The following is a 72,089-nucleotide window of genomic DNA, read 5'->3' on the forward strand; positions in this document are numbered from 1 at the left end:
TAGTCAGTCAGTTCAGTTCACGTCAAACCAGATCGACGACATCACACAGTTCCAGCATGTAGTTCAAGGCCGCTACGCTCGCACTACACAACCAAGTGCTGTATCTTACTCGCCATTTAATAAATACGCATTAAACAGCAACCTCGTGTCTTCTCTGTCAATCTCTAACTGGGGTAGGAACTGCCAACTAACATCCAACAACTTAATCCTACACATCAAATGTTCGAAAACTAGCCTAAAGAATCTACTGCCTGTGTCTCTATAGCCCATTCGTTTCTAATGATTTCTTCATAGTATAATTTGTATTATTCAGTATGTTCATACATTGGTTCTTTCATTATAAGACTTACATTTTTTAAATCAATGAACATGATCATAAACTGGATACGAAAATCGAAATGCTCGACTAGGAATGGACCAAATTTGGATTTGCATCCGTCTGCCTCTGAGGTACAGAAATACACTTATAAAAAACCGAAGACATCTTCATCATCATACCCTTGTTCACACCCGATGGTGCACAGGGCCTGCATAGGTACACCAAACGCAACATATATTGATCATATGTTACAAGAAGATAAGGTGATCGACCATACACTCCAGGTGCCAGTCGAGGAATAAGAAATATTGTTGTAAAGAATCGCCCTTCTAACCAATAGTTCATGTCAACCTTCCCAGGAATCGAATCCGGTGTCTCTAAATCATGGTAGTCGAACACGCCAACGGACTTATCTCCACCGATTTCCTTGTTCAGGATTTTCATCTAATATTGACAATAGCAACAAAGATATACTTACGTATAAAACTAAATTTAGACTTTTGTTTTGAAATGGATGTCAGTAAGCTTTGTGGCTGAGGACATCCTGGCTGTAAGCTTTCTCCGCCATTCACCCAAAACACAGCTCTTCCTTCAGCAAACGGTTGTCCTAATCCCCTTGAATCAGTGTGGATCGTATCCACAAACAGAGCATCGTCAGGATCCAACTTCCCGCTAGAGACGCTGAAGTAAACCAGAGGAAGTGCGCAATCTAATCCTGTTATTCTGGAAGCAAAAACATAACAATTTTATAATTCTTTATTGAATCGCAAATATTAACATGTAGCCAAACAATACTTTATAAAACAATGGTAATATTTTACATAAATTGAGCTCATTGCGGGGGAAGTGCAGAAAGTGTTTTGTATTCTTGTAACTCTTAAGGTTTTTGCCTAATTATTTTATAATGAACTGTTTTGACGTTTTGAATGAACATGGATGTTTTGTAGATAAAGGTATTTGAATTTTACTGATTACATAAATACAATGTAACTTCTATGCAAAAAATAAAATAACCCAGTGGCTTATTAAGTTAGAAAGAAAAGAAACCGAAACCTTATTAAACTACATTGCAAGGTAAATTATATTAATATTAATATTATCCACGACAATTTAAACACCATACAATACAATGACAAGAAGGATAAAAATTATAAATATATATACATATGTATGTATGTGTATGTAAGGGTGTTTATGTATATGTGTGTGTATATATGTATAAATACTTATGTGAGTATGTGTATATGTATGTGTACATATATGTATGTATATATGCATGTATATGTCCGTATGTCCATGTATGTATGTGTGTATGAATGTTTGTAAGGGTGCACACGTGTGTGTGTGTGTGTAGGCAATATATAAATAAACATATATGTTAGTCTGCCTTAGCACGGGTCTTCTCCTACTAGGCATTACTTTATTATGTATGTATATATTTATTTAATAAAAAATAATAATAATAAAAAAATATATACATAAGCAATGAGTTTACTTCACCTTTAAAATAAGGGGTCGTTTACTTTATCTGCAATGGGATAAATTTTAACACAGAATTTGGAATAAATTAATGAAAATTAACATTAACATTGTCTTAAAGGTCAAATCGCACTACAGCGTCGCTGTACTTTAATGGCGCTGAGTGTCAAAATTTTGTATGGAGAGAAGCGCAGTATAGCGCAGCTGTAGAGCGGTTTAACCCAAAACAGTAAAATTAATATTTCGTGGCGTCGCGACGAGCTGCGCAGAGCCGCTCTGGTGCAGTTTCATCTCAATGCCATAGACAAGTAATAGATCAGACTCCCATTTAGTAAGATGACAATGTCACAAAATACTATTTTTTACAAGGCAATAAAAAAAATATCGGAAGAAGTAAATAAGTATAGTAGAGGTGGGCGAAAAAGCATCATCTGATTTTCTATCACAATAACTTTTGTTTTAAGTGAAAACTCATTTGGTTTTTAACTGATTATGTTTATTCGCAGTTATAGATTTTGTTTTAATTAATTGTGGAAAATTATGTTCAACAAATGGCCGCCGCCGGCGTTGATGCAAATTTGAGCTCTTTTGATTACATTTTGCATAACTGTGCGCAGCATTTGTGGTGTCACGTTGTCAATTTCGGCTCGAATGTTGTTCTTTAACTCCTCTAAGATGCCATACGGACGCCACTGTCGTTTGGTAACAACTGTTGGATCACCTGAATTTCGTATGGGAACATTTTCAAGTCCAATGTCAAAATGCGGCGCAGGAAACGCCGCGAAATGTGCAAATAGGGAAATATCACATGCTACGAATACCGATAAATATATATGAAATGGATTTAGAATAATTAATTGTATTTCCAAAATCAATATGCATATTATGAAGAAATGTTTTTTTACATAAATGTAAAAAGAAATTCAATATGTTTTATTTACGAATGTATTTACATTCGTAGAAAAATGCGACGTGTTTGGCCTTGGTTGTTGTGACGTCAAGATATTGTTCTACACAAATTCCAATGGCAAGGAACAAAAAAACATGAATCTTGACGTATTAAGGGCGCGGTCAATGGAATCACCGTTTTTGCGGGAATTTAAAATTACAAATTTGAAAGTAATAATTAGCAAAAAAAAATTTTTTTTTGTAGGACAGTATTTCATAGGCCTTATTACTTTAAAAATGTATAAAAAAAACAGATATTTCCCTATTGTTGAGCACGTTTCCTTGTGGATGTTTCGGGCTCCTCTACCACATTTTCGCGCACTGCTTCTATGTTTTCAGTCGAACGGCCGGTTCGGGGCCTTCCGGGCTTCGGCTGTCCCGATTTGTGCCGCTGTCTTCAAATCGGGTCGCCAGACGTCGAATTGTTTGCGCTGCGGGGGCTGCGCGATTGGGATATTATCACCAAAATTCACGTTGCTTGTTAACGCATTTAGTTGTGTTAACAACTGACGAATTATTGCGCGCAAACATTTTCACAATTATCGCGCGTTCTTGGGGCGTGTAGCGATACATTGTTACCAACTTTGCACTTTTCTACTTTACTAATGTCGAAAGCACACTGACACACGACGCCATTTGCAAAAAGGGCAGCACTTTCCAATACGGTAATACTTATTGCCCCAACCTCTATAATATGAAGCAAGCAGATGGTTTAAGTATACCTTATGTGTTGAATTATGTCAAATTAATATGCTATGTTTTTTATTAGTACGCAACATGAAATAGTTTTTATTGATGTGTACTATTATTTTTTTTAAATAAAGACTTTTATAATTGTTGTCTAGACATTTACAGGGCCATCACTACAATAGTTAATTTACATATATTGAATATTTACATTATTTTAAAAACATTATAATATTATAAAATGTATAAATATATATAAATATTAAAATAATGCGCCAAGCTACAGAGGAGCCCAAACGTAGGAAAACCATTATATGACTATTGGGTATTAAGTTAGCTACAGTTTGCAGCAAAACAATGGGCTGTACTCAGGTCGAGAATTGCCAAATTGATATTAATTTGCATATTATTGCAGGGTTATTCCATTTTTTTCTATAATCCGCTTATATTTATTTTAAAAAACTGAAAATACATGTGTGTGTTTATTTTTTTATTTATTTATTCATTTTATTCACAATAGACTTATGTTACATTTATTGAGACATAATTCCCAACTCCATGGAACCAAAGTCCTGTGTTGAGTTTATTTGTTTGTCTGTCACATCTCCGAAACGGTGAGTCGTAGCGGCCTGAAATTTGGACTCGTCGTAGGTTAACGTTGTTATTTTCGAGTAAAATTTAAATCGACATCCACTCGATAAAGACTCAAACTTTATATGGATACCTATTCCGTCCCCAATATATTGCCCGTAATCAACTGTAATAATCAACAGTAAACACACTTTAATTCACAAATGTATCCCCTTTATTGAGAAAAAATAGTATCTGAAGTAAATATGTATGTTAATATAAGGAAAGTTTTTAAGCAACATATTTATTTTTTTTGCACCACAACAGGCCAGGAGGCCCAATTACAGTTGTGAATTACATCACAGAACAACCAGGCTTGAGAAAAATCGCATTTTTAATTTTTGTGTTCTCACCGGGAATCGAACCCGGAACCTTCCGTGCGTGAGTCAAGCGTCTTGACCACTACACCACGGAGGCCGCCATAAGACACGTGTCGGGACTGATACTAAAAATCAATGTAAATCATGGGAAAAAATTCAAAACCTGAGAAAAATCCTTTAACACCTTTAACGCTCACACTGATATAACCAAACATACTGCAATTCACAATTGTCGATTTCTATTTATTATAACGCTAATATCCAAGTTATTTACAAACGACGCCAAGAACAGCAACAAAAGAATCCGATAGAACCGTTACACGTATGTTGTCAAACAAAACAAAATAGCCGCCAATTTGTCGCTTGCTTTCTATGAAACATAGTGATAGGGCTTCTCTATAGGTTGACGCATTATTACTCTGAAATATTATCACATTGATAATACCAAGATTTTAACACAGTATTTGTGTTAGTAAAAATTGATGTAAGTATAAATAAAACAAATGTTAGTACACATTTAAGTTGAACGGGATCGTGATTTCGTGGCTAGCGTTGCGGTCTCACTGATCATAGGTCTGAGGTTCAAACCCACCTTACTATAACTTGGTTCCTATTTTCTAATAGTGAGTTATTTACAACTCGTTGGAAACAGCCTTCAAAATTTGAATATTTAAGTTTTTGAAATAATCATGAGAACACTTTTTTTAAAGTAGGTAAGTATTCTACAATATCAATAAGTTTCTTATATAAATTACTGTGAATTTATGATGTCATAATTATTCAAAGTGTCCACACGTAATAATATCTATTAAAAATTCAATAAAAAGCGTTGTTTACCTCTGTGCGGTCACGCCTGATGATTTTAGGCTTCGCCCAATAGCAGCAGCAACGTGGCACCCTAATGCATGTCCAATAATATGCAACCGGCTCTCTTGCAACCCCTGGGCTATAACTTGTAGTAAATAAAACCCAACTGCCCGTCCAACCTTCAAATATGTAGGTATTTAATAAAACAATTACCAGAATGCATACTTCCTTGAATCAATAGACCTGCAAACTTGTTAAATGAAGTTATTTCTTAAACAGTAAAAAATACATATTTATACATGTATTTGTACATTACAAAATAAAGTATCATAATTCATACATACAGAAATAATAAAAATAAAAAGTCAGTAAAATTAGGTACTTATATAAAAATAACACGTGGGAAAACATCATATTGAGAATAATATGTTTGAAAAGTAAGAGAATGTTGCAACAAAAAAATCCCTTAAAGACGTGAAAAATATCAACGTCCAAAGTAATTTTGTTCAACACAGAGATGGCCCTTTCAACAGACAAAATCATTGGCAGGTTGATCCTGTGTGTTGGAAGTGGAACAGTCTATGTTGACGCTGTCTAAGGTAAAATTTATCCGAAACACAAAAGCTAATGCTCCGCATAATTTCAGGGTTGTCAATAATACCGCACAACAATTTAAATAAATGCATAGTTAACATACTTTTTGGTCATTAAACTGTTGTAACCAAGCATACCCTGTAAAGACTCTGTGGGATACAGCATGGATAATATCCGCACTCCCTCATGTAGAAAAACCAAAAAATATCTCCTGAACCCTCTCCATCATAAGAGAATACTTCGACTCACATGGTCTCCAAATCATTGAGCCACGCTCAAGTCTACTTCGCACCAACGAGTTATAAATGATTCTTAGTACTCTTGTATTACCAAAAACCCTGCCAGTATGCAGGATAATTCTAGCATCTTTAATGAACTGCTACAAACTATTTCGATCTGATCACGAAATTTTAGGGAACTCAAAAAGTAATGCCCAAGTCTTTATCGAAATCCGCATAAGATTCTGGTCATTCATTCTGTAGCGGAAAAAAGGCGCCTTGTGGGCCCTAGTGAAAGACATAACTGAGCATTTTGAAATATTGATCAATAATTTATTTCGTCTTCCCCATTCAGATATGTTTATTAGGTATATCCGCCTGGAGAGTACGAAAACCATCCAAAGTTTTAACCTTTAAAAATAGCTTTAAGTCATCCGCGAATAATTAAAAACGCGAATTGACTACAACACGTTTAATATCATTAATAAAAATAGAGAACAGCAATGGGCCCAGGTTGGATTCTTAGTGGACACCTGAGTAAGTAGTAAAAAAAAATTATGCAAACAACGTTATGTGAGACGTATCGATTTAGGTTTTGGAGGTAGCTAGCCATTAATATTAGCATTCCTTCCCAGAAACCGATCTCACTCAGCTTGTTTAACATAATATCATAATTGACTGTGTCAAAGGCTTAGCCAAAGTCATTATATGAACAGTCAACCTGATGTCCTGCATCCAATGCCGTGCCGTAATATGGTCCGTAAACACCATTAAAAAATTTTCAATCGAGCGACCCTTCCTGAACCCATGTCGTTCATTGATTATAAATGACTTGACTCAAGAAGCGATGAGTTGGTGCTAAAAGTACAGCTACAGGTCTATAGTTTTCTGCGGATGACTTAGAACCACTCTTGTGTATAAGAGTAACTTTAGAAATCTTCCAAATTTCTGTAAAAACTGCTGATTAGCAAGAATAGATTTATAATTGACATAAAACAGCAGTAAATTGTGTAATACTCATTTTTAAAGAAGAGCAAATGGCTGCCAATAAAGATATACATAGAAAAGAAATCAGTAAAGTTATTTTGTAAAGTCATTTGAACATATTCATTTACTTATAACTATTAAACTTGTAGAAATAGCTAGAAATATAAGCATCGAGTAGTACTTGAATAGGTATCAAATATCGAAGTGTTTATTCAAAATCCGCAACATGAGACATACATATTTTTAATAGTTTATTAATCCTTACTATGAGACTATTAATTAATTTTATGAAACGTCATAATTTTTATATTTACCGTCAGTGTATTGGTAGCTGCATTGGTTAAGTAGGAATTGGTTGCCATATTTAACCAATCAAGGGCAATCACATTTGTTGTAGGCTTTGCCTGAAGGTATGCCGTTACAACCACCATATCTTTAGGAGAATTAACGCTCTGCTCATACCCATGTATATATAAAACTGTATTTTCATTCTTCTTGAAACTTGTAGAAGACAATATTTTAGTGAAATTCAAAAGTACGTATGTTTGATATTTTTTTATGGAAGGTCTGTAATAGAAATAAGCATCTAAAATAATTGCCGTGTGATTGTCACAAATGTGTTATTAAAAAGGTTTTATAAAATAAGCATACTCGAGGTCTACCTATATGAAATTTTATTTTAAATTAATCTTTTTGTTATTAAATAAATATATAAATTAAATATATAACATGAAACGAGGACGACTAAGGAAGACATGGCATGATCAGATAAACCAAAATCTTAAGTCTGGTCATGTCAAAAGCAGACAAAACGGAAGGACATGTATAACAAGATGTATGAATGCGGAAGAAGCTAGGAATATATGCCAGGATAGACGTGTGTGGCGGTCCATTCTCTCTGCCTACCCCTACGGAGAAATGGCGTGATGGCAGTAGTAGTAGTAGTAGTAGTAGTAGTAATGCGTACTTCTAAATACAACAAACCATCACGCCATTTTGCCATTAGCAAAAGCAGAGGATAAAATGCCACACAACTCTGTATTTGCATACCTACCGGCCATAGGAAGCCACACAATAAATCTCATCCATGCAAGTAGATTTTTTCATCCATGGATATTATGCAGTATAATTTTGTTTTGTGTTCTTTTGCTATCCATTTCATTATTACTAATTAACTGTACATGTCCGAACCAACACAGAACCTCTGTCATTATTTTGTCGATAATGCTTGCTTCAGCTTTGCATACTCCACAGATCTCTATATTTGTGCATTTGTTTTACCAACTATTGGCCTGAGAGATCACAATTTTAAAAGCATTCATCTTTGTTTTTCCAACTACACGCTTCACACAGCTTCAAACAGCTTGAAAACCAAATACCACACACCCATATGAGGATTTACGTCTCCTTGACGGTGCCCACATACAAGGAAAAATTACTTGTGACCAAACGAGAAAAGCAGCCTAAAAAAGATCTCAGTAATCTGATAGCCTTGGTATTATTGTGCAGAAAAAGAAGTACTAATTTCACTTCAACAAATTTTTATTTTTCATGGTTAATTTCAGTGCTCCGTTCACCATGTTTCCAGCACTCACATTCCTTTCAATATCTATCTTTCTCTGTATTTCTATCCCAAATGATCCAAAAACTTAGCATTAAATAATTAAATAGTCAAAAGACATCGGTAGTGAAAAGACGGTTATAGCCTACGTTAAACTGAAAGTAGAAGGAGATATTATGTCCCTATAAAAAAGTCAGCAACAAAAGTGTACCAGTATGTAAGTCAAATAAAATTTACTTCAAACCATCAACTACGGTCCAACTGTAAGTGATATATTTATTGTAATAATAAGAAAATTACGATGTGTTCATAATATATGTATGAGTGAAAAAAAATGTAAAAATATCCTATTATAAAAATGTGTCAATGAATGTGTTGAATATATAAGTTTTATTATGTGCGCATGATTATTCAAATTCCAAACAATAGTCACTAAAAAACATACTATAACAGAGAATTTTAAAGAAAATCATAGTGCAATATACAAAACATTAATAAATTCTTAATTAAAAGTACATACCCAGTATAAAACTTTAACCGTAGATCATCAACATAATTTTCTCTTCGGCAAAAGACTAAAAATGAAAGAAATTATTTACGTAAAAGAATACATGTTTTTTTATGAAGAAAACATGTATAATAATTGAAAACCACCATTTGAATGAGGTATGTGTAAATAGTCTATATTTGTTATTGATGAATGCAGTTATTTTACATTCGTGATTTTATTTTCCACATTCGTTCAAGAGCCCCAGATTTTTAAGAAAAATCACACATTTCATTAGTATTTGTCTGGGTGAAAAAATAATGAAACTTAAAGCAAGTATGTGAAGCCTGTATCTTATTTATTAACATGACTTTTCTGCCTGTATTTTGACATCCGTGTTTTTATTTCATCTGTTGATTTTCATTGAGTAAAATAGGTTCTTTATCTCTGCTGAAATATCTGTTAAATCAGGTACATATCTGCAATGATTTGGACATACTTAATGTATAAAGTTATTTCTGTTTCCTCTAAAACATTAGATTGCAAAAACTATATCATGAAATCTGATCAAAACTAAACACCACTTTTCATATCTTATTATAATTTTCATATACTATTTTAAACTTTGCCTGTTTATCTGTGAGAGCTCTTCCAACCTCTATCACAAAATAGGCTATCTCTTCGTTAAGTAATGAGAGAACCCATTCAATATCCATTCATCACTTTAATTTTTTTGCACTCTCTTTAACAGTAGAAGATGCTCGACTGTGGAATAATCTGCGCACTCAGAGACGCCCCTTGAGTTTTTCCATTCCTTTCCTTCTTCCTTCCCACTTTTACCCCCTCCTCTCCTCATAGTATAGTGTAGATTTTACTTAAATGAATACCTTTTATTTTATTTTAAAAAATCATTTATGTTTTTTTTTTAATAAAATTAAAATGATTCTATAATACCTACAATATGTTTTATATTTAACATTTATTTTCACAAATAAAATGGTTTGGGTTAGAAATTAGAATTAGGGTAGAAAACTTGCTTTAAGGCAATATACCCACCATTGTATGTAAATAAAGTGTAAAGATAAATAAATAAATCTGAGTTAATACAAACCTGTGCAGCAAAAAACACTTATCACTAAAACATATATTATTTTGTACATTTCTATAGTCCTCTAACAAAACCTCAGTTAAAAATGATTTACTGAATCGTCATGCATAGCAATAAACTTGGCGTAGAAAATTAATGACCCAGAAAAGTAATGTTTTATACATTATCATTATAAGCCAAATAAAAATACCGACATAAAAAAAACATGTTTGATTGTGATCTTCTAAAATAATTACATACTCGTATTATGTAAATTGCTTTATAATCGATATGTATATATTCATTTTTCGTTGGAAATGATTTATAAAATTGAAAAGCTAAAGCATAATATGTATGGATACCTAAAATTAAATCAGTACATAAATTGGGACAGTCACATATTTCCTATTTTTGCAGCTCTCGATACTTATCTTCTTTTATAAAGAAAATATCAATTTGTGTATTTTTCATATTTTTAAGTAAAAAAACAGATTAAAATAAAATTACTTTGTCTTTAATGCACCACATTGTTTTTTTTTAATTTGCAAATCATTATTCAGTTTGCAGATTATATACTTTCCCTCCTTCAAATTGTTCCGAGAAGCTAAAGTTTTAGACATAAGACAAATATATTGTTTTCAATGTTTAAAATATATATATTTAAGAACCAAAATTTATTTATAAGTAATTCAAATAGATCAAGTCAAAGAAGGGAGCTTGTGTTAAAAATACCACATTGTAAAACGAGGCTCGCACAGAGGACATGCGTATTTTATAGGGCCAAAAATTTTTAATTCTTTTTTAAAAAATGTAAATCAAATCAAATCAATGAAATATTATTAGTTTACTATATTATTAGATTCCAAACTTTCAAAATTTTTCTTCTTTTAAAAAACACACACTATCCTGGATTCAAACTAAAGATATGAACTCTTTTTTTCTATGATATATTTTGTTGCCCTTTTATAATAAGGAATATTTTCATGTTTTTTTAAATATTTTTTATTTCCTTTTTTAATTACAAAAAAAATATATACCATATAATCTTTTACCGAATATTTTATTTTCTCTTAAGAAAGACATAAGAATGTTTAGCATAAATATTATAACTGTCTATTTATTATAGGAGCAAAAATTCATTAACATTTTGTATACCCATGAACAGGCCATGCCTTTGTGGGATTTATTGTTTACTATTTTTACTATTGATATGTATTTCATTGCTATATAATTATCCTTTATTTTTTTCATTACTCTGTTTTACATAGGGTAAAATTTTGTATTTTGTAAAATCTTGTACGGTGTAAAAGTTTGTATAGTGTAAAAAAACAAAAATAAATAAATAAAAATAAAAAGAAAGTGCACTTAATAATTTTGAAATATTATAAATTAGATACGAATTAAGTAACGATGGAAATATTATCAATAATCAACCCACACATACTCCCCTCTCTCCTCCCTTAGCCACACCCACTCACCCCTCACTGTGTACATTAAATTACAAACAAACATAATACATATATTTATTTATTTATTTTTATACATTTTATCATAAGTACAATTTTATGTTCACTTTGCTCAGCTAACAAGGGTACATACCCCGTTCCAAGCTAGGCAATTACATTTTAATACATGATAATAGTTTACAAGTTAATAGAAAGCACAGACTAATAAAATATAAACTTACTCGTATACACATTATGATACATATATACATACACACATAAACACATATACATATATATATACATACATACATACACACACATGTAGATACACCCATGCGCATACACATACATAAATTCATAAAACATATACAAATTATTTAATATAATGCGAAACTTCATGATTGCTATTTGCATACATATTTTTTAAAATTATTCTTTTTTTCATATTTTATTTTTAGCATCCAGTAAGCATCTCCAATCCGCGGCATGCATCAACCTTTCTATTATTTATATAAATTATGTTTGTTTGTAATTTACCCTAAGGAAGGCAACGTACTGCCAAAACTAGTTATTTAAACAGTCTGAAAAATAAAGTGGCGCACTAAAGACAAAGTAATTTTATTTAAAAACATTGATTTATAATGTCCCCAAAAAGTTGATAGATACATCAAACATTGAAAAATTAACAAGCAAGAAATATAACTATTATTAAAATTAAGGCTTTATTTAGAAACCACGTAAAGGAGATTGTAATTACAATGAAGATGAAAAATACTAACACTATTACTGCTATCTATTGACAAAATATCTTTTCTGTCACCTAGAATTATGTAAGCTTTCTCTTTTCACCACAAGATGGCAGCACACATGTGATGACATATGGAAAAACTGGGAGAAAATTTTAATGTTGGGGGTTATTTTCTTTTAGCCTTTTATGGATTAGAATTAAAATATAATATTTACGATTGAAAGCCAATTAACCATTTAACAGTGTGTATTATATTAGTAAAAATACACGTACATGTAGTTTTATTCCACTTTTATTTATTTATTTTTATCATTTTTACTGGCGACCAGGTTTCATCGTGACCCACATCATCAGACTGGTCCAGTCCGACAATGTCAGATACAGTTTGCCGATGACGGTCATGACAAAACCCGGTCACTGGTAGAAATTACAAGTAAAAGTGGAATAAAACTATCTACTTATTTTAGTATTACAATTAAAATCTATGGTTTTATATTAACAAAACATTTCTGGAAATGTAAGTAGAAAAACTCAATATATTTTAATTTTTGTCCAAAATATGTTTTTTTAAACTGTTTTTATGTTATTATTATTAATAATAATAATAATAATAATACACTAGCAGCTAATAAGCTGATGCGTGTATGTCAAGTGTACACGTACATGTTTATTAAACTTTATAAATTGATGTGTGCATCTAGGCGGTTTTTGAACACATTAACTGAACTAGCACCAATCACTTTCGCGAAGACCATTCCATTTCTCCACAACTCGGTTTGTCAGGATGTTCTTCTGGGGTTGGATGAGAAGGAGGTAGTGTTTAGTTTCAATGAATGACCACTGAGATGGCGGTTTTCATTCATAGTGAACATTGATTTCAACTTGGGTACATTATATTGCACAGTTAAGATTTTGAACATTTCAATCAAGTCACCACGCTGCCTTCGCTCTTCCAGTGAACTTAACCCAAGCTCCCTTAAGCGGTCCATGAGGATTTATTTCTTAGAGAAACTATTATTTTAGTTGCTCTTCTCTGGACTTCAGATTTGGTAGGCATACTCCAGGAGTAGACGAACATGTGTTATAAATTTTGAGGAACAAATCTTGGGTGTTATCTACATAATATGTTTCCTAGTTCAACACAACTCTTGTTCATTGAAATAATTTTTAAAAAGAACTTTCTACTTTTACGTTGAATTAATTTAATCAACAATATTTTTAATCCAAATGTTTGTAGAAAGGTTGGATTTCCTCCCTTATCAGATCTAAATTTTTGCAACAGACAGGGAAAACATTTTCGTAAGGGGGGTATGGAAGTCTAGGCATTTACAGAGCTTATGATCTATCGTTGGCTGGTTTAAGTGGCCACTTTACACACTGCGAAACATTCACGAAAACTTTGTTGATTGAACTAACTGGTATAAAAAGTATCAATTTTTTAAATTTGTTTTCAGGTATTGATCCCTAGTAGGTGAATTGGTTCAGCCGGATGAATCTCACCCACATGATAAAGGTTTCAGCTCTTTTACTTCACAAAAGTCAATAGATGGAAGAGTTGAGGAAATGTGGATGATTAAACAAGGGCAGAATGGTAAATGTTACACAGTGTGTAAAGTGGCAACTTAAACCAGCCAACGACAGGTCATAAGCTCGGCAATTGCCTGGAGTTCCATATCCCCTTCTCAAAAATGTTATAATATAATTAAAATTAAATTTTATCATAATGTAGGTACATAATCAATAGTGAATAATTTAATGCAGTATACAGTACCCGGCAGTAAATAAAATACATCGGGCTTTCTTTTAAAGGTAAAAACTTAAAGTGAAGGCTAATAACACACAACTAATCATGTGAGAGCGTAAACTTGATAAAACAATGTCAAAAATCAATACTTTTAGTATAGGGAAAAAAGAAATAAAACAATTGATTCAAACTGTCATAACGGCCTTATTGTATGCATGGTTACAACTTGCGCAAATTAGAGAAATAATTCTTATGAGACTGCTGACTTTGTAGAGCGTCGTCTCTGTCGCAGGAGTTGGGTATCTGTATGCATGTATGTGTGACAAAGACAGCACTCTACAAAGCTGCAGTTTGCTGATTGTCTTTCTTAAGCCCGATGTACGTTATTTAATGTCAGCTACTGTACATATTTATGTACTACTGTAAAAATCAAATAACCAAAAGAAACAGAATGAATGTTTACGATATTTTTATTTATTTTGGTTTCATTTGTGTTTATTTTATCTCATAAACATTAACAAACCATCACGCCGTTTCTCCAAGATAGGCAGAGAGGATAGAACACCACTTTAATATTTAATTTGGTCATGCCACGTATTTCTCAACCTTCCTCGTTGTCAACAACATCCGCATCGTAAATCCTTTTAGCTGTTCTTTTACTGTTCATTTGCTCTACATGTCCAAACCAATACGATACTCCTTTCATGAGATTGTTGATAAGACAATTGTCTTAGCCTTACATAATGCACTCACCGTATATAGTTTTACCACTCATTTTGAAAGCATTTAGTCTAAAATATATTTGGTCTGAAAAGATAATTGACTAAAACGCAAATAATATATTCATCAGTTTATTTGCCATATTTACGTACATTTAAATACAGTATATAGTAATTACATTGACAACAGATTTTTTTTTCATATTCACTATAATTTTATTCTGTAACAAGCAGTGAAGCTAGTTAGCAAAATAGTTATTCAGATCTTGTTTCAAGGGATTGAAAAAATGGAATGGTAAAGTAATAGAATACGGATAATTAAATTTTTTTAAATTTCAACCAACAACAATCATCAGAGTACAGCAAAAACAATGTTGTATAAAAGAAATTAAATAAATTACCTCGTTCAATTTGAAGCACTTTTGAAATCATGATTAAAAATAGTCAATTAAATATATATTAAGCGAATATCAAATAACATTCGCAATTCATGCATTCTGTTGTCATGCACATTAAACTCTAGTGGAAAATAAAATTTGAAATATCATAACAAATACATATTTATCAATATACATATTATGTGAATTCCATTATAACTATATATGCATTTATGATACACAAAGTACAGCAAGTTATGGAAACCCATAAAAGAGAAAGACATTATATTATAAACAACACCTAGAAGTTCTTCCCAAAGTTTTGATTATAGTTAGGAAATTTGTTTCGTACTTAAGAATGAAAAACTGTTTACTTCAATTTATATTCCCTTTATGAGACCTAAAATACATTGATTTCAAATATAAAGGACAACTCTTCACACATCTGGATAACTTTCTGAAATGGTTTTAAAGTTAAAAATGATGAATCAAACAATCAAATGATCCAATGAGTATTTTTTTTACTTGATATTGAGAAGAATGAAGACATAAGTTTGCATTCATACGGTACAGAACATTCCATTGACAGTTAATTTACATCTAAATGGTGTGTTATTTCTTTTTTTCTGAGGCCATCTTCTTCTGCCTTGCTTCATTCGAAACAGACTTTACTCCAATCTTGCAAACCAGAAATCACAAAAAGAAATGATAGAATTACAAATTCAACTTAACTATATTTATATTTAAATAATCAACACACAAAGGAATAATATTTTAATCTAAAGCTACTTATACATAAGATATAATAAATGTATTGCCCAATAATACATTTTTGAATAAAATTATAAGTCTTTACGCAAAATGTACACCCATACATGTGTAAACTAATAAATGGCTCATCGTATAAAGACATTTACATAAAATAATGATATGTTATAATCTGAAAATAACAATTTAATTTAAAAATCCAAAATGGAAGAAAGACATTTTGTTGTAATTTGTATTACAGAAAATATAAAATTGCAGAATATTTATAATTCTTATTCACAATAAAAGAGCACATATAAACTAAACTAAAATACATACACAGATTAATTCTTAGGAACTAATAGGGTCAGCGGAAGGGGGAAGGCAATGTGAGGTGGAAGGGGTGGGGTTTTCCTAATTATGGGGAATATTGATATTGATATTGGGGTAATGCATTTTGAAATATAAAATTATTAATTAAAGTTTTCTCTGAATTTATTTTTTTTCGTATTTCAATATTTTCTAAATTGTTCATTATGATTCCTTTATTTATGACCGTATGCAAAAGTTTAATTTTGTGTGAATTAAACTAATGGTTTGTATCCATAATATGGTTTGCTAATTCAGAAAAACTATTACTAGACCCTATCAGTTCCTAAGTATTAATCTGTGTATGTATTTTAGTTTAGTTTATATTTACACCTGAGGATGGGTAATACTGATTACCCGAAACTAATCGTGTTTTAATGTATTAAACTCTTGTGTGGTAAATTTACAAAGTGTTTTATTTTAAATAAATTCAAAATGTTTTTCCACAAAGTAAATGCTGAAACAATAAATAGTATAAAAGAGCACATATTTGTTGCATTTGGGTAAAAAGGTAAGTCACTATTAGCCGATTGTGCAGCAGAGTTATTTAAAGTTTATTTTTAACAATTTTGGGTGCTATCTTAGTATAAATTTATAAAGCGGTAGAAGTCATATTGTGATTCTTCTCATATTTACTTTTTCCATGTTGTTAAAGGCAATATTTATACAAGTTTTATGTACTTTTTAACCTATTAGGTTTTACTATTATACCTTCAAATTATACACTGTCCCATTTTATTATTAAAATATTGAAATGAATATTTTTTTCCTAACTTGCGTCTCTTCACTTGACCTTCCATAGACCGTATGGAGTGGAACTGCATACTTATCTATTTTCTCAATTTAGTGACATGTACCTATTTACCTTTATGCCACAGATATATTCATAGAATAAGTCAAAATAAAAAAAAGTAAGTATTTGACATGCGGCATATTACGTTACGATGGCTAAATTATAAGTATTCAACATAATATAGGTTTATTTTAAATCTTCGTCATCATCTCCGAGCAAATCTTGACACTCCTTCTCCCAATGCTTGTCCTCAGTTTGTAGGGCCTTGTCACCTGCCAATACCTCATAATCTCTTAGTTCCGCTTCCAATTCTGTCTCCCATTCTTCTTCTAAACAATTATTAATATGAGGAAAAACATCTACAAACTTCAAATATGCCAACATTCTAAATCTTTCTGGAGTATTTTGACTGAACATTCAGATTTTTTTAAAACATTAGTCATTTCTGGGTACCATTTGATTCTCAAATTTGACATATTTGCATAAAACCAGACTGGTCAAAATACTTCACAAAACTTGGAAAAAGCATCAAACTCATATTATATTAGTAAAAAGCATCTGATACGTAGTCATTTTGGACCCAAATAATTTATAAATTATGTAAAACATTTGTTGCGGTACTTGTTATATTTCTGCTACACTATACATACAATGTATGGAAAGTACTTACATTTATACTACTTTAAATTATTTATTTTTAAATGTATACCTACACACAGGCCATGGCCTTTGAGGGATTTTTTTGTTTATGCGATAATATATTTTGTAAACGTAACATTTATTGTTAAAAGTAGAAAATAAATAATAAATAAATAAATTCAATCCAAAGAAATTAATTACGACAAAAATGTGATAGATTATAGGAATTGTTATCTTAATAAACTATTATAATTAAAAGGATGAAACTATATAAATTATTAAGTAATTACACTAGAGCCCTTTCCGAAATGAAAAACAATAGACATTACGTTGAAATAAGTGAAAATTAAAAATTAAATGAAGTAAAAAAAGAAGAAATTCACCCCTCACATTCTCATACCTCAACTATAAGTGATTTTTCAAATGTATTGTCAAATTACAATGATACTCTAATTTTGGTGATTTGCAATTATTGAAAATGCAATACCTACATAATATCAACTAGTACATAATTTATATTTTTAATCAAATAGTATAACTATTAATTACAATACATACACATGTTTATAACAACTTAGGTCGTCATAGAAGTTCCCCCCGTATTATAGACCCAACCAAACACTTAATCTTCAAAGGAAGCTTTAATACAGAATTGGTACCGATGCTTCACAAACTTTAAGAATTCAAGTTAATTGATATTAAACATTCCAAATGTTTGTCTTGTGGATTTTTCCCGTACCAAACTTGTAAATTTGAAAACACTTATCTCTAGGATACAAACCTATCTACCTCCTCCTTAAACCCTTTAAATTTTAAGTGTTGGAACCAGCAATTCTTGAAACAAATAATGGGACCTGTTGCATACAACACCGTAAGCATTCCAGTGAAGATTTTACTTTTCAATAGACTTATTATTAAATTAATACACCAATGATAAACACTAACAAATTGAATGAACACAGATATGAAACATTTTGTTAACTATTCGCTATGAAATGAACTCTCAGTTGTTAAAAAAAGCATTTTTGATTTGGAACACATTCACGATGATGCCCTGTATGCATATTTACATTTTCCGAAACAATATTTTGTCAAAATACAGATATTACTTGAAATATTTGATAAAATTGAAAAAAAATACAGGTATAGAAGACGAAAATTCAATAATTACGGGAATTATCAATCATTAATCTGAACTTCTATTCTAATAATAATAACCATCGAAAGAAATATCTACATATTGACATTATAAACTAAATAACTTGGGACAAAAAATATAGCATTTTCTAATCATTTTACTTTGAATTTGGTGTTCGGGCGAACAACAAAGGGATATTATTTATATAAATAAAGCCTTTTCGTATAATTTTTCGTTCAATAAACATTGAGGATATTTCATTCCTTAAATTTGTATGCATTGTTATGAAATTATGGCAAATTTGCAAAAAACAGTTAGAAAAAGACAACAATCCCCATGCTGTTAATACAGTTGTTATTTGAAAAAGCGATACATTTTCCATTTACAGTAATAATTGTATATGTATATTATTATTGCGTGCCTTCATACTTTGATACAGTGCAATTTTAAGCGTCAGAAAAATCTGTTTCTTAATTTTTAATCAACTCTAAAGACTTAAAATTACAAACAATAAGATTTGGAAATAAATAGAGTGGAAGAATAATATTGTAGTTTGACATTACTCAAAATTGTATACGAAAATGTTGTCACACAAAGGCAAAAACTTAAAATATATAAACAAAATTCAAGATTAAGTACATAGTTCAATTTTTCTCAGTACATTTAACGGTGGAGTACATAATTTAAAATGTATATATTGACATGGTAACACGTAAAGTAATGTTAGGGCAGAGTAAAGTATAGGAATGCTTTAATGTCATCAGTTGACAACTGGTAAACTTGCTTTATTGTGATAACTTCATCCTTAGGCTGGGACCAGCGAAGAGACACCACCAAGAAAAAATACAATTCAAACCAAATCACCCTCTTTCAAATGTAGTCACAATCAAAATGCAAATAACTCAAAGAGATAAACATGAAAGAGTTTGTAAAGATAATAGTTATAGTGTTTTATTTTCCATTCTAATAATTTCACATAAACATGTGTAGACTGTGCCAATATCATACACATAGAACAACCACAATTTGGGATGTTCAGTTTAAATCCAGCCACCTACCATATTTTCAGTCAATAATATGGATATTCAAGTGACAAACCTTTTTTTTTTAAAAGTACTCAGTATTTAAAAAAAACATAATGTTTTAATTGAAAATTAATAATTAATTGAAATTTTTTTTAGAAAAAATAAATACACTATCACTTCCGTTAAATTCCCACACAAAAAGTTAATACTAACTGTTTAGCTAACACAAAAATAAATGTAAAATCTTTTCTCGTGTCTTTATGTTGCATATCTCTTTGAGTTTATTATTAATTATTTTAACACACCTGTTTTGGTCATGGCTTTAAATGAAATATTGCTCGGGTGGATTTACTTTATGTAGAAGCTTTCAAAGACGAAAAAAAATATGTGCATATAAGATTAGTATCAAAACAGATTTGTTAAAATACAGACAACTCCATGAATTATTATTAGTTTATGTATTATAATTATGAATGATTAAAGCACTCTTGAAGAAAAGGAAACCTTACAAGCAAACACTCATTTCTTTCAACAAAATTTAAAAGATTGTTTGGCCACAAATAGATTTTCATACTGTTGAGATTTCAGTGGGAAATAATATTTTTGACATTGGTGCGATTGGCATGCAATAGCTAATAATACTAGTCGAAATTACTCTAGATTTTTCTAGAGGAAATTAACATGAAGAAAACAATGCATAGAAATACATGTGATGATTTATGATTTATGAAAGTGTACAATATAAGCCGAAGTATAATTTTAAAAAAAATTAAGATGCTTCTTTGTTCTGTTTAGAATTTGTTCATTTACAATAAACTTAACTATAATAAAAAGTAACAAAAAGGCGTAGTTTTCTTATCTGTGGCCTTATTCTGTAACTAATTCGTTTCGTAAATTCATTGGTATTGTATGAGAGGGAACAAGAGCGAAGTACTCGTTACACAACCTCCCTACTACCCAGACAGATTGAACATAATAGTTTTCCAAGGAGTTCCCTTTTCCTTATCCCTTTTACTTCCATACCCCCTTTTCATGAATTAATGTCACAATAAGTGTAAAGTTAAAAACATTGTCAATATTTTAACTATTTGTAATATGACTTGAAAACTCTTAAAGTTATCAGATTGGCATTTTTAAAACTAAATCTGTACGCATTTCTATTCAGGAAAGGACCTTTTCCATTATGTGAAGATTACCTGTATGCTAACAGTAAATTAATAAGTATTATGTAGATATAGTGATAGCATCTATATGAAAGCTTTTAGACATTTATACTTTTTATAATAAAATTCAAGGTATATTTATGTGAAACGCTGGCAGCCAGAGACATTAAAGACTCGAGTTATTAGTAAAATGGCTTTAGATATTTTAACTTTTGTCTTTTATTTTTTTATGAGAAAACTATGCGAAAATTATTAAAATTTTCCAAAAGTGTTAAATAGTATTTGTCAAGAATGTCTTTTAAGTTTTATCTGGCTCTCGGCATCTTGTACCCATGACAAGTGTAGACAAAAAATATATAGCTGGTAATATTATGTATATGAATATTTTTGCTATCAAGTATGTATATTTCTTAATAGAAACTTATGAAACAATAGACAGTGTGCGGATTATTTTACAAATAAGCAAATAGCAACAAATTTCACCAAAATTATGTATCATTGATTGACATTATTTTAAAAAATCCTAAAGAGATTAAGATTGATTAATTTCTAAGATTGTTGATAAGAATAAAGATAAGTAAGATTTACAAAGCCTAAATATCATGGTAATTAGAATTTTAAGTATCCGCATTCCAACCGGATTAAAATTATACGCTTTTTGTAAAATTATGTTTTTTTAAAAAGTCTCACCGTCTTGATTATTTTTGTCAATTGTCAATCCTCGTACCCTTTCTGCAACCTCTTTAGAAGGATCATTTTTCTGTCCCTGTTTCTTTTCAGAATCTATGAGTTCTTCGCTCGAATGCTTTACTTTGCTTATTTTATCCGAAGAGTCTGTATTTTCTACTTCTGGCGCAAGTGTTGTCGTTGTCACAGGATATAGTGAAATGGGAAAATGATAAACAAAATAAATAAAAACATGCCAAATTAAAAATAATAACCTAACTAGCAACTAAAAATCTAATGTGCGAAGAATAATTTATTCCTAAGGAAGTCTTAATTTGGATTTTGTTTTTTAAGTGCACATATATTCAAAATTATAGCTAGGAAAGTTTTCAAGAAAATGAAATAGGGTAATAGTTACAAAATTAGATAAACTAAAGTAGCAGATAATGTACTAATTTGGACACTAATTGCCAAAGATATTTCAATCTTTTAGATGTATTGTAAAAATATGCTAATGATATTCGATTTTTTTTAATGGTTTAAAAGCTCCACCCATCAGTCAATCATAATTCCGTTACAACTAGGTTATGACTTCAAAATATTTTTAAACAATTATTGTCAAAATACAGATTGTTATAATGGGAAAAAAACTCAAATATATCTAAAATCTCTTCGTACATATTTTCTCAAGTAGGTACCTTAGTAGAAATGCATGTATTCATATATAATTATAATCATTATGGATAACTTATATCTTATGCCATTTCGAGGGCGCTTTAAAAAAGTTATTCAACCAATATTGGACTTTAATTTGACTTCAAATCTAAGTAAAACTTTTCAGTAAAATAATTAATTTAGTCATCACATGCTATGGATTTATTCAAATGATTTACTAGCTAATTATAATAACCATTTCAAATTTATTTTATATATTTTTCAGTAGCTCATTCTTATTTAGTTGATTTAAACATCCTTTGTAAATTCTATAAAGAAAAAGGCACATTTACGAGAAACTGAAAAACACAAAAAAGTAAAGACTGTTGATTTTGTTTTAAGATTTTTTCTTTCAAATAAAAATGAATACCTTATTTATTAAAGTATTCACAATATAAATGGACATTATGTTATGTGCAGATTTATATATTATTGAAATCTAAATAATATATTTATGTATAAATATTTTTCTTCTTTCTCCTATCCACACCAATGGTGCATAGAAAACTGTGATTAGAACACTAATTATAGCATTTTCCTGATGACTAACTACACGAGAGTAAGACTATTCTATACTTTAATTACCAACCAAGGTAACATGTCAGATATTGCTGTGAAAATAAAACAAATCATATACACATTGAGCTGTTACAAGGAATCGAACCCGAAATCTCATGAACGGTAGTCTACCATACTCAAATTGAGCCAAAATATATAAAAAATTGTACATAACTACACCTTAACATATTATACTCTTATATCAGAAAGCCCAGTATACTAATGTAAGATTCTGTGGCTTGAATCTAAAAGGGCTAATGTCAGATTTTATTTTTATCTTACCAAAATTTTGTAGAGGGTCGATATCAATTAAAAAGTATTTATGTACTACTATTTTATATTTACATACCATATGATAATATTTGTATTCAAACATATATATTTTTTTTAAACCAACACATTCATACTAATAAACAATACATACAGAATAACAACAAATAACAAGACCAATTATGCGTTTCACATAGGAACAAAAATATAAAAAACAAAATTTACAGTTCGCTAGTAGAGAAAGAAAGTGGGATGGTAAAATAGGGAAGGAAGAGAAGAAGGAAAAATAGTCATTTCAAACACATCAACCATAATGCCACAAAATGTCTGAAAATTACTCTCCTGTAATATCACAATTTACAACATCGGCCCTTTTAGATCCAAGCCACAGAATTATTTAAAGAAATTCAGTAAATACCCTTATCAACCAATAGAATTAGGCATTTCTAAAAGCAAACTTTCCAATATGGTATTTGGAGACACTTAATAAAATAAGTGAACAAAATGATAACTTGGGACTGACAAATTAAAATGCGGATTTTAATTACAAGTAGGACTCTGATATTGTCAAATTTGACCCTCCTTATTACCTTGTGGTTCATCAACACTAGCCAGTCGAGACCCTGGCTGGCTGTCATTAGCTCCTTCGGTGGCCTCGCTAGCTTGGCAGATTAGCGACACGCGATAGAAATAGTTCCTCCAGAAGTTTTCTTCCGTGATCCTGAAATTAGTTTATAATATGAGGCGAACATTTTGAAAAATATTATTTTATCCATACAATGATTAATGGATTATAATAAAGTAAAAAAATACAAAGGTTTGCAAATAATAAACAAGTATTGATAACTCTCCTGAAACCGAAATCAGAACCTTATAAGAAAACCAATTTATTGTATAGGACAAAGCGAGCTATAAACTATAAATATATTGTTGTTTTCATAAATATTTTTCATTTGACGTTATTAAACCAAATCATAATACAAAAACCCGTCATTTGTTTATCATTAAATACATAACATGTATAATAATAATAATGTTTGGATAATTTATGCAGCGCCATTTTTGTGAAAATCACCTCAAGGGCGCTGTGCAATAAATAAATATCCCAACACGTCTTGCTGCTACAGATCGCATGGACGGTTGGGATTCTAGTTCCTCATCTCCAATTATGATATATATGAGCTAGATAACAGAACGTCTTGCAACTACAGAGCGCAAGGACAATAAGAAATCTAGCCCCTATTTACATTTTTATTTTCAAATTTTTTATTTGACAATGAAGTTTAGAGTTTAAGTGATATTTTAAAAACGAAATAAAAAGCAAATTTATAAAATTAGAATTTAGATAACAACAAGTCTCGCAGCTACTGAGCGCATGGACGGTTGAAATTCTAGACCCCATTTGCTAAATTTAGATATTTGATAGTTGATAACATTTACATAATATGATAAAAATAATATGATAGCTAACATCACAAAAAGTCTTGCAGCTTCAAAACGCATCGACAAATGGAATTTCAACAACATAAGAATGATTTTAAAAAGTTAATAATAAAAAATAATTTTAAGAAACGCAATAATAATACATTGAGCAAAGAACTATAATGGAACGCAATAATAATACATGGAGCAAAGAACTATGTATGGCAATTAAGTGAACATGTAACAGCGCAAAAAGTAAAATATAAAAATCTAAACAAAGATACCATTCCTTAACTTAACGCATGCATTATTTTTTTTATTTTTTTTTAGAAAAAGAAATATTCGCGTTCTTATGATTTACCCAAATATTTAATTTTGAGGGCCATTTTCAACGAGTTGTAACTAACTCGCTATTAGAAAATGGAATCAAGTTGGGGTAGAGTGGGATTCGAACCACGGACCTTTGGTCCGTGAGTCCGAGACACTAGCTATATATATATAATATATTATATATTTATTTATTATATCTACGGCCTAAGCCAATTAGAACAGTTATAAAAGTATGTAACAAAGACAAACAAGGGCAATGAATAATGGTATACAATATAAATTTATATAAAAAATAAGTGGTTAAAAAGAAAATTGTTTTTATTTATTTTATGAAAAGAACACGAAAAGGAATAGATTGCAACAGAGATGGGACATCACTTAAAGCATTAAGTATTTTGAAAATGCATATAAGGTCCATCTTCGTTCTACGTTTCTCCAATGAGGTCAGATTGAGAGATTGCTATATTTCAAAATAGGAATAATTACTCCTTTGCAATCTGAGCAACTATGCCACTTTCCTTAGAAAACGGTGTTGGACAGACTGGATATGGTCATAAATTTAAAAATTTCAAACAATCTTATTTTTCAGATGCAAAAATGGAATAGGTTCTACAAGACAACATTTTTAAAAGAACCAAGAATACTCACACTTTGGGCACCAGGTCGAACCTCATCTTCTCCAGATTAGGATCTTCGGCCATGATAGCGAGGGCCACTGCATAAGACACATCGTAGTCAAAGTTGAATTCCACCCCAGCTGGAGGAGCGCGGACAAAATTCCGTCTATCCTGTAAATTTAGTTTGCACATATATATTTATAAAACTTGCAATTAAATTAAAATGCAGTTATAATAACGAATATAATATGTTATCCTGAAACAAGTATTTTTTATGTCCAAAATAAATTAATCCAATGGATCTGTTCACAAAATCTCGTCTTGGCAAAGTTTCATATAAATTGGTATTTGTAGATTAGTAAAACAATGATCCGCGCACAGATCACTACAGATTTGCAAACTAACAGTTCGCATAATCGGTATAAATAATTTAGAACATTATGTATGGCTTTCAACCGGATCTATTAAATCATAGACTACAGAACTACAAAAACAAATCACAGTTTCACCCAAAAAAGAAACATATTACTTAGGATAGTTCTTCAGTAGAGTAATGAACTCTTCTAATATATACGGTCATTCCAGCTTGTATCTTTTTGTGCAACAAAATCAGTCGAATAAAGAACACAATGAATGAATAAAATCAAAATCGGCTTGTGTGCGACTGAGGATAGTTCTGCATTCAGGTGATGATTTGATGACGTAATACTACTATGTGGATAGTGAGGGATTACAGAAATAAAGTTATTTGTTTCTTGTTTTCTTGTTTTTGTTTTAATAATACAATATTTAGGTAGTTTAACTAATTATTTACGTCAAACACAAATCTGAACCATAGAAAAATAGATTACACCAAATTATCCAGCTTGTGATTAAAATATTAAATCCCTTTTTTGAAGAAATGAATGGTCCTGGTGATTAAATGCAAAAAGGTATACTTGAAACCTTGGTAGAACAATAATAGCTATCCCTGTAAATCCATGTCAATTTGATCGCAACAGGTAAAAATCCTTAAAAGGGAAATCGAGGGGGAATAGGTTCGCCTCATAGTGTAACAGTTAACGCATTCGTCTACCAAGGATAGGTCCCAAGTTTGATTCCTGGCAAGGTGGGTATAAAACTTATTTTTCACTGCAATATTTTATTTTCCTTGGACTGGCATCTGAAGCGAAAGACTGGGAATATTGATGATAAAATCCATGTCTACACTAAGAAATTGATGATTTGTTTAAAATGAAGTACGTTACTACTTATACTGAATTGGAACAATTTGTAAATTAGGAAAATATAGGAATATGAACTAACCGTTGATAGGGAAAGACATTCTTCCTTTAGAGCAGCTTCATCAGCCCTCCCAAGCCACGGAAGCTCCGCCTGTCCTTTTCCCCCAGCCTGGTTACGGATGAAGGCATCCTGCTCCTTGTTAAACTCTCCCAACAAGCTCTGGAATAAGGAGAACAAATATGTTCAGTCCAGGGATAGTACATTACATACTATATACATTTGTTAGATTATGTTAGATTCTTATTCTGAAAAATGGAGGTCAACGCTTTGTAAGTAAATCAAATATTAAAATCAAACAGTCTACTTAAAATTGTTTATTTTATTTTTAAACACAAAAAAAGACAACTGGCCTTACCTTTACCTATTGGTTTTTCTTATAATTATAATCATTGTGCATGCTGAACTTAATACGTTCAATGTATTATTACTTAAGTATCTAGAAAAGACTTTTTAATCTTACATTAGTTTGCAAATGACCTAATAAGGTGAAACAACCGTCAGAATTTTCAGTTTATAAAAATAAAATAAACGATTCTAAGTAGACTCAAATCAGTGTTTGATTTTAATATTAAAATTATAATATGGAGTTCTACAAAATAAACACTAAGTCAATAAATAAATTATAAGTAAATGCCTAGACTTCCATATCCCTCTCAAAAATGTTATCCCTCTCCGTTACAATAAATTTAAATCTCAACACTAAATATTTTATGATTTTGCCAAATATATTTATTTATTTAAACACTTTATTTACATATCGATTAAACATATAAGGGCAGGCATATTACCTTAAGACAATTTCTTCCTACCTACCTGAACCATTATTATATTTGAGAAAATTAGTAGGTAAATATAAACATATCGTAAATATATTGGAATATTTTCATTTTAATATAAAACAAAACACAGACATTTATATTTTTTTAGAAAAAGAAATTAAGTAATAATCTACAATGTACTATAAAGAGATGACACACTTGCCATGTCCGCCTAGATTATGCGTATTTATACCTTTTGTAATTTATATATACTCATTAATGCCAATCTGTCAATTTTCTGCCATTTTGGAATCGTAATTGATTTTTGACAAACTAGTAGGACGCGTTTCGGTGTGATCGGCGAATTTTAAGACTGTTCCAGGGAGCGAAAATGACGCACGCTTCGCGGCTTTTTCGTGACATTTTGACCAAAAACCAGACCGCATTGATGCCCCAGCCACAGTATTCACCAAAGTGCGTTCCAGAAATGTTTCGAGGATTGGAAAATACGCGGGCATAAGTTAATTATTTCCGATGGCCTTTAAGGGAAAAATATTAGATATTATTGAAAGATAAATAAAGATATACACAAATTGCGTTTATTTAAAAATTGTAAGCTATGTTTAGTAAAATATCTAGCAGGCGTGAAAAATAACATATAATTGTTTTAATACACACTTTAGATTGAGTAGGTAAATAAAAAAATAATGGTTATAAAATACATTCAAAGAAATCTTAGTCAAAATGCACCACGTGTTAAAAATATAAACGAAAATATATTTCAACAATGTTTTGAGTATGTCCAAATGCTTGCAGATGATTTTTATTTTTTATAAAAAAAAAAATTATTAGCGTTTATATAATAAACTCAAATATTTCCATTTTGCTGGCCATTTTTAACGAGTTGTAAATAACTCATTATTAGAAAATGGAAATCAAGTTGGGGTTCGAACCTCGGACCTCTGATCCGTGAGTCCGCAACACTAGCCACGGGACCACAACCCGATTTTAAATAATAAATAAAATAATGATAAAGGTTTCAGCTTTTTACTTCACAAAAGTCAACAGGTGGAAGAGTTGAGGAAATGTGAATGTTCAAATATAGGCAGAATGGTGAATGTTACACAGTGTGTAAAGTGGCCACTTAAACCATCCAATGACAGGTCATAAGCCCAGTAAATGCCTAGACTTCCATATTCCTTTCTCAATTATGTTTTCCCTCTCTGTTGCGACAAAGGAGATCATTCAAAACGTACCCAAAAATTGAAGTGCCGGCCAGTAAAAAAAAAATATTTTATTTTGTGGCAAACAATGTCTTGAACATTTTTTACTAAGACAGCAAAAGTCTACAACTAACTAATCAAAACTTATTTTACGTTTAAAAGCCGTATAAATCATGAAATCATCTACATAATATACTAGTTGAATAATCAACAAAAACAACGCTAAAATATCTCCCAAATAAATATATTACTACGTGTGTGTTCACGTTCATACAAAAGGGTTGTTGCATTAGTAGTAATATTAGTAGGATTAATGGAATATAATACTAAATATCTATCTTTATATATATGTATTTCCTCTGTACGTGTGATGTCACCGAACTCCTCCTAAACGGCTTAACCGATTTACGTGCGGTTTTCAGAGAAATATAGATCTTTGCGCTGTGCGTGTTCGTAGATATTAAAATCTTCAATCTAATATGTAAAAGAGAAGTAAGGAGCATAAACATGTTATTTGTATATCTACCAGGGTTGCATTCGAGGGGAATGCATTTCCAAAAAAATTGGAAAGATGTTGTTTTTTTGTGTATAAAAAAGTTTGTTTTTTAATGTTTACAAACAGCATTTGTTTTTTGTGGATCTCAATCAGATTCTTTCTTTAAATTCGTTAAAATATCTACCCATTTATTTATTTTTACTGGATTTTTGGTAACACTAAAATAATGTTAAATTTAATAAATTTTTAAAAATCGTATTCCTAGATAAATACACCCTTCTGTTGGTGAGAAGACCGGAGTTTGACGTTTGCAAAAAAAATGCCAGCCATATTTGAAAAAAATATTTATTTTATGTTTTGGAATTCAAGCATAAACAAGTACCTACTTAAATTCAATATTTATTAAAAAAAATTAGTTTTGGAATTTAATCACAAACAAGTACCTAGGTACCTACTTATCAATTAAAAATCTTTTTCAAAGCTAATAGCAGGCAAGCCAACGCGCAACGTTTGGGCAGGACAACGTCTGACGGGTCTGCTAATATATATACTTAAATGTCAAGAAGCACATCCCTGTACTTATTTTTATAATTTTTCTGTAATAATTAAGAAAAAGTTGTCCAGTCGTTACCAATTTTTATTATTTCATTATCAAATAACACTTAGATGATTAGTCGTAGCTTTTTTTTCTTGGGTATTTTTTGTACGATGTGTGAATGATCTCCTTTAAATATGAAAATCATTTTTTACGTAATGTTCTGAAGCCTTACTAGCGTAATATGCAATCCCAAAGGAACAATTATTTTTACTTAAACCGTCCGAATAATTACTCGTTTAATTAAGTAGATGAAAATAATGAACAGGAGGCGTGTATTTACTTACGAATATGAACCGTTTACCCGAATTCATCAACGCGGGAAACAAAATGCTAATTTATAGTTCATATTCCATAATGACACAGACACGAGGGGACTGGATCCGATTAACTTTGTGAAAATGGAATCACGAATAACACCCCAACTAGATAAAGTGAAGTAATTTAATTAAAACCAGTTCATAGCGCCAGAAATCTGAGCAAAACAGGAGGCGTACCAAACATTTACGATTACTTCAGAGGAGCACAGTAATTAAGTTAAATGAACGTAGCGATATAAAAATATAATCGAGCTTTTACCTTTTAGGTATAATTATTATAACGTGGGGTTTTATATTTTACGACCGTGAAATATTTTACGCAGTTTTTGCACAAATGAAAAGTTTTACGTATTCATTTCATTGTTGTAACAAGAAGCGGTGATCAATTTTCCCGTTCTGACGTCACGATTGCGTCAGCAATACTGGGTCATCATAAATTGTGAGAGCCATTTTCTATTATTATGAAAACAAAAAGCGTAATACAAACGTTCGACCTGAATAATTTAACCCTTATGAGTTCGTTATAACATGTTCCAACATTAATCTGATAAAAACAAAGGCAAGTAAGTACTTTAAATTTTGTTGCAACAGAGGGAAAACATTTTTGAGAAGGGATATGGAAGTCTAGACATTTACAAGGCTTATGACCTGTCATTGGCTAGTTTAAGTGGCCATTATATTATGAAATGCCAATGTTCCATTCTTTTTTTTTAATGTTCTTAATCGGTTGCGTTTATGCATAATTATGTTTTTATCCATTCAAACCATTATTTAAAATAAATCACATGTATTTAAGGCTGACATTTTCCTAGTCGGGGAACAACTAGTATTTAAATCACCAAGAGCTAAAGTTAAAAATATTTTTAGAAATGAACGACTGTTGAATGTTAAGGAAAATTATATTTTATAAATACTGACTATATTATATTAAATGTGCTTATTTTTTATGTTTGGACCGACATTTGTACAATATGGACTCCTAAGTAAATACAGTTTGCATACAAACAGAAGCCATCAATAATGGTAAAGAAACGGAAATTAAAATCCTTTATTCGCATCGTAAAAGCTATGGTAAAGTTTGGACAAAACAAAGGCTAAAACTCCCGCATTGCGAGATTCGGATATGACCAAAGGGAGTAAAATTGATTGTTATTCTTTTATGTTTGGACTGAATTCAAAGAAACATCTCAATAATAAATTGTTATGGTGAATAAAAAACGCGATGATAAATCTACAATTTCAATGTGTAAATAACACAGTATACATACATACAAGACACAAGCGCACCATTACATTATTATTCTTCTGAAATCTGCGAATTAGGAACTCTACCTAATCTTGGCCGGTATTAATTTTATTTTCATTTTCCATTTTATGGTCGGTTTAAGATACCGTTGAGTCCGCCAGTGTAATGTACAAAATGTAAAAATATATATATACATTTTAATCATGCATTGTCGTTGGTTAAATCCTAGAGAAAAGAACATAAAACGGTAAATTGTTGTTTTATTAAAGAAATATTTGCGTTTTTTATAATTTACACAAATATTTCAATTTTGGGGAGCATTTTTAACGAGTTGTAAATAACTCACAATTAGAAAAATGGGAATCAAGTTGTGGTAGAGAGGGGTTCGAGAGTCCTCAACAAAGGCCATTTTTTCACCAATTTATGTTTAAAATCATAAAACTGTTATTTTCGCGGAACCTATTTTTGAAATCAATAATTAATGAACATTCCTAAATGAAAAGTTATTTAAACAAGAAATAATCGTAAATCGTGAATAAATAAACTTTATACCAAATCGAATTTTCACATTAAAACAATTTAATTAAAATTTATTCGTATGAGGAATATACGTCATTCCTAAAAAAAATATCAAAGTTCACAGTTATATGCTCGAGAATGGTAAAATAACTAGTCCATTCGCGAAAAACATACAAGTTCATATTTTTGTGAAAATAAACGTTGTGTTCGGGTGTAGAAGTAATGTTAAAATTCGTGTTATTTTTTCGTCATATCGTGATGGTGAAAATTTCGGATCTAGTCATAACATAATATTTTTATGGATGATTGATTGAGTCGTCGTTAGTAAGGCATGTTATACTCGTATGATTTCGATGATTTATTAAACGCTTTGACTTTTCATGCCTTGTGTTATTTCAAAATATTCAATCTTCGCCATTTTGTGTAGACCAAATAAATTATAAGCTTAAATATTTTTTACCGTTTGTTAGGCATACAGTTGTGAAAACTAAGATAATGTGCACGGAAATTTAGATAAGCCTCGTATATTTTTATTGCTTGGTATATTCCTAAGCGATTTCCATTTATTTAGAAGACTCGCCGATCGTTAAGAGATAATTTCCTGACTGTTCGAAACCAAAATTTGAACCGGAAATTACGAGCGAAATTTCAGACTCTATACACAAGCTCGATTCACAAACGAGTTTTAAAAGGGTGTTGTGAATATGAAAAAAAGATTTTTATTAATTTTCCAATTGACAAATACAACAGACGATAAGGTTATAAGCGCTATCTCAATCATGCAACATAATGATAATTTCAAAGTCTGACATTAAAAACATAACTGCGGAGTGATTTTATTTTTACTTTATTCAAAATGTAAATTATTCTAATAACCAAATTGACAAATAACATGATATGTTTAGGTTTTGAATATAATATTATACAACAATATAACAAAAATGTATGGCGGACTCTCGTGTTCCAGAAGAAACAAAAATCAATATAAACGCAAAAAGCTGTTTGTGATAAATAATCTAATTAATTTACACTTTCAAATGTCGAAAATTGATTAGGAAACCAACAATAAATTGAAATTAAATAGAAATATAATAAAAACGTAAGTTTTTGATATTTTCTCGAAGTTTTCGGAGTCAGATTTCTCAATCCGATTTTATTCCTACAGCAATATCCTGAGTGGAAATGGAACTACTTTATATGTTAATAAAATGATATTAAGAGAATGAATATGGTTTAATAAGGGTGTCTTTTCTCACTCCGGGTATGAAGGGAATGATACGCTAAGCCGAATGGGAATATTCAAAATAGTATATGTTTTGAATTTTAAGATGCCTCATTTCTATCGCGTGTAAAGAAGATACCGAAGATCCATTTCGGGGTATTGTATGATATGATATGATATTTGGTACCAGACGCGAACATTTTAATTTAAAAAATGACTTAGTATTAAAAAAATGGATGGATAAGACGGATCTATGATTTTTGCGTGAACCCGTGTTGAATCCTCTACTTTCTTTAAACGTTTCAACCTTCATTGCAGGGGCCATCTTCAAGCGGGGAAGAATCGTCCAAATAAACGATTATGCACGGCTTATTTTTATATTTGGCTTTCGACAATAATTTTTTTTAGTAACTATGTTTACGGAACAATAAAATATTTTTTTTTTATATAAATAACCACCACCATTTATATCTTTCTGCAAAAACAATATATAAAGTGGGTCCAGCGCCCAGCCCGTTCTCAGTGAACGATGAAACTAGCCGATTACCTCAGCTTATTCCCCCATACAAAAAAATACACTATATTTTACACCATTAACCCAGTCGCGGTATTTTAGTACTAAAACAAGCTTGGAGATTACAAATATTATTTGAAGATTCTCTATTTGAAAACTAGTAGACGAACATTATTTCGAATGAATTTGAATGACTTTTTTTATTTGATAGGATACCGATGACATAGGACATGTGGCGTTCGAAGAACCGTTTATGGCATTATTCATTTTAAAAGGAATCGGCTAGTACTACGGCTGGCGTTGACATTCCAATCATAATAGAAATATCTGCTGAATATCATTGCGGTATTTTTTAATAAACTTTTGTGAAAATGTTCGATTAAAATAGTGTAGAATAAAGCTACACGTGTCGCGAAGTTAATTATGATTGTTGTTTGAGTTGATTTTCACAGAACCATAGACAAAAATAACCGTTTATAATTAGTTTACTTATATATTAGGTACATACTGATGAAAATTTTTTGTAGATTACCTATAAAAAAATCACTGCTCGCCACTGTCTTCAGGGTGACATTACCCTATAAAAATCTCTACAACTTTATTAAGTATTTTATTTTATAAGGTTATTTAAGAAATATACGTACTAGAAATATACAATCTGTATGAATTGGTCGATACAATTTTACCATCATCAATTATATAATTACTCAAAATAGATGGAATTACATTTGTTAAATTTTTAAAAATTAATATATATATATATAGTCGGCCTTGTGGTGTAGTCGTCAGCGCGTTTGCCTACCATGCAGGTCTCGGGTTCGATTCCCGACATGGTCGAGATGAAATATTTATTTAAAAGGGTATTTTTACACTAGAATATTTCATAGTCCTTGGACTGGCACCTGAAGCCTGAGACTGATCATCTTACCGCCATGTAACAGAAATGATAAAAAAACGCTGCGGTTGGTGTGCCAATGCAGTGCCCTATGCTCCATTAGTTCGGAAAGGGAATGATGATTATATATTTTATTCCTTATACTATATACAATACAATACAAAATAAGTTGTGCATGTGACTAAGATTTATTCCTAAGAAATTATTCAAAAAAGTTGGGATCGTTATTTCGGCAGTATACGTTATATTCCCCAAACATGCAGGCCAAAGGTGTGTGGTATGTTGCAATGCTTGAAAACAAAGGCAGTTTATGTGTCATGTCTGAGTGTTCTCAGTCCGGCATTTATTTATTTATATTTTCTTAAAGAAGTTAGTATATACTTTTTATAGTTTAATATTTTATGGATAAACGTTATATCGAAAACAACGCGGCGTTTTATCGGGGAATCAAAATGAAAATTTAAAAGTTGCTAGTAGTCTGAATTTGAACGTGTGTTAGAAATTTGGGACTTATACAAAATATACTTTTTTTTAATAATACATGAATTATTTTTGTGTCAGCATTTTTGACAGTGCGTGTGTCGTGCGTCGTGACGTTGAACTTAGAACCATGGAAACGATTAATTAAATGGTGAATTATAAAAATTACGTTGAAAATAATCTTGCCGCTTTAATTATTTTCCTTGCCGTGGTATTTTAATTAGTACGTATAGTTATTGGTACACCAAATTCAGCGAATATTGATCATCGGTTACATGAAGGCAGGGTGATCAGATTTACTCTTTAGGCGCCATTCCAGGTACAGTAAAATATTGCGTTGTAAAGCGACCTTTCGAATCAATATTTCATGGATTCACTCGTCCAAGATTCTGGTTCTATTTCACAAACATAACTGTATTCTTCATCCACCCGAAGAACAAAAATAAAACAACGGTACCAAAAATGATTATGAATTTATTCTGCAAGACACCGAAAGTTCCTTGTCCTGCGTCCTGCTACTCCTGTCTAGTGTAAAGATTGCGTAACGTGCCTTATAACCTTCCCTAAGGCTGACTAATTGAGACTGTTATTTTGAGGGTGGATCAAATAATACAACCGCCTATTTGCGGAAAACAACCCTCGACATATTTCACAGCAAGAACTACCCTATATTGGAAAGGAAAATGCGAGGTATCTGTACGTTTATAATGGTCGTAGAACCTTCTCGGGATTTCATTTTTATTGTGAAACCATTCAAGTTTATCGATAATCGGTTTATATCTCATAGTAATAATGCATTACTCTGAGCTTTATATACATTTATAAGATACATTAGAGTCCCGGTTATCCGACCTTCCGAATTATCCGACCTTCCGAGTTATCCGACCTTCCGAGTTATCCGACCTACCGGGGCAATGCCCCTTTCCTTTACCCGACTGCGCGCATTATATTCGCGCGCTTATTGCCTCAACTCTTCCATCTGTTGACTTTTGTGAAGTAAAAGAGCTGAAACCTTTATCACGTGGGTGAGATTCATCCGGCTGAACCAAATCACCTACTAGGCAACGCCTGAAAACAATTTTTCAATTTTTATACTTCTTTTACTTTTATTTTATATATAAATATATACAACTCGTTGAAAATGGTCACCAAAATTTAAATTATAAGATCGATACTATTTTTATTTTTTTTAAATAATACATAAACCGAAGCGTTTTTATTAATACTTTTATTGAAGTCATTAAATATGGAGTTTATAAAAAAAAAAACGAAAAATATAAATATTATCAAAATGTCCATCCACTATAATTTTACCGTGCCGTTTAGATTAAGATGATATGTATGAAATAGGCTATTCTCCATCGGGTATCACGCGGCTGGTTTGTTCATTTGGAAATTCTTGTAATAATTAACAGACCTAAGTATAAAATCAAAAGGTTCTTCCTTAACTCCAAAATGTTTTTTTTGTTGGTATTTTTAAAAACCTGTTTTAGAGAATAATTGTTATTATAATATGCGACATGAAACAAACAGTAATGTGAGCAGGAAGTCACTTAATGTTCTAAAAATAATATTTAGATGAGAATTACAGCTATGATTAGTTATTAAACAATGTATTTAAGCACTTTTTAAATCTCGGGCACATGGATTTACCTATAGATACATTTTGAAAACAAACAATTTTGTATTTAAGTGCGTATTAAAACGAATGTTGTTTTTTTGACAAGGAATAGCTACAGATTTTAATACAACTTTAGAAAAAAAAAATATTATGGCAATAATATCGGAGAACACATTTGTGTCAAAATCTATAAAAACTGGTATTGAAGTGCTCATTTTTTTTAATGAAAGGAAAGGAGGCCTGAAGCATTAATTTCTTCGAGACAGCCAGTCTAAGTTTACCCTTATACTTTGAGGTATTTACGAAGCTTGCCCTATATCTGGCCGTCCCTCGTTCTGAACTCAGGAGCTATGTATATTTAACACCCTCTGGCACTTTGGTAAACATTCGATCAAATCAAACGAGAAGAGCTAAGAAAAAAGCGATTCCTATTTTGTTTTCTTGATTCAAGTCAGGCAATGTACTCGTAGATATATTTATTTATTTACAGACACTGTCCATTTATACAATTCATAGGGATAAATATTATAATATAAGAACAGTTAAAATCTTAAAAAAAGAATAAAAGAAGCATTGACAAACGTAAGGGACATAACGACAAGATATGGACTATTTATTAAGTGCTCGTTAAAATCGTTGTAAACATAAACCAAAAAAGTCCAGAACTTGTATTGAGCTAATAATACGACAAAGACGGTTCATTGGAAAATTAAGGCCATAGTTTGTTCTATGATGATCGATGAACAGTACATTGTTTCTTAACCTACGAGTCGGAATATAGAATTTTACTTGTCCCAGTAATGATGGCACATCGATCATACTATTTAGTATGCCGAACATAGATTAGAATCAATATTAGTTCTACATTTTTGTAGACTGGAGATATTTAACATTGACTCTATATAAGTTTATGAATAGATACCTCTCTCTAGTCTAAGCATTCACGCTACTTTTCGAAGTAAGCGATGTTGGACTGATTCAATGTGATTTATATGATTCACATAGAATGGCGACCAGACCACGGAGGCATATTCTCGAAGAGGGCGAACAGTTGAGCAATAAAGAGTTTTGATAGTGCGGACATTAGTAAAATCGGACAATATTCTGTTAATGAAGCCATGCAATTTCAGTGATATTATCTATATGCTCGTTGTATGTCAGTTTACAGTCCAAAACAACTCCTTAATCTTTGATGGACTTGACTACATCAATTTCGGAGGTTTCTATTAGGAACGAAATCGGTTGTTTTGTTCTATGAAATGACATTATTTTGCATTTTTTAATATTTAGTTCTAATCTGTTGACTTTACACCATTGGTTAAAAGAGCTAATGTCCGATTGAAGAAGAAAATATTCTTGTGAAATTTGAATTGTTTCAAGAATTTTGTTATCGTCCACGAAGAGCCAAAAGCGAGAGATAGAGAATGATTTAGCAACATCATTAATAAACAAATTCAAAAGCAGGGATGCCAAATGGGCACCCTGAGGTACACTCGATGTAACATCAACACTGGTTGACAAATAGTTATCTATCCAAACATGTTGAATCCTACTAGTAAGATAAGAATTAATAAATGAGAGTAATGGATCTTTTGATCGTAAGGCTTTACATGCAAGAATTTATGGTCAACTTTGTCAAATGCCTTGGAAAAATCAGTATAGAGAACGTCAATCTGCTGACCATCCTCAAGTGCTTTGACAATAACCTGAGTATAATCTACCAGGTTAGAGGTGGTTGATCTGGGAGATCTAAACCCACAATGTTCATCAATCAGTATATTCTTACACATGGGTGTGATTTTGCTAGCAATAATAGCTTCAAACATTTTAGCTACAGAAGATAATGTTGAAATAGGTCTCTAATTGCTTACATCAGATTTATCGCCTGATTTAAAAACAGACCGTATGTAACTCATTTTTCATGAGGATGGAAACTCACCAGATGACAGAGAAAGATTAAATAAGTAAGAAATTGGTTTAGCGAGAGTGTAGCAAAAATTTTAATAATATATCTGGAATACCATCGGGTCCAGTAGTCTTTTTACTGGTTAATTTGTTCATAGAAAAAGAAACATAATTAATAGATATTGAGCAACTGTTTAGATCTACAGTATTAGAATAGTGTAATGGGAAAGTGCAGCATGGGGAATTATTATCTACAGAACGGGTGAAAAATGAGTTGCAATGGTATTTGTAATTTCAGCGTTATTAGTTGCTCGTCCATCATTGAAGAACATATTTAAAAAATGTTTAACAATGGGAAGTGAAGAACGAGAGAAGGAAACTGAGGTACTGATTAACAGGTTCACTGCAGTTGGAAGTTGGAGTAGGGAAGCAGTTTTTAATCCATATGCCAGCTCCACCTATTGCCGGAGCTATCATTTTTATGTTTTTCTACAAAAATAAATGCTTATTTCTTTGCCGTATTTTGCACTTTTTATTATTTGATCTCCGAGCAAAAATGATATTAAAACATGTTCGATATGTTTCGAAATTTCAATATTTTAGGCTGACAGTGAACGTGTTAAAATACAATTATAAAAATGAATAATACTAACTTGAAAACCTTTTTCGTTAATTTATTTATCATTTTCTGTTGTTGTGTATTACTGCAATCACAGATTTTATTAACATACATATGTTTTATTTAAATTATTTATTGAAAATTCTTGATGGAATTCCATTGTAATGATGCAATAACTTTTATTTACAATTAAATTATTAATTTTAAAAATACTCGGTACACTTCCACTTATTTATTTGACCAATTAGCGCTTTCACCCTCTAATGGGCATCTTCAGACCGGTCTGATCAAATAATAATAAATAATTGTTCAAATAAATAAGTGGAAGTGTACCAAGTATTTTCAAATTAATAACTATGTAAATATAAGTTATTACATCATTACATACATATGTTTTTTTTATATGGGTATATGTTTTTCTTATTTGAGATAATATTACCGAGCTGACCATTACACCACGAGGCCGATGCTCATCTCATTCGTCTACCATGAAAGAGGTCTCGGGTTCGATTTCCGACATGGTTGATATGAAATATTAATTTAAAACGGTGTTTTCACACTAGAATTTTTCACAGTCCTTAGACTGGTACCTGAAGCGTAAGACTGATTATCTTACCTTCATGTAGCCAAAAAAATGATCAAGATACGCAGCGATGGTTGTACCAATTCAGTGCCCTATGCGCCATTTAGGTGCGGAAAGGGAATGATGATGATGATAATAATATTACCTTTACCTATGTAGATACCTACGCACAAAAGACCTGTGGGCGTAAATACATATATGTACATATACATATCGATGATTCGTACATAAATATATGGTATACTAAAGATGTGCATAGGTGAAATCTGTAATTTTAATTTTATTTTATTTGAGAAATCAACAGTTCTACATACATATTTATAGTAAACAAACAGATATAGTGTATAAACTCAGAACTAATAACAGATTTCCACAAAGTTAGTAAAGAAAATATATTACATATTAAATAAATACATATAAGTTTGTACATATAAAAATGTTATTTTCATGTACTTGTAAATATTTTTCAATAATCAAAGAATTTTTTTATATTTTTTTAAGAACAGTAAGTTATTGTAAATTGGGCGGGATTAGGACAAGGATGCTTGAAGAGAGGATAAGGAGGGGAAGGGAGATATACATATTTATTATTATAATGCCTACTAAGATACATAATGCATTTTGTATTGTAAAAATGAATTTTCGTTTTGTTAGCTTCAACTATTCAATTCACTCCATATTTTCCAGTGATGTAACGTCTGAATATTTCCTGGATTCGCTTTTTTGGAACGACAATGCTTGAAACTGCACAATACACTAGAAATTGCAATTCTCTCGCGACAGGAAACTGGCCTGTTAACCTCAAAATGCATATCCGACAGTATACATGGGAAAACTAATATCACATGTACGGTATACGAGTATATTAATTGAGAAAAAAACTAAAATATTTTTAAAAATCAAGATAAACTACTTAGGCGCTTTTCAACGACAATGAATTTTTAGTCAATAATGACGACTTAGAAGTAAGGAAATCGATTTACTTCGTGCATTTTTATCATACGGTGACTAGTATGGGAAATTCAACAACATCAAGCCATGCCTTTGTGGGATTTCTTGTTTACTATTCTTACTATTATTATGTATTTCATTGCTGTTATTATCTTATGTATATTGTAAAAAAACAAAAAATATAATTAAATAAATAAATAATTATTCACATTATTTGAGCATCCCAACCTCGTTCTTCGAAAATCTTCAATGAAATAGAACTTCTAGGTTTTGTTATTTTCACTGTGCGTTTTGTAATATAAATAATATAGATGTACATATATACCAGGGCGTGCGGTAAAGTTTTCGATTGGGGAAGCAGTCATTCGGTACTAGGTGCATACACACATAGGTAAAATTTGTGCCTACTACTAACACAGAAATTCTAATCGAGTGCTTTGAAATAAACTATAAAGCAATTTTATGTCATAATTTTAGCTTTAAAAAGTTGTATACTTATCATAGTTTAATATTATTATGCCATCGTGTCAACCGGTTTAAGTGCTAAATTTGTTATAAAACCGACACAATACATAGAATACGAACCTGGATGTGTTTGTTAGAATTGGTTCCAGATATATTAAAGATTTCTATTTGCGCATGCGCGAACTTAAAAATTCTGTACTGACGTCCCACCCTAAAGGAACTAAAGCACTTGCGTAGTTCCATGATTTCAGAATCAGACAAAGCGCGGTGTATTTTATGCCAGTTCACGCATAACTGCGCGGTCGAAAGGTTGTGTATGTGTATCGCAATATTTTGGACGCTATTGATGAATGAACATCTAACCCTTCTCAGATGGCTTCGATTAAAACAACAAACCAATAATAATATATTTTTTTGTAATTATTTAAAGGAATAGTTAACTTATAGCTGATTTTATTAAATAAAAATAAAATACATAGATACTGATTGTTTGAGGTAATTTTTTAGGGAAGCATTGGTTCCATCTAATATATAGACGGACCGCGCATGATATGTACCTAGTCTTTAAAACTGTGAATATTTTGTTAATTATCGCTGTTTATTAAGTTGGTCTTCTTTTTTTATTCTCAAATGTAAAACATTTCAAAAAAGTATAATGGTTAGTGTCCTCGGCACGGGTAACCCCAGTGAGGTCACATTATTTTTTATTATTAATTATAATTTGTAAGAGAAAAATATGAATAAATAAATAAATAGTAAAGACAATCTTCGGTAACTTTATTTTATTGTTAACTAAAGCAAATACCCTTCAGGAGTCATTTGTCGATTCGCTATTTCCAGGACTTTAAGGACAGAATTCAGTCAGAAAGATACACTGACAAAGAGATTGCGGAGAATAAAGATGTATGCACGATATACTATAGTAACCTTATTGCTTTCTCCCCAGGTAATCTCAATTTCAAAAGAATTGCTACCAGTGCACAGAGCATGAAAACCATCTCATCGTTTAGGGAACTCGTAATTCTTCTGGGAAATGCTTATATTAAATAACGATTTTGGTGAATTCAATGGTCAAGAATATTAAATTCTACGTAACGTAGAACGGGGGCTTTATAAACATTTATCAACATTTACTGGCATGAAAACCAACTGTTGTATGGTCAATCCTCGCGTATAAAATAATCCAAAGTAACTTTGTTTTAGTAAATAAAATATTTTATAACGAGATTAATAAACCTCGATTAAATATAATGGAAACCGTAAATTAGTGGCTTAAAAATGATTTATTCTTTTCCTGATGATTTAGTGTTTATAGCAAAATTTTAAAGTGGAATTTCCATCATCCCAAGTCTAGACATTGAAAATGAAATTACTTTTTGAAAAAGGTTTATATTAATTAAGCCTTTTAAATGAATCATAAATTTAAATCATTTTATGAAATAGGATGAAAATGAAAATACATAAAATATTCTGACATTTACAGCGGCAATACTTGAAAAGGGCATAACAAAGGATAACTAAATGTTTTTTTTATTATTTCTTCGCCCACAAGCAATAGTTTTTTTTAATATCTTGACTTTTATATACGAATTAAAAAATGGATTTCTTTCATGCTACGTGTTGAAAAATAATCAATTTAACAAAGATACACTATAAACGTGAATACATATATTTTATATTAATAAAAAATAATTATAATTATTTGATTATTTACCAAATTAAGAGGGGCCAGGAATCACTCAAATATGAATAAACACACACCTACTTATTTTTGTAATTTAATAGCTTTTGTATACTATCAAATGGTATGGGACGTCTACCAGTGAACAATTTAATAAAACAGAACTAACGTAATTTAAAAAAAATTAAAACATTTTTTTTAAATTTTATTTGAATGGCACGGTAAAGCCGATGCACAAATTTAATGTTCATGTTCGGACCTCCATATTAGTTCAGTATTTATTTTAATGTAAAAAGGAGGCTGTCATTAACAATTGAAATGCAACAAAAAAAGAAGCAACCAGGAGTGTGAAGCATCCAGAGGTAATTACTGGCGCTGGATTATTACCGTAGGGAAAACTCAAAAGGGGAGTTTTAAATGTTTTTATACTCCCGGTTTAATAGCGTTCCGAGAGCGGTTATCTTAACGGGATTAGGGATTTGATCACAACAAACAATTACCCACGTAAAATACAACTAACTTTACGGGGGAAACTAACGGAATTACACACAGCACCTGAAAACAAACCAAAAAGGTGTTCAGTTAGTCTCACGGCTCTTTTATTTATGTTCGCGCTCCTAAACAGGAAGCGGCGATGAAAATTTATCGTATCTTTAACAGTCCTCCCTTGTGGGGTATCAGTTTTTATAACACATAATTTTTCGTCGATATGTATCTCATTCGTGCATAAAAATATGTTTGATTTTGGAAAAGACTTTAATTAACTGATTGTATTGATATAATGAATTGAAATAATATACGGACATTATTTTATAGTTTGTAATACACAATAATTTCATAGAAAATCATTGAATCTAGTCCCAAGTAAACAGGTTTAATGTAATGTATTGTTTATTGTGATGATTTTTGATCTGATGTATTATTATTATTATGGATAACTTATATAGCGCCATTTTCGTAATAAAATACCTCAAGGGCGCTTTACATAGTGATTCTATTGTTAAATTAATATGATTGAAGCTTTTAAATTTGTAATTTAATTAAAACAATTTATTTTGTTGTCACATGCTACGGATTTATTCAAATGATTTAGAGAACAAGTGGGTTTTAAGTTTTCTCCGAAACATCACTTCACTTACACAGCCTCGCACCTCTGCTGGGAGAGCATTTCATGCCATAGGGCCTGCGACCGCAAATGCGCGTTCACTAAATTTAGTGCGCTGTTTGCGTAGAGGTATAATAACGTTTCCTCTCGCCGTAGACGTAGCTGATCTAAGCGTGAGACGCCTGTCAGCTAGTTCATTTGGAATGCATAGTTCCCTTAGATATTCCGGAGCAGAGTTGTGTAGTGACTTATACATAAGCCAACAGAGTTTGTATTCGACCCTCTGTGGAAAACGTAGCCAGTGTAGTTCCCGAAGTAGTGGAGTGATATGACTGAACTTAGAGATTCCGAAAATAAGTCTCGCTGCGGCATTCAATACAGATTGTAGGCGAGTCATTTTGTTCATTGGTAGACCTGCGTAGATACCATTACAATAATCGACTCTAGACACTACAAACGCATTTATTAATTGACGGGCGGGCGGCATCAACCGGCAAATTTTTAAGTATGCATTTAATTTGTCTCAGCTGGTAGAAGCATGAACTTATCGTTCTACTAATTTGAGCGTCAAGAGATAGGTCAGAATTGAGTAAAACTCCCAGTAGTTTAACGGTGGGTAGAGCCGTATCCTGGATCAAATTCTGTCGTCTGGCTGAAGCCACCCACAGTTGTTCAGTTTCGTAGTCGGTCAAGTTCCATTTTAATTATTGGTAAGCTATCCAAGAATAAAATATTATTATTTATTTATGTATGTATTTATTTATATATTTTTTATTTTATTTATTTATTTATTTATTAACGGACATTGTCCATGTATACAATTTAAAGGGTTTAAATAATACAATAAAAGAATAGTTTAAAACATTTAAAAAAGAAAAGAAGCATTGACAAACATAAGGGACATCGAGACAAGATCTGGACTATTTATTTAGTGCTCGTTTAAATCGTTGTAAACTTAAAACCAAAAAAGTCCAGATCTTGTCTTAAGTTAACAATACGACAAATTACTGGATTCAATTCTACATTTATTAATAAACAAAGAAAAACTTAAAGTTTTTGAGGTGATCACTTAAAACACACCTTTGTATCTTTCTCCATGAACGTTGCAAATTGACAAATCGTGATGCTTTAAATCATGGTGATTATTTACAAAAAACAAAAAAAAGTTTTAATTGTACGAGTAATACATCGACGCGACGGCGGTAAGGAAAAAGTCCCTAAGCGACATGTAACAAGCAGCTTTACAGAAAGGCCAATAAAATGTTAAGTTTTTTTTTTATAAGAAAAAACTTATATTTAAATTGACGTGATTTCTGTATAACTATATTTTTATATATTTTTTTGAGAAATAAAAGAATTTAATTTTATTTAATATAGGTACTTATATTTTGTACCTCTTAAAGAAAAAAAATGTAAAAATTCTTATCTTTTTAAAGTTTTATCTGCACACATCGTATATTTTTTAAAATATCTAAGTATGTTCTTTATACGAAACTGCTGTGTTTTTTAATATTTATGTAACAAAATTTATTCATTTTATTTATTTAATGCACAAAATACACAATTTTACTTGTTAGAAAACTCCTTGTTAAGTAGGGACTCTTTTATATATAAATCAAAAACACTTATAAACACATTAAACAATATACAAAATAATCACAATGTACAAAATAATAATAGAAAAATATAAATAAAAAAATATTATACATGTCGAAAATGGAATGCAGAAAAGTTATTTATTTATTTATTTATTACATTATACATACATTTGTTAATATAATAATACATAGCAATGTGTTATTAATTATACTTTTCAATTTGATTTTTATGTTTTTTATAATTATATTGAAGTGTTTATATTATTTTTAATATGTATCTTTGTAAGGTTAAAGGCACTGCAAGCCTCGTATATTAATAAATAATTTCTTTTTTAAATAACTAAAATACAAATATGATAAAAAAAACTTTCAATGACTCTTCTGTAAAGTTGGCTAAACGTCGCTTACAGACTTCTTTTTTTCCACCGTCGATATGCATATAACGAAACTAATAAAAAGATTATCGTCCATTATTTCGCATGTAATGATTATTACGTTGCATTTGTCCATAAATTGCTGCGTCGCTAGATTATTTGTTACGTGAATGAAAGATGAATCAATCTCACGCTTCATGTTCTAACTATAAAAGTATGATACTATAATAGGGATCTGATACTAAGTGAAGGGGTCAACACTGTTCTGGCATCGAGACAACACTATTACGTAGGCAAAAAGGTCCATAACCTTTTGCCAGAATCGTGGAAAGACGGGAGTATTGTCAAGTTGCGGAAGGTGTTGACCTTGCTCTTTCATGACATTGGTCGTAGGGAGTCAGAAAAATTGATGCATGCCACAGATTGGAGATTCTTACTGTATGTCAAAAATAAAATATGAAAATAAAGAATAATTAAAAAAATACATATACAGATGGTAGCCATGAAGTTTCGCATTATAAATAAATTGTCCATGTTTTATGAATGTATGTATGTGTATGCGCATGGGTGTATGTACGTGTGTGTGTGCATGTACATGTGTTTATATGTGTATATATGTATATATGTGTATGTGTGTATGTATATGTATCAAAATGTGTATACGAGTAAGTTTATATTTTATTAGTCTGTGCTCTCTATTAATTTGTTAACTATTATCATATATTATGATGTAATTGCCTAGCTTGGAACGGGGTATGTACCCTTGTTAGCTGGGCAAAGTGAACGTAAAATTGTATTTTTTATAAAAGGAGTAAATAAATAAATATAATAAAAATAAATAATCATCGATAATTAAACGATTTAAATCAATTGCTTATTTACAGTAAAAACTAAAAAAATAATGAAAGTGTACAGACATTAAATATATATTTAATTAGCCCGCTTTTTTATGCTTGACTCAAATAAAAAACGGGTGGACCGTTGTTTTTATTAAAATAATTAATAAGTAAATAATTTGTTTTAGATTTTAATTATACCGTATTATACATATTCTCGAAGGAGTTCATATGAAAATGTTTATTTTACTTTACAGTACGAACACGATAGATATGTTTCCATTCTTCCAAACATCAAGCTAAATAAACATTAATTCCATAGGGAAATTTATTTGAAAAGTGCCTGTAACTTTTTTGAATAACTTAGTGAAAACAAACTAAACTTATATACCACACATTACCCTTTTTCCGAGTTAAATCCGACAACAAAATTGAAAAAATAATGAATTCATTCCATTCAATTTACGCTGTTTTGTTTACAAAGAGTGAATTCAGTTACAACTCCTAAAAATATTAAATAAACATGTACGAGTATTATTAAAAATAAATCATTGCATTAATGGAAAACTATGGCTGTAATTTAACGCAGCTCGAGCCTTTTGGCATTTTATAGTACAAGAAAGAAACGAAACAAGAACAACTGTCATAGGGTCAAAGCACCAATAAATGACCGTTTAAGGTTTAGCTTGTAGTGAAATCCACATTAAATGTATAAATTTTATTATTTAAGCGTACAAAATAAAATAAAACAATAAAAAACACAATATTTTTTCTTAGTACTTTTACTTTTTTATTGAAATACGAGTATAACAATTATAATTAATATTACTTTTAAAAAATAGCAGAATCACCAGCTACTACCGCTACACCGCTACTACCCCAGTAAAAATAATACTCAGATTTAGTTACATAATAACATTATAAAACACCCTAACACATTAGAATATGGATATATTCAAAGAATTGCATAACAAATAGCATCAAATACAACACTTACCAAACCTTTCCTTATAAAAACACTATCAATCTCAGAAGACGCACTGTTACACGCACTATTACCTTTTGACAACTCACAGTTCAAAATTAATAGATTTGTTTCTTACCAAAAGATGTGTCCGCCTAGTGCTTTTATCATAGTTTCTAGTGTTTAAAGTTTTTTGACTGGACACATGTAGCAATTCTTATTATATTGTGTTTTACTAACCAATGGTCATTTACTGGGGGTGGTCATTTAATGGTGCTTTGACCCTATTGTTTTTTAATCTACACAACATATTTTGACATCACTACGCTAAGCAGAATAACCCCAAATATTTTTTTCATTCTTAAACTATTTTGCCTGTTTTTTTAAATAATCATTCTAACTAAAAAAACATTAAAATATTAACAGATTCTGAATACTGATATACTCGTATCAGTCTATCTTTAAAAATTATTAAGTTTGAGCGGTTTTCGCCTATACACACAATATATCAGATTTAGAATAAAAAAACTGCTAGTTGCAAATATCAGTACTACTAACTGAGCAAGAAAATTAAAACAATTTCGTCTACTACTTAGAAAAAAACATGTAACAAGAACTTAAACAAAATAAATTTACTAGGCAGAATATTCCCGTTTTATGGTATCGAACAAAGAATATTAAATGACACAATTTTTCGACCGTATTGTCATTTTTCGCTACCTACACATTTAAAAAAAATGTATACCTTTGGTAGATAATATTGAACAAAATAGGTGTTAGAAAAAATATTAATTGCAAAAGTTTTGTAGCTTAAAAGTAAGAAGTGCCATTTGAATCGGGTTGTGGTCCCTTGGCTAGTGTTGCGGACTCACGGATCAGAGGTCCGAGATTCGAACCCCACTCTACCCCAATTTAGTTTCCATTTTCTAATAGTGAGTTATTTACAACTTGTTGAAAATGGCCGCTAAAATTGATATATTTGGGTTATTTATAAGAACGCTAATATTTCTTTTTAAATTAAAATATATATATATAAGAATTAAAGTATCAAAAAAAAAACTAACAGACTGAAATATAACCAAAACTGAAATAGTCATCTAAAAATATATAGTTATATTTTTTTACAAAATTGCGATATATTTTATGGTAGTTAACCAGAAATCATGAAAGTGCATGGGAGAGTACATATTACACACATTTCAAAATATTTTTTTAGTACGTCTTAAAATGAGCTGGTAGCGAAAGGGCTAAACGTATTCATAACTGTCTCCAAATACACAAACAAAAAAATAAAGCATTGACACCATTTAAAAAATATCGTATGCAAAAATTTAGCGCTGGTATTTTCTTGGCGAAAGGCCTTAAAATGGTTTAGCTACATTATGTATGCTGCATATAAAAAGGTTCTTCAAAGGAAAGAGCACCTAGAAGTGGTTGGATCGATGCACACAAAGTACCTCGGGAGCTAAAAGCTTGTGCAAAATGGACCGAGTTAAGCACATCTCTAAGTTTAACCATGGCAAGGATGGGTAGCAATTAAATATACTGTAAGTATTTAAAGAAAAAACTATTAAAAACTAGCATATAACAGATTTACTTTACATAATTATTAAATTTATATAAATTATCTGGAAATCGAATCCGGAACTCTTCGTGTTGTCATAGAAGTTAAGTATTTATTTATGATGTACTAGATTAGTTCATAACATCTTAAGAACTAATATAAACTTTTAATAATATTACAACTTTTTGTCAAAATTTCTCAATAACATATTTTTTCGGGACAAAATATATTTTAATTCTTTGTTTTCTTTATAATGTTTTAATATTGTAATAATGTGTATATTTTATTGAATAAAGACTATGAAAAAAAAAAACTTTCTTATCATTGGTTGATTCAAATGAACATGACGGTGACGTCGATCAAAGTAGTTCGTTTTTATTAAAATATTTTTAATATTTTTTTTTCATACGTTTTTAAGATACTTTGCCGTACATTTTTACCGCGCGTAAGAAAATATTTTTGTATATGATTTCCCGTAGGGCTGAAATTCTGAAGAGAAAAGTTATTGTACCGCTTGTTAAGATAAAACCAATCTCTTGAGCATTGAGATCTGTAGGTATGTTCTTAAGCAATCGACCGATGAGCGGTCTACCATCAAACCATCTCTGCATCTGTGATGGCAGAGAAATGCCCTTTAGCAACCAGGCAGCGTACAAAGCTATTTGGCTCGCTACATTAAGTGACTACCTTACCCGAGAACTTGCCGAGTACGTACTCCGTATAATGACAACAGAGTGACGCAGATATTGGAAGACAATACTCTCGGAATATCCTCCAAAGTTCTATCAACTTGTCAAAGTGGCCTATATAACAAAGTACTTTAATTAAACTTTGTTCTAATCTTGTTCTAATAACCAAGCCAGCTTATTCCCTATCAATAATAATTTCAGTAGGCTTAGTTAACTGTATTATGTAATTAATTGAGGTAGGTTATTTAATAGTCCTTTGAAATGTTACAATAAAAATATTTGTGTAATAAATTTACAATAATATATTACGAATAATATTTATAGGATTCCGACATGAGGCGATCACATCATTTATCGGATCGGCAGTATTATTTATTTTATATTATATAATAATTAAAACACATTTGAACAAGATAAAGTATTTTAGAGAATGGAAGCTTATACCCGTATGCAGAGACAAACCTCAAGGTGAGGAAAGTACATCCTATTGTCTTCACCTTCGGGTTATTCTTTGCATATGAGATTAGAATGTACATTCCTCACCTTAAGTTTTGTCTCTGCATACGGGTATTACACTCAATGATGGATTTATTTTACATAGCTTTATTTTTGGTAGGTAGAAAAACTATAGCTTTATTTCATTATATTAGACATAATTAAACCACAGGGCGAATTCATAAAAAAATATTATTGTTTTTAATATAGGTACCGACTTTAATTGAGACACCAATTCGTTTAATCATATCGCTAGCCCAAAGCGACAGTGAGATAAACCCGATATTTCCGAATTTGAGATACACATGCAGATATGTTAATCAATTAAATAAATGAATGTTTTCAAATTATAAAATATATATTCATTTATAACATCTTAAGAACAAATATAAACTTTTAATAATATTACTTTTTTTTTTATCAAAATTTCTCATTTACATATTCTTTCAAATTAATTTTAAATATTTCCTTTTTTTCTATTTCCTTTATTTCTTCAGTTAACTCACAGTGTACAGCTTCAATCCCTTGTACAATGAGTTTTGAGATTCTGTTTTTTTCCTCATTGGTAATCTTATCTTTTTTTAACCCCTTGTTTCATATGTATGACATTGTTGGTTAAATTTTATTATTGTTTTTATTTTATTCATCCCCTTAGTTATTTTATGTATAAAAATTGCCACATTATATTTAATTTGTTGCTTTACTGTGAGCGAGCCAATTTCTTTGTGCATTCTTTCTACATTAGAATATATATATATTTTAGTATAATCCTCATTGCCTTATTTTGAAGAATTTGTTTATTTTGAATATTGATGTTAGATAGTTAACCTGTGTGAAAATAAAAAAATCGATAATCTACTTCAAATGATTTGATTCAGTCAGAGCCTTTGCATACCTCAAAGTCCGATTATCTCGGAATATGTTCTTCAGAGATATCTCGCTGTTACTTTGGGTTAGCGACATGTTCTTTATTATTTATTTTAAGACAATGATGTTGACTTATCTTTGTAAACCGACCATTAGCAAAATAAAGTAAAAGTCCGATTATCTCGGAATATATTCTTCAGAGATATCTCGCTGTTACTTTGGGTTAGCGACATGTTCTTTATTATTTATTTTAAGACAATGATGTTGACTTATCTTTGTAAACCGACCATTAGCAAAATAAAGTAAAAGTCCGATTATCTCGGAATATATTCTTCAGAGATATCTCGCTGTTACTTTGGGTTAGCGACATGTTCTTTATTATTTATTTTAAGACAATGATGTTGACTTATCTTTGTAAACCGACCATTAGCAAAATAAAGTAAAAGTCCGATTATCTCGGAATATATTCTTCAGAGATATCTCGCTGTTACTTTGGGTTAGCGACATGTTCTTTATTATTTATTTTAAGACAATGATGTTGACTTATCTTTGTAAACCGACCATTAGCAAAATAAAGTAAAAGTCCGATTATCTCGGAATATATTCTTCAGAGATATCTCGCTGTTACTTTGGGTTAGCGACATGTTCTTTATTATTTATTTTAAGTCAATGATGTTGACTTATCTTTGTAAACCGACCATTAGCGAAATAAAGTAAAAGTCCGATTATCTCGGAATATGTTCTTCAGAGATATCTCGCTGTTACTTTGGGTGAGCGATATGTTCTTTATTATTTATTATAAGTGAATGAAGTTGACATATCTTTGAAAACTGACCATTAGCGAAATAAAGTAAAAGTCCGATGAAATTACAACGTTTCATCCTTTTACCCACGATCTATATATGTACCTAATGGTGAATATGATACTCCACTGGTATAATAATTGCAATATCTCTCTATCATTCGTTTCATATGTCGTCTTAAGCTTCAAATGACTTTATTGGGATAAAACACAATATATATTACATGAACCCACGGCCGCTAGGCATAGTAGCCAAACGCTGTATTGACCGATACATCACGAAGGCCATCATCATTATTTCCATGGTGGTGCATAGGATACTTGCATTGCCACTCAAATTGCAGCGAATCCAAATCATGTTTGTTCGTGGAAGGTACAGTATTGTGCGAATTAATGGAATAAGAGCAATTTTTTAAATTGTTTACATATAGCAACACTCATATGTCAATTTGACAGTTGTTTAGAGCCAAAAATTATGAGTTACAGTTCATTAATCCTTTGGAAGTTCATATTGGTGTTTGTTGGTGTACTATCGGTTGTTTTTTTTTTTTACATTTTCTCAATAAAATTGTGTATTTGAGTTGGTTTAAATCGTGGATATCACGCCGAGGAAGGGGAAAAGATTATGAAAACAACAATATTTTGAATTTGTCTAAATTTTTGTAGACGAGAACTGGATTCAACTCCCTGAGGAGATGTTTATATTAACATATTACAACAGAGATGAAGAACATTTAAGAGAAGGTAATATAGAAGTCTAGGCATCTACAGGGCTTATGACCTGTCAATGGCTGGTGAATGTTTCACAGTGTGTAAAGTGGCCACTTCAACCAGCCATTGACAGGTCATAAGCCCTGTAGATGCCTAGGCTTCTATATTACCTTCTCTTAAATGTTCTTCATCTCTGTTGATTTTTTTTTTTTTTTTTTTTTTTTTCCTTCTTGTTCCCGTTATTCATTGCTTTGCTTATGCATACAAAGCTTTTTTCCTGGTGTGTATATTTTGCACAATAGTTATTTTTCACGGGCCTGAGTCGATTCCCTCATTAATTTTTTTCATTTTTGTAACTATGGCCTTTAAAAAGTCAATGTATTTTTCGGAAGTAGCTTCATTTTTTATAACTTCCTCTGGGTTTTCAAAAATTTGGCTGAATTGTGCGCACATTTGTTTGCAGTTTAACCTCTCGGCATCAAACATAGGACAATCTAGTAATATATGTAGGACGTCCTGAGAGCTGAGTCCATCGCAAGGGCAGCAATCGTTATCTCTTTTTTTAAATCTATGAAGATACTTTCGAAAAGCACCATGACCTGAAAGCATTTGAGTCAGCTCGTAAGTCCGCCCAAAAGTATCCAATATCTCGGCATCTTTTATATTTTTGAAAAACAATTTCGTTATTTTGCCTGTATCACTTGATAAATATCTTTTGTTCCAAGTATCGTATGATGTTTCTTGCACTATTTTTTTAATATATGATATTGGAATGTGGTCATAGGTAGGGAGAGTTCTCATTTTGGAAGCTTTTTTCGCTAATTCATCCGCTCGCTCATTTTCCATGTTGCCGTCGTGTGCTTTAATCCATGTCATTGCAATTTCGTTTTTTACATGTTCGGTATTTTTTTCAGCAAGCTCTTTAATTTCGTAAATGATTGGATCTGTGGACTTTGGATCATTCAATCCTTGTAAACTTGACATGCTGTCACTATGTAGCATAATTTTCGAATTTTTGGCATTTTTTAGTGTCCACTTCAAAGCTTCTCTTATAGCTACTAGTTCACTTTGGAAGACAGTACACTCATTTGCCAACTTTATTTGTCTTTTAGCAGTTTCAACTTTATTTTTAAAAATGACAAATGCTGCTCCGACTCGTCCTTCCATTTTACTGCCATCGGTAAAAATGTTTATTTCATATAAATTGCTCGTGATTTCAACATCAATAATTATATTTATTTTAATAGGAGTGGCTGGGTGTCGTAGATCTTTATAATCTATGCATCGCTGAATATTTCTATCCTCGGGAATGTCATCTACATATCCGTATCGTTTTGCATGATATATTTTAGATCTTTCAGTTATCGCAATATCTAAGGGCTTAGTACCAGCGATTACTAGCGATGCCTCGGTAGAAATAGTTCGGTATCCTTTTATAATTTGGATGGCTATCATTCTTTGTACACTGCTCAGCTTTTTAATGTTCTTTTTTTTCGTGACTGAATCACCCCATACACTTGCGCCGTAAGTAGCAATTGGCGTTATTATATATTTGTATAATATCTGTAAAATCTCACTCTTTAGTCCCCAAGTAGCCCTGGCGGCTCGTGATAGTTGTTTATAAATATTGTTAAGCTTATTACAAATGTGATCCAGATGTGCATTCCAGGCTAAATGGTCATCGAGAATCACACCTAAGACCTTAAAATTGGTGACATTTGCAATAGCAATATTGTTCATATAAAGAATTGGTGTCTGAAAGTTTTTTCTTCGCGTGATGATCATACAATTAGTTTTTTCTGGAGCAAACGAAAGCTTGACTTTGGTTCCCCATTGGCTTAGAATTTCAAGAACACTGTTGGCTTGAGACTCTGCATTTTTTAGGTCGTTGTCCGCTATGGCTATGAGTATGTCATCCGCAAAGGCATGCTTGTAAATTATATGTCCTTCTAAAAGTTCCAAAGCTTCATCAATTATTATGTTCCATAAAGTAGGGCCCAGAACAGAGCCTTGGATGCATCCTTTGGTATTTATTTTACGTTTCTTTTCGTTATAGTGTTCTACTTCAGTAATGCGGTTTTCTAAGTAATTAACTAAAACCATATATATGTTTTGAGGTATTTCCTTTTTTCTTAGATTCGCCATTATGCCAGGCCACCACGCATGGTCGAACGCCCCTCTAATATCAAGAGAAATAACCAGGACAAATTTTTTGTTGTCTCTTTCCTTCTGAATAAAAGAAGTTGCTGCATTGAGGGCATCTTCGGCACTTCTTTGTGGAAGAAAACCATATTGGTTTTTGGATATTTTTTCAAATTTTAACAAATACCAAGTAATTCTAGCACAAAGTATTTTTTCAAAAATTTTGCCATAAACCGGTAATAGACCAATTGGACGATAAGATTTTATTTCATGATAATCGTCTTTTCCTGTTTTTGGTATTATAATAGTTTTCGCTATTTTCCAAGACTTTGGGAAGTAACCTATGCTTAGGCAACGATTATAAAGCGATAGAAAAATTTCAGCGTTTTCCAATAAAACTTTGCAACAGATGTCTCCACTGAGATTGTCATTTCCCGGAGCTTTTGTGTTATTTAATCCGTTTGCCGCATAAACCATTTCGTCATTGGTAATAGGAGGGTCTTCAAAAGAATAATAATTATTTCTTAATTCACTTCTTAAGTTTTTGTGAGCTTGATTTTCATTGATAATATCATCGTCAGGATAAAATGTATTAACAAGAAGCGAAGCACTATCTTCTACGTTTGCACACCAATTTGTTCCACTTTTAAGAACAGCAGGAACAATTTTTGTGTTTGACGTACCCATAATGTGATTCACTCGATCCCAAACGCTATCTTTTGTTTGACCTTGACAAAATTCTTTCCAACTACGTATTTTAGCGTCCTCGATAATTTTTAAATATGTATTTTTATCAGCAAGATATTCAAGCAAAAGTGCAGTCTTTCTTCGCCCTCGTGAATTACACATTTTCGTTTTCAGTCGTTTGAGTTTTATGGATGCAGTGTTTATATCTTTATTCCACCACGGAGGTTTCTTCTTGACAAAGGGTTTTATTTTTGGACAAATTTCATCACACCCCTTTTGAATAGATTCAGTCAAAAAAAGCACAGCTGTGTCAATTTCATGTTTGTTCATTTCGATGAATTTCTCAGGTTTAAGTTCTTTATTAACATTTATGATTTCTTTGACTTTATCACATAATTTTTTCCAATTTACAGTTTTTGTACAGTATATTCTAGTATTTGTGCGATTATTTTCTATTCCTAAGGTACACGATTTAAGGTTAAACTTTATTGCGTTGTGATCGGATAATAGGACGGTTTGTTCACATACCTCCCAATTGTCTATCTTTTGAACGATGTTGTATGTACATAAGGTAATATCTATAATGCTTTCGGATACTTTCCCCCATCTAATTGCTCTGAATGTAGGCAATTTACCCTGATTTAAAACGCACAAATTGTTGGAAGCTATAAAATCTACAAGGTCGTTTCCTCTGGAACAGTTTTTTGGCGAACCCCACATCATATGTTTGCAATTAAAATCTCCCACAAGAATAATCTTACTCATGTTAAGTTTAACTTTAATGTACTCTTCTTGTTCCAGCCGTTGGAGTGTTCAGTTGTTTCTAGTACCCGCGCTCCTCGTTAATTTGAATATTTTAGTTTGTCTAATTCAGTCAAAAATAAACGTAGTGCCAATCGGACGTGTTAGCTCGTCGTCGGAGACATTCATATTTTACGAATCGAGAATCATTTAAAAGTTGATTTCGTGGCGTGCAGACGTGCCGGTCTGACTTAAAAATAAATAAGTAATAAAAAAAAAATATTCAAAATTATAAAAAAAAAAAAAATAAATTAAACAATAATCGATTTGAGTGAAACTAACAAAATAAATGTGTTTTTCCATTTTCCGGAAAATCCTGAAAGATATTTCTCAAAAGTCGGAAAAGCTAGGAAAAACAGTATAATTTCCCGGAAAATCCGGAAAATATTATTATCTTCCATATTTTCCAAAAGCAACCCGAGCTTCCCGAGCTTCAAAGCATTGGAGACTTTAACGACAGGGATTGCAACTCGAAGTCTGTAAACAATATAAAATCGTAAGTAATAATTTATTTATATTTTACTTTACGAAATGACAGACTCTGCCAAAAAATTTTTGCGAAGACCGAACTCAGAACCTGCCTCTAGGTCGGCTTCTCCAGGAGGAGATCCGGAAATAATTGATAACCCCGGAAAAAAAGCCAGAAGTCTAGCAAACACTATAAATATCGCAATGAATTCTGGAGCAACTATAAAGCGTGATATCAAAGAGACTGTCTTAACGGCCACAAAAGAACTTCTTCAAATTGTCTTAAACATGTGTGATACCATGAACATAACTGGAAAAATGGACCAAACCTTGGCTATGGTCCAGTCTCAAATTCAAAAGTCGGAAAAAAATATTGAAAAAATTCTTGAAAAGTTAGAAGAGAAGCAAACTCCGACATTACCGTTGGAGCCAAAACCCACTAGCTACGCACTTATCGTAAAATCTGGAGACCCTATGAAAAAAAGCGAGGAGGTAGAGGGTCTGGTAAAACGTGATATAAATGTTCGGTCAACAGGAATAGGCATAGTTGGGTTGCGAAAAATTAGTAACCAGCAAATTTTAATAAATTGCTCCTCAAAAAAAGACCGTGAAAGAATGAAGGAAGAAATAAAAAACAAAACCCAAAATCTCTTAGTAGAAGAAGGAAAAAAGAAAAATCCTCAAGTTATATTTAAAGGTCTTATCAAGGGAATCACTGATGAAGATCTTAGCGAATCATTGACAAACCAAAATAAGAGTTTGGAAATTAATGACGATCTAAAGATCAAATACAAAAAGCGAAACAGAAATGCACTTCTTCATAACGTAATATGTGAAGTAACCCCAAGACTATGGAAAACTCTAACCAATGCAGGAAAGGTGAACATCGGATACCAGAGGGTTATAGTTGAAGATGAAAGTCCTGTGGTGCAATGTTACAAGTGTCTGTCCTTTGGACACATACAAAAGTATTGCAATGCCGAAGCTAAATGTGCGGTGTGCTTAAAGGACCATGAAACAAGAGACTGCAAGAGCAAAGAAAATCCCAAATGCGTCAACTGTTTTGAAAGGAAAATGGAAAATAATAATCACTATGCAACGAGCATAGCTTGCCCTGTGAGAACTCTTATGGATAAAAGAGCCAGAGAAAGGGTCGAATACGAGTGCTAATGGCAGCCATGCGAACAATCGAGGCAATTTTATTAAATTTGTACAATGCAATCTCCAAAGATGTAAAGGTGCTACAGAAGAAATAATAAAAGCGTGTTTTGACAAATCGATTGATATTGCGTTAGTACAAGAACCTTACACCGGAAATACTGGCACGATTAAATCAGTTCAAAATGTGCAAATTTTTCAGAGTGATAATTCAAACATCGACCGTAGAAATAAATCTGCTATTTTTGTAATGAACCAAAACCTACAAATTTATAAAGCAAAGAATATCGATAACATCTCTGTTGATTATGTTAACCTTAAGTGAACATAAATCAATGACTGAAGGAGATTTTGCAAATGAATGTGTGAGTCAGGAAGCTGTCAGCAGGATTATTAAGCAGAAAAGAGAAACAGGGTCAGTTGAAGCAAAGAGAATTGGTAAATGTGGAAGAAACCGGAAAACTAGTATCCGAGATGAAATATCTCTGAGCAGAAATAGTAAGAAAAACCCCAGAAAAACTAGTTATTTGGCAGCCACTGGGCCGGGCCGGCAACGGCAATAATGACAAAATTCTAATAATGAGTTATTTAAAACTAGTTGAAAATGGACACCAAAATGGGTATATTTGGGTAAATTATAAGAAGGATAATATTTCTTTTTCTTAAAAAAAATAAAATTTAATCTATGAAAATAAAAATATAAAAAATTATAGTAAAACGACTGATTCAAACCTCATTACTTCAATTTAAATATTGGAGTGCTTCTCAAGACGCGACCTATAATACTACCCTTGGCTCCCATTACGGGGGGTGACTTCATAAAAATTCAATTTACCCATCGGGAGACGCTAAATTAGTTCCGGTAGAACGTTCCGGAAAGGCCTCGGAAGTTGAGTGAGCGAATGAGCATGATTCTTTAGCGAAATAAGGATAGTACCTAAATAATAATGTATAATTAGCAACAACGTAAATTGAATATAATTTCTACATTTCTTCGTGGCGCAAAGGTTTATAATTAAATTCCATAATTTTGGAATTTTTTCTCACATTTTAAAAATATGTGGAGCTTAGAACATAATTTCAAACACTTTTTTTATATACCTACCTGTTAGGGTGTCGATCTCGTGGTGTAATTGTCAGCGCCTTTGCCTACCACGCAAGAAATCTCGGGTTCGATTCCCGGCATGGTTGAAATAAAATATTTATATAAAGGGGTGATTTACACTTGAATATTTCATAGTCCCTGGACTGGTGCCTGAAACGTATGCCCTATGCACCATTATATGCGGAAAGGGAATGATGATGATGATGACCTGTTAGGGTGATATTTTCAATATTTTGAAAACCATTAAAAACCAGGTTAAAAATATTAAGTAGGTACTTACTCTTTTTATTCTCAACATTTAAACCGACTAATGTTTTTTTGTGGTAAAGAAATAATAAATTTAACTTCAAATGTGCAAATAAACAAAATTCCGAAAAATCTTAAGATTACAAAGTATGGATAGCGATAATTTATTTTTTAAAAAGGTTTTGAAGTTAAAAATGCAAAAAAATTATCGCAATAAGCTTTTTTTAAGGGGAATAAAACCCGAAATCCACTTTCGTCATAAAAATGCGTTTTTAGCTTGAAATAAAAATCTGGAGTTTACTTTGATTTGATGCAAAAAACTATTTCAATATGTACTTACTTTTATTATCAAAAAAGACAGTTTTTACGTTAAAAGCTCTTTATATATTGATATTATTTCATTTGGTTCAAAAGTTATGACGTTTTGGAAATCGCATAATCACAAAATCTTGTGCCTGAAACATTTCGTTCAACATGACTCCTTTCAGGTACAGAGTTAAGTTTACCGTCTCGATACATACCGATGAAGACAACGTTTGTAATCTTCATTATATTGTGCATATGCGACACATTTTATTTATGTACTAAAAAAATATCTTTAAAACTATGTCAACTATCTAAGCATATGTCTCTCATTGAATAATGTAAACACGAGTACGAGTAAATAACTAAGATAATAATATAACAAAGAAGCTATATATTCGTAAATATTTGCACAGCCTCGCTCAGAAACGAAAACAAATCTAGTAATAACTCAAGAGTAATATTACGCCAAACGCTTATAGATAAACGCGTATACGGACAAAAACCGATCTATAATTATCAGTCTGCTACAGTTTACAGCTGTATAACGGGCCGTGGGTACTCAATTGCAAGCGCAAACTGAAACCGTCCTTTTGTTGTTAAATCAAAAATTTGGAACGCTTTTGTTCTATGCAATAAAGCGAAAGGTCATCTCTATAAGCAAGTAGCTAATTATTACTCTGAGAGTAATAATAATAATGACTTACGCTACTCCATTTACCAGGTAATTAGGACCTGTTGTACTGTGCATAATATAATACTGGGTCTGGAATTACATCACGTAAAATAAAATTACTATGCCAAACTAGTTAAGTCCATTATACGTACGCATCGACCCTAAACATCGCGTTCATCAAACCGTAAATATATTTATATAGGTATGAATTGTAATTATGTTTATTTTTACTTTAAAAAAAATTATCAGAGTATTTTTTAAATTTGTATTTTACCTATTTTTTCAAACATGTGTAAAAAAATAAAAATGTTTTTTTGAACTTTATAACAACACAGAGGAAAAACATTTTAGAGAAATTAATGTTAATTTCACAAAAGTCAACACGCGGAAGTGTTGAGGAAATGTCGATGTTTAAACATAGACAGAATGGTGAATGTTACAGTGTGTAAAGTAGCCACTGAAACCAGCCAACGACAGGTCATAGGCTCTGTAAATGACTAGACTTCAATTTTTCATTCTCTGTTGTAATATGTTTATAAATATATAAAAGGATTAACAGATTACACACCACGAATTTTACAGACGAATAAAAATACCAGCGAGGACATTAAATGCAGGACAAAAAATACCAACAAGCTTTTTGCAATTCTATGCCAAAATAATCATATTATGGCCATACGCCAAGTCTCGTTTTAAATTCAAAAGTCATTTTCGCCGCATTAATAATCTTATTTATTATATATTTACTCTATTTTACTACTCAATATTGTAGGCATGCCTAAAAACTTTACACTTAACAAGCATTGTTGCATTGCAAATTCATAATCAACTAACATTGGAACAGGCACTTCTTGCCCGGAAAGGCCACAACGCAAATTTATCCTATAAAAAATTAAATCATTTTTAAAAAAAAAGTTTTATAGCATCTTCTACAAATCAAAACTTCAGCCCTACGGGAAAATTGGATACAATTTTTTTTTTCTTACGGGCGGTGAATATTGAGCATTACCGTTTCGTAAATTAACACTAGGATAGAGGCATGCAAATATCCTTGCCCCCAATGTGTATAACTGCTACTTTATAGACACAACGGAAAATGATAATTTAAGCCTCTTTTCTACTAATAATTCTTTTATAAACTGGGTCAAAAATATAAATGTCAATGTTTTCTTTTCCTGATAAATTTTTAATTTGCTCTCGTATTATTTCCTAATTTAACTATCAACTTTAATTGAATATTTTTTTGCTCTACAAGTATTCTTTATCTTTTCTATTCCTTATATTGGGATTCATTAATCTTAATCATATTTTAAAAATAACAACCTGAATGTAACATTCGATTGTTATTTATACGTTTTTAAAAAAATATATTTATATATTATGCATCTACACCATAGATTTACGTATTCTAGATTTAGTATACCCACGCACAGGCTATGTATATGTCAGATTTTTTTTATTTTCATGTAAAGTTATAATCATATTATGTAATAAAAAATGTGCCAAATGTAAACGAAATAATTGTAAATTTTTAAAAAAATTATGAGTTTCTTGAAAATGTACGAAAAAAAATTGACTTTGAACGACGCCACTAGTTCATATGAATCAAGCAATGAAAAGAGAGTTGTGGAAGATTTTCAGTTTACTTACCGTCAACGGACCAATCGGCAGAACTGACCGAGAAGAAGCGGAAGAGAACTTACGACGTCATACAAGGAGTAAAAGCAAAACGTTAAAAAATCATAGCGCTGATAATATGATACTCGTACATATATATTTTTTTAAATGTTGGCTTAGTTTAATAGTCTAAAATAAAAATAAACTGCTGCACTTCATCGTTCCCGTGAAAAGTGCGTTGTTAGGTACTGCAAACGTACCAGAAAGAAATGAATTACAGCGTCATTAAGTACCTATTTAAACTATTCATTATGTTCTCAAATAACGCATATCATTGATTTAATATTCCTACAGTATCTTAATATTTCAATTGATCAGAAGGCGTATCAATGAAGAACCCACTTAGAAGCACTTAGAACAACAACCCAACATGCATATTTTATAAGATATTATCTTATTTGCATGCCTGAAATATATTTGTAAAAGTAGTAGTTTAATTTACTTTAAGAAAAAAGGAAAGAAATTCAAGTTTATCTCTTGTTTCGTAGATGTTTCTTTAAATATTGTTTTTTTGCCAGTGCAAATTGATTTGCTGTAGGTAGTGAACTTGAGTCCATGCCAGCACGGCCACCTGATCCGCTACATTAAAACAAATACGAGCCACTTAGAAACAGTTCCAAAAAAGCTCTTTGGTTTTAATAATAAAAATAAGAATATTTTTCATGCTATAAAAAACATACAAGTTTTACTGTTTAACCACAAAACAAATTCAGAATTCTAAATTGTATCCGTTTTTTTTAGTAATTTGAAAAAATATGCAGCGATGCTCATAAAACTCGTCTGCATAGAATTAAGAATAGTCCAGAAACCGCATACGCACATCAAACAGAAAGCGACTAAACTACTCATAAATGAGTAAGTTTACGTTTTGACCCATTAGTTTATTTGTAGACGTCGCTCAGTACGCAACTCCTGATTTGAATTCAACTATGCCGTGTTGTGTCTTTTAAAAGTGTATAAATACTGCTAGGATCTTAAAGAAACAGGATGCAATCACACTGCATGAGTAATTAGCAAATGAATGTGTATGTAACGAATGCATTACTTAAAAATTAAATTATTTTTCCATCTGTCTAATTGTCGAAAAAACAAAATGAATATTTCGTAATTGTTGCCAGGGTAGTATTTTTTTTACCCTACTTTGCTCATATAATGAGAGAACTAATAAAAATTGAATCTCGGATTAAACAACTTTGTTGTGAACATTTGACCGACATTATCTTTAAAACATCAAATATTTATTTAAAATGATATAAAAATATTCGTTTTATGTAAAATAAAATTTGTTTTATATTTTAAGTTTAAAGTTAACTAATTCAATAACTCTTATTAAATGACCCTATACTTATCTACTCCGTTGTGTCGATCAATATTTCCGCGCGCACGATAAAATTTTCGAGAAATTAACAGATTGCTTTTTTTTTACCTTACATTTGTGTTATAATTATATTTTTCCCATCGTGCAACATTACGCGGCGCCATCGCGAATGCACGGGGCGAAAGTGAGGCATAGCGGGGGAATTATTGGACACAGTCCGATGTATTCAAATATGACTCTACGCTCCTTCTGGACTATTCTTAATTCTATGCTCGACTGCATATAATTTTTAAAGCAACAAAAAAAATATTGAAAAATATTAATCGCCCCCGGGTGGGCTCGAACCACCAACCTTTCGGTTAACAGCCGAACGCGCTGCCATTGCGCCACGAAGGCTCACGCGAGCGGCGAGAAAAATACCTGTTATCACGCATACATATATTACATTCAACAATCACAACTGCGGACATTGAAAACTGAACATTTCTTATCAGTTTATTGACATTGACATACATAGTATAGATACTTACAAACTCTTTTTTGCGGAAAATATTGAGGTACATACATAATTGATTTACTTAACATTCAGAAGCACATTGATAAAATACGGCTATTTAGAGTTTCAAAAACCACGTCGACATAAGGTAAAAATCGTGGATTTAGTGGATATGAAAAATGGCTGAAATGTCATAACACATTATCTCAATTCAGATTGTTTCTATTTTCAAGTGATATTTAAAAGTGCTTAGAAAAAAATATAAAACCTTTATCTGACAATTCAAAACAATTTTTTTTCGTCGTCTTCGCGTATTTTTATTTATCGTCAATCATCACTTAAAAGTCAAAATATTTTAATTCAGGGAAATGTTGATTTGTAATTAGTCACGTAAAGAGGTCAATACGTCGGACTTTAATTGACCTTTAATAATCATTATTTATTTGTAAAATTATAAAAATAAAACATTTATTTTTCTTATGAATTTTTTTTACATTTACGTACCGATGTTTATATATTTAAAGTCAAAAAATTTAATGTCATTTAAGCAAAAAAAAAAATTTTTTTTTTATATCAAAATTGTGCTCGAGTTTTTTTTTCGAAAATTGCAATACGTATAAAGAAAATTTGAAATACGCGATTAAAATATTGTAAGCATATTATTTAGGTACTTATTTATAAAATTGAAAACACAGTGGTATCGTGTCATCCAGCAAAAGCAGTATACGCGCACTATTGACGCGAGGATACAAAACTTTTAGAAGGGGTCGTAATAACAATCGAGACATTGAGCTCACAAAGATGGGGATCAGTTCATCCTTTCGCAAACGTGATGTGATAATAATAAATTATAATAAAGCCCTTAGAGTAATAACCTAATAGAGTCGCCCATACGGAGAAAAACCATTCTGTGATTATTGACCACGAAGTTAGTTACATATTACAGCAATACAACGGGTCGTAGGTACTTGGGTTGGGAATTGCGAGCGCTAACCGAAACCGTCCATTACACTTTACGTTAAGAGTAACTTTTAGTACCATGTTTTCTAATCAAAAAGTATTGGCTCATAGTTTAAGATGTTTTCTAATGTTTTGTTATAAAAACAAATTCATGCGTACATGGGGTCTTGATCCGTGACAAATACCTAGCGGGTTGCAAACGGGTTCAAATCAGCAGTCATTAACATTCACAAAATCAATGTATACTCGTATATAAAAATTAGGTTGGGTATATTTGTGGCCGCACATCTCAAAAATTAATCAATGGCTGGCCCAATTTTTTTTACAAAATATTGTATTTTAGCAGAAAAATGTTTCTAAATACTTTTTTCGGAAGTTCCGACGGAAACGGAACATTCTGTGCGTTTTAAATTGACTCATAATTTGTCATAGTTAACAAGTACTGAATGACAGTTCTACACAGTGCTGCCATTTTATCAATTTTAGTTACAATTTTCTTTCCTTATATTCTACAGCATAGTCACAGCAACGCAAATTCAGATATGATTAAGCAATGTGTTTTCTCGGTAAATGTATGGTTTCTAGGCTATTTTTATTTACTCCCCTAATAATTAGTATCAGACAAAGCCACAGCGAAGCGTGGCCGGGTTCAGCTGGTAGTAAATAATGAATTTGTTCACAATACCTGAAGCGTACATTCTTTTTTTATTTTCGCAAAATCTATTTTTTTTAATATTTTTTATAAGCAGCTTCATTCAGGCCTTGAGTTCCAATTGCTGTTGCTTTTTTAATACGTATATGATTTCCAATTACTATTAAATACTAGTACTATGTGGTACCGTTTTTTTCTGCTTGATACGTGGTATTGCGATCAACTTAGGTGTAATTGAGAGTATTTTTCTGTATGTTCCTAATAACTGCCTTAGACATCGGCAGCTTAAGTTGCTTTATCTTCCTGCTTGCAGAACCAGCCTGCCAATGGTAATGCCAGTAGGAAGAGCAATGTTTTTACTCTTCGGATTTCGATCTTTCATGCTAGTAACAGAACAGATATTAGCTTTTTACTCAAATTACTGGCTATTTTTATTTTCTTATTTCACGTTCAAATTGAGTAATATTGCTAATTTTTTTATGTTATTTATGCCTTGAAATGTGTATTTTGTTATGTACATAAACGTATCGAACAAAAAAAAATAATTTAAAAAAAAACATTGAATTGAATTTCATGAAAATTTGTGATTTTTTAAAGTATTTAATGATTTTTAAATGCCATAATAAACCATGTTCTTAAAAATCTATTTAAATAAAGTATAATTCAATTATCATACTAAACACACTTACACACTTACACACTTACACACAGGTAAAAAATCTCCATTCCTTTACGTATATCCGATGTCGCGAAAATAAACGACAACAATCGCGCCGTCTTATATCTTAATCACTCCTTTTCCCGATACAGCGTACTGTGGAATGTTAAACTTTTCAAGATTCAAAGGGAAATCCAAATTCCATCGAATTAATACCCTGATGTACACAACTTTACTAACGAATCTCCGAAGCGGAATTTCGGATAACGGGTACACAGTACGCGTTTCTCTTCATTCCACTGCAAGGGGATGGAACCTAGGTACATACTGTTAATAATTCATAGTCTTAGGTTCTGTTATTACAACAATTAAGCAGAAGGCAACCGAAGTTAATTAAATCGTTCAGAAACATAAGGGTCTATACTAAAAAGGGACATAATTACCAACCCAAAATCATTTACATTATAAATGAACCATCTATAATAATGATCTAATCTGTGTATAATATGAACATCATCAGATCTATAATACATCCAATTTAGTACATACGATTGTCTACTAAGTATACAGTTGAACTGTAAATATTTAAAAATAGTGTTAAAGGCAGACTCGGGATACTCGCGATACATTTATTCCGCGCATGAAATATATAACCATTATCAGGAAACTCTAGAAGATGTAACGACCCAAGAAGCATTTATAATTAGAAGTTTCTCGGTATTTTTAACAATGGGTATTCCACAGAGGAGAGGTTTCAATTCGCACGACTCATTTCCTGAGTACTGCGACAGTTTTATATCTCAATCCAGCGGAAATGCAGCCAAACATATAAAGCAGTTTGAGTCGTTGATATGTATGAGGATATATACGTGCTTGTACAGTAAGAGAATGAATCTAGCACTCAAACGTATTAAGAATCCTTCATAGCCAAGTCCGGTCGTGAATACATTACATCAAATACACAGTTGCGAGAAATGCCACCATCGCTATTAACGAGAAAACATTACTTAGTGATAGAATCCAGTAGTCGTGGAATATTGTTAATTACAAAATTAAATCGCCGTATTGTTTTAAAGAAATATTTAACTTCTATCATTACAAATTAATTTGTCAGCATGCGTCGCACTCCGAGTATAAACTCAAGTTGGTACATGATTACAACACCAGGTTTACTAGTATGGAAGGGCTAGCTGTTCCTAGATACTGCAATAAATATGGCAAAAGGACACTGCAATACAGTATACCTAAAATATTTAACATGTTACCAAACAATATTAAAAATACTGAGTTAAATATAGGAGTGCGACGTTTGCTCAAATTATGGTTATTAGAAAAAAGTTTTTTGTATTAGTGATAGTTTTTAATTTTTCATAATGTAATCTGTAATTGTTTTTCAAGTAAAATTATTGTTAATGTAGGTTGAGTGTAAATAATCGATGTAATTTATAAGAACCTGCTGACGAGTTGTATGTATGCAACTCAGCAGGACTTTAATTTAAGACTATTTTGTAAATATTTTTGAAAAATAAATAAAATTAAAAAAAATAAAAATAAAACCCTAAAGTTACAAATTTAATCACTTACACGAGATTTTCAAATCAGACTTCGATACAAAGTAATCACAAACAAAATTATTATTCTTGCCCATTAAAGTACTCAAACAATTTTTGTTTACGTCGATCTAAAATAATCTACTAGCAGAACTTGGTCATTACGTACTTAACTGTATTATTTTCATCCTAAACAATTTTCTCAGTTCTTCATCCCAAAATATATCCCACGTTCAAATCAAATTAATGTCAATATAAAATGTGTATATTGAAGCACATGCTTTATGAGCATCTTATTATTTGTTTAATTGCCGACCGTTTTCTGGGCATTACATGCTCCTTTATCGATGTATAATTTAGAAATGAATATAATCCTATTTTATAATTTCAACAGTGTCTACCCAAGTCAAATACATGTTTCGAGGTATTAAATCAAGTCTATGTTAAAAAAAATAAAAAAGGTTTACATAAATTTCTAAATTATACCTCGATAAATAATATCTCAGAAACTTTTCGTTAATTAAATAAATAATAACTAGTTAAAGCAAAGCGTTTTGATTTTTACTTTGATTATTGTACCATAATTTAATATGCAATAAAAATCATACATATTAAATTATGGTACAACAAAAGGGTATGTTTTTGTGTATTTGTATGAGAGTAAGTAAGTAGAGGTTTGTTTGTGTGTATTCGTGTGAGAGTAAGTATCCAGGTTTGTGTAAGCGTGAGCATCATTTAATAGCAAGTGGGAGCGTATCGCAGCCAGAAAGAATGAATCTTAATTTATTTTTAAATAAATTCAGGGGAATGTTAAATATATCAATAGTGAAAAAAATCATTATGGTTTGAGCGAGAACGATAGAGGAAAGAGTGTTGTGCATAGTTAGTACTACAGACTGGCAGATGAAATAAATACTTATTTCTTGTCACACGAAAGGGGACATTAAAAAATAAAATGTATTTTTAAATTCATGTCGTTTAAATATATTGTTTGATGTGAAAATCTTAAAAGGCATTAAGATAGTCAGATCGCTTTTTGGAATGTTATTTTTTGGCGTTTTAATATACTATCGGAAAATCAAAGAAGGCAATATTTCATGAATTTTAACCCTTGACCTTAGGACTCGGTGGCGTGGGCGATATCCTCACGCTAACGCATAGTGAGTACCTGCTCGAAAAATTGATCCAGTCAACATTATACGAGTATGCGAGTTGAAAAACACTTCTGAAAGCTGTTACACGTTATTTCTGTTTTACGAAAGAAAAGTTAACTCGTAACTTTTTGAACATAAAATGGAATTAAATAAAATTTTCGCGTAACTTATCAAACTCGAGTAGTTACATTACGTAAACAAAAAGCAGCCACGTACTTTTGTGTTAAACTTAACCATTTTCCTGCGCGTGGTTTGTAGCAGATATTTTTAACAACCGACTGTAGAATGATGGGATGCGCGGTCACATTTTTCTTCGTACAAATGTATTTCCGTATTTTCTCCCTGTATTAAGGCACTACAGCGATGATTTTTTTACACAATATAAATATCCACCATTGGTGTCACTCCAAAGGTTTTTTTAAAAATAAAATATAATACTTACACTTAATGAAAAAAAATGCAATATTATCCATTTTGAATCTAGAAAAAAATGACTCAAAGTAGATGCTTACATAAACAATGAACGACTAACTGAAATTAAACATGTTAAAAACTTAGGACTAAAAATAGACAGACAATTGACATGGACAATTAATATCAACAATTTAATTAACAAAGTGACGACTTTATCGAGTCTTTTTTTTAAATCAAAAACTTTGTTCCAATAAAGGATTTTTTTTTAATGTATGAAGCTGGTGTAAAAACTAAAATATGTTATATGCAACTACTATGGGGAACAGGAAATCAAAATGACATAAACAGACTACAAAGACAGCAAAATAAAATATTAAAGTTAGTATATGACCTACCCTATCTAACAGCAACTAAAGAAATTTTTAAACAAACTAAACAATTAAATGTAACTGAACTCTTTAAACTAGAATCCTTAAAATGTATTCTTAAATTAGCCACTGATGTAATTGTAGACGAAGAATTAAAACTTGAAAAAAACTGTAGTAAACATGAACACAATACGAGAATATCAGAAAAATATCATGTGCAACCTTTTAAAACTAGAAAAAGACAATCGAGACTAATAAACCATGGACTGAAATTATACAATACCAGACAAAACTAAACAAAAGACTCAGACAACCTTTACAAAAGATGTTAAAAATATTATTATTAACAGTAGAATGTGAATTTTAAATGTAAAAATATTTTGTTAAATGTATGTAACCCATTAGGGTTTATCAATGAAAAAATTTAATGTTTTTTTTTGTTTTTATTTACTTAACAGCAAGGACCATCAAAAAACCCTTAAAAGCACCTAGTTTTATTTGCCGTCTTCGGACGTACGGTGTGCAAATATGATAACATTTTTTTTTAATAGCAAAACGTGATGAAACAAAAAAAATATTTCCGATACTCTATCTTTTAAAAAAATAAAAATCGGTTCAGTTTTGGGGTAGGGAAAACGAGAATACGAAACCTCGATTTGGTCGATTTGAGCTAGACATAGGTAATCCAACGTGCAGTTGTTTTTTCCCCACAGTATTCGGGGAAGCATCTGCGAGAGTGACAGAAAAACAATATTAAAATACCTACACTCTTAAGAGTTAAGTTACAAGAGAAAACGGGAGTAAAGAGAATTAATACAGAAGTTTGTACGTTAATATATTATTTATAAGATGAATAACAGTAAGGGATAAGAGAGGGTTGAACCCTAATTTAAAGTAAATGAAAATTGTTTTCGTAGTCTATTGAAGGAGATAATATAAATTGTTAACAGTTTCCCGAAAAACACGGGAAATAAAATAACAAAATTAACCAATAGACCAAGGAAAAACATCGGGTTTAAAATTGAGAAAAATATTCTTGTTGAGAAAAAAAAAAAAAATATTGAAATATTTTAGTTGAAACATTTTTTTATAGAAGTGTTTTCTTTTTTTTTTAAAGAAGATAATTCTGGTTGTAATGTTACATTTAAAAAAAAATCTTATTTACGTTTTGATGACCTTCATACTTGCCCTTACCGAAAACGATAAAGTATTTTAAAAAACCAGGAAAAAAATATGTAAGATGAAATTTCATTTAATGTTTTGTGAAAAATTAGTTAAAATTTGTAAAATGAAGGCGAATTTAAATAAAAATAAAAATATAATTCGTCCATAGACAGTCTTAACAACGCACGCTTTTAACTGTACGGGTTCAAAGCAGTCGAATCTATAAATATATTTTGGTAGTTAAAATAAGTTGAAAAGTACAATTCATTATGTTTGAAAAAAAAAATTGAAAAAACCTTAATGAAAATAAGATCAACACTAACTACTACATTATATAATATTGCGGTGCCTTTCACCAAGCCATTTGTGCAAATTATTGATCTAACAATGCTACCTGTACAACAATTTCTTTTGTATTGCAATCTTGGTGGGCTACCAATATCGGTTCCGTAGTGTAGCGGTTATCACGTCTGCTTTACACGCAGAAGGCCGCCGGTTCGATCCCGGCCGGAACCATTTTTTTTAACGCACTAATACATTTTTCCTCTTTAAAAAAATCATTACTTTTGTTTTTGACAATTTTTTGTGAATACTTTTTGAAACTAATTTAAATCGTGATAATAATAAATCATTGTTTTTTTTTTTAATCTCAAAAATTGTATGATGATTTTCTCTTTCATAAAAACAAAAACGATTTTCTAAATACAAGGGTCTATCGGAGTTGGTCTTGTTAAATATTTACTGACAAATTAAAATATATATTCACAAGTCTACATAAATGCTCGCCAGTTTCCGGAAATTCTTGTATATAAAGTATAATTGTCGGCCCCGTGGTGTAACGGTCAGCGCGTTTACCTACCATGTAAGAGGTCTCGGGTTCGATTACCGACATGGTTGATATGAAACATTTATTTAAAAGGGTGTTTTCACACTACAATATTTCGCAGTCCCTGGACTGCTACCTGAAGCGTAAGACTGATCATCTTACCTTCATGTAACAAAAATGATCAAGATACTCTTCGATTGGTATACCAATGAAGTGCCATATGCCCTTTAGGTGAAAAAAGGGAAGGATGATGGTGATGATCAAATATATCTT

General features: G+C 31.1%; 3 protein-coding genes and 2 non-coding genes across 5 annotated transcripts; 2 read left to right on the forward strand and 3 right to left on the reverse strand.

Annotated features, from left to right (window-relative positions):
• Nucleotides 1-797: 797 nt before the first annotated feature.
• Nucleotides 798-10,194, reverse strand: LOC148271619 (phospholipase A1 member A-like; the record flags this gene model as incomplete). The annotated part of the gene is made up of 5 exons (XM_088241142.1): nucleotides 10,149-10,194; nucleotides 9,071-9,125; nucleotides 7,304-7,556; nucleotides 5,221-5,369; nucleotides 798-1,042 (listed from the first exon to the last, which is right to left on the reverse strand). Coding segments are annotated over exons 3-5 (511 nt in total), but the record flags the coding sequence as incomplete, so codon positions are not given.
• A 4,707-nt stretch (nucleotides 10,195-14,901) lies between these two features.
• LOC148271620 (synapse-associated protein of 47 kDa-like) lies at nucleotides 14,902-38,610 on the reverse strand. The gene is made up of 6 exons (XM_088241143.1): nucleotides 38,491-38,610; nucleotides 26,917-27,054; nucleotides 25,643-25,782; nucleotides 23,833-23,963; nucleotides 21,725-21,883; nucleotides 14,902-17,398 (listed from the first exon to the last, which is right to left on the reverse strand). The coding sequence occupies exons 1-6, from the start codon at nucleotides 38,608-38,610 to the stop codon at nucleotides 17,256-17,258; spliced, it is 831 nt and encodes a 276-aa protein (XP_088097269.1). The 3' UTR covers nucleotides 14,902-17,255.
• An 18,415-nt stretch (nucleotides 38,611-57,025) lies between these two features.
• On the forward strand, nucleotides 57,026-58,376 carry LOC148271621 (uncharacterized). The gene has a single exon (XM_088241141.1). The coding sequence runs from the start codon at nucleotides 57,155-57,157 to the stop codon at nucleotides 58,259-58,261; it is 1,107 nt and encodes a 368-aa protein (XP_088097267.1). The 5' UTR covers nucleotides 57,026-57,154; the 3' UTR covers nucleotides 58,262-58,376.
• Nucleotides 58,377-63,898: 5,522 nt separating this feature from the next.
• On the reverse strand, nucleotides 63,899-63,970 carry TRNAN-GUU (transfer RNA asparagine (anticodon GUU)). The gene has a single exon. It is a non-coding gene; the product is annotated as a tRNA-Asn (tRNA).
• A 7,463-nt stretch (nucleotides 63,971-71,433) lies between these two features.
• On the forward strand, nucleotides 71,434-71,506 carry TRNAV-UAC (transfer RNA valine (anticodon UAC)). The gene has a single exon. It is a non-coding gene; the product is annotated as a tRNA-Val (tRNA).
• Nucleotides 71,507-72,089: the final 583 nt, after the last annotated feature.

This window comes from Micrasema longulum, unplaced genomic scaffold, assembly GCF_059751315.1.
Source record: "Micrasema longulum isolate JH-2025_06_02 unplaced genomic scaffold, ASM5975131v1 h1tg002764l, whole genome shotgun sequence".
Classification (NCBI taxonomy): domain Eukaryota; kingdom Metazoa; phylum Arthropoda; class Insecta; order Trichoptera; family Brachycentridae; genus Micrasema; species Micrasema longulum.

Excerpts from the sequence above, each read along its gene's own strand:
- LOC148271620 (XM_088241143.1), bottom strand. The coding sequence starts at position 38,610 with ATGTTTGAAGCTATTATTGCTAGCAAAATCACACCCATGTGTAAGAAT. Across the intron at positions 25,783-26,916 it reads AATGTCTTTCCCTATCAACG|GATAGACGGAATTTTGTCCG; the intron begins GTTAGTTCATAT and ends CTAAATTTACAG. Across the intron at positions 23,964-25,642 it reads TTCGACCTGGTGCCCAAAGT|GATCACGGAAGAAAACTTCT; the intron begins GTGAGTATTCTT and ends AACTAATTTCAG.
- LOC148271621 (XM_088241141.1), top strand. The coding sequence starts at position 57,155 with ATGACAGACTCTGCCAAAAAATTTTTGCGAAGACCGAACTCAGAACCT.